The sequence below is a fragment of the Pollicipes pollicipes genome, unplaced genomic scaffold (genome assembly GCF_011947565.3).
Source record: "Pollicipes pollicipes isolate AB1234 unplaced genomic scaffold, Ppol_2.1 Scaffold_4219;HRSCAF=4965_pilon_pilon_pilon, whole genome shotgun sequence".
NCBI lineage: Eukaryota > Metazoa > Arthropoda > Thecostraca > Pollicipedomorpha > Pollicipedidae > Pollicipes > Pollicipes pollicipes.
Window position 1 is genome coordinate 9,640,719 of NW_023596448.1, and position 71,445 is coordinate 9,712,163.

Here is a 71,445-nt window from a genome sequence, read left to right on the forward strand (position 1 = left end):
CCAAAAACCGCACAGGTGAAATATACTTGCAGAATGTCTCTAAATGTACCATTTGGTGTCAAAACCCTTCGAAAGTTCTTCTTTCAAATGCGTCATTATTTTCGTCCACCTGTTGGCTACATCTTAATGCTAGCCGCGGGAGCAGCGCAGCCGGCTTAAGGAGACTGCAACGCCTGACGTCGCTGTTTTGTTGCGAAGATACGCTAGCGCGCATGTTCAATATATATATATATATATATATATATATATATATATATATATATATATATATATATATGCAATCTAAGGAATCCTGTCCTCATTAAACAAATGGGCCATACATCCGCTGACTTTTTGGAGGGCCGTTTTACTATCAGGAGCCCTTTGTCAACATTGCGCCACCCTTGCCAGAGCTCTGGCTGCACCCGTGTTCACTTGCAGCCATTAGATAACGCAGAAACCAAGCTGATGAGAGATGAGGAATGACATGTTAAGTGTGACCTTTGATCTGAGAAATGCACGCAATCAAATTTCTCGGGCAAATTTATAAAAAGCTGATTCTCCTGAATTTTGACGGATCTTGTGCAAGGGTGCAGCCAGAGAACTGGTAAGGGGGGAGAGAAGGTGTGCACGGGAGTGATAAAAGACAGCCTGCGGCAAGAGGCCTCTCTCCTCGCGTTTTAGTTCACTTTGTTCCCTGAAACAAAAGCGAAGAGCTATGGCAATATGCAGCATTTTGGCGCTCAGAAGTCAATTATACAAAGAAACCAGGACATTTATAGCGCATTCGTTCGAGCAAAATTACTCGAAAAATTAAAGCAACAAAATGATGCAATTGAAGATCAATTATTTCTCCAACAGCCATTCACGAATATTCTAAATTTACGTTCGGCCGGTTCGGAAATCACCCCTCATATTTGTCTTCTATGCACCACATACAGCCAACGGTCATAACTATGGATGGCGAAAAAAGATTCTCCGTCCTGATCATGCCCTGAAAATTTCCGAGATTCTGCTTAGTTACGGAAATTATGAAGAACAATTTTGCGTGTTGGCAGTGCCAAACACCATTCCGGATTTGTTTTCCCAGCATTCCGGATATTTTTCCGTGATCATCGGCTGACCGCACGCGCCATTAATGACTCCATCCAAAATGCCTTAGTGAAATGGTTACATCTCATAAACCACCAACGTGCTATTCACTTTACAAGGGCTCATTGAATCTTGATAAAACAATATCATTCAGGAGCTTTGCCGGATTTTTAGGGCTTCTAAATAGACTAGACCAAGTGCGGGAAGACACACATTTGTTGACGTATTTTGGGGTGGGTCGAGTCGTTTTTCGCGGTTCAGTCCCCCCCCCTAACCCCATTCCAACTCCTTAAGTACATCCACGCCCTTGATTTTGAAGGAAGTCCGCGCCGTGTATTCACCTGCATAGGAATAAATTGGCATCGAGATCACCACGAGCCTTTGACGTAATGATGAAATGTCTACTCTTCGTGTTCCGGAGCCAGTCATCTGTTGAGGGCGATGTCAAAATTATATAGATAAAGTGGACACGTCAGTCTACCTTTTGAACTGGTTCCAAGAAACTTTCGGAAACATTATTCCCTTACTCGTGATCGCTCCCACGCGACCCAGCGTCGCGTCCGTTGACCCCAGCGGCCATCGCCACGCGATTCTGAAAAAGTAGGGGCGTCCTGGGACAAATATTTGTCGCTGATAACAGTACAAATGATCTATCCCTCTTCTTTCGACTCCATTTAACACCAAAGAGGCCCGTACCTTACCTGCGCAGGAGTTCCTGGGGGCAAGAAACAAGGAGGTGATCATCTTTCTCGGTTAGGGACCGAATAGTTTTTCCTCCTAACCCCGCGTACATACCGGCTCTCATTTTGACGACGCGGGGTCCGGGGTTCCCTGGAGGATCCGATGGCCTCTAGGGAATGCGTCGCACACAAACACACAAACACACACACACACACACACACACGCACACACACACACACACACACACACACACACACGCACACACACACACACACACACACACACACGCACACACACACACACACACACACACACACACACACACACACACACACACACACACACACACACACACACACACTCCCCTGACGTGGCAGGATCTCTGACCAGGGCAATTGGCAGGGGTGAAAAATTACTTTTTTCTGCCACCGGCGAAATTTGGAACAATCTAAATTGTCACCTGGAACCGAATCTGTCAGAAACTGTTTGAATACAACTATGGATGCGATAAACTTCACAAAACAAGGACAAATGAAGTGAAATGCGTCGTAAACATCATCAATATTTTCGTTATGAAAATCTCATTTGCACTAGAGTATCTTATGCTGGCCATGTCAAAGTCTCGGTGGTCAGCACACATGTCTTAGAACGTGAGTGGCCGGCGTAGCTGACTTATGAAGGCCGGTGAGCACGTCGGTTCGGTACAGACCCAATCCGTCGCATGCACGGAGAAAGGCGAGAACATGTCCGGTCGGCGATCGTTTCGCAGCCATAAATGGCACGTAGCAAACTTCATGCACTATCTCACGGGATAATGAGCGATGCTAGTGTTGGACGAGGAGCTCTCTCAGGATGTAATCCATCCATAAGAAAATACTATCCACAGCCTGTGCATCAGTTGCATATTCGTTTTCATGTTATAAACCGCGTCACCACAGGCTGAGAATTGTTATGTTTTGCTTTTCGTATCACTGTTATGGCCCATGTCTATAGCTACACTGTCTGAGATAAAATTTCATAGCTTTCCATAATGCTTAAAATTCAAATCATCTGTTTTTACAACTCCCGCCTGGAAAATTTGTACTCCCCAGTCCAGAGTCACCAGCCAGATATCCCATAGGCGTAGGAACGTTTCAAAAAGTGGGGGGGGGGGGGCAGCTCAGGGCGTACTTCAGGAACTTTTTCTGGAAAGCGAGCCCGATGACCGGGGGAGGGGGGGGGGGGGGTAGGATTGGATGTTGTTATCGCTCTTTTTTCAAATGTCATGGATGCTATGCCAGATATGCATCTAGAGCTGTTTCTCACTCGTGCACCATGTTGCCTATTCGACTCATATGTCATTTGGCAAATAAGTCTATCCAGCTTCCTTAGATTATGTGTCCATTTTAACATTGTCTTTCCTGGGGAGGCGAAATCCGGGAGCGGTTAGGCATTTTGGGTCATTGAGAAATCATCTGCCTCCACAGTGTAGATGCCAAAATACGACCTGGATATAGGCTGGTGAGGATTTTGAACGTGGATCGATGGCTTACAGTGCGACAATTTTTTTCATGCGCCTTCATTTCGCTGGCTGCTTTTCAAGAGATGAGACTTGTTGCAGCATTTTAGGCGGAAACAAATTCGGTAGCTTGAAACTGCTAGAAACAGTGCGACAAAGACTATAAAACTGGAGATTATATTTTAAGAATCAAGCCACATAATAAGGCCCATCTGTCATATGTTTCTTATCGCGGCCCTGCTCCTTTCCGCCGTTTGAGGCCACTGTCGGGCCAGGGTGTCTTCTGCATGACTGACTACGAACTGATCGTATGGCTGCTTTGTTGCATACTTTTGGATCAGCGTTACTACTACATGGTTTATGAAACATGTCTTCGACACCTGCAGCAGTATCTTTTGTCAGAATTATCTTCCCTCACACCGCACCATCGCAGAAAAATAGCCGCCGGGAGGCTGTCTATCTTAGATATGAGTTGGCCCAACGGACGCTTCATTGCCCATCCTGCAACGTATACGACTTGGTCTGCTTTTGTGTGAGGGCAGGGGCGTAGTCAGAGCCTTGCCAAGGGGGAGCACAAGGGTGACAAAAGCCCATCTTATGGTGATCCCCCCTCCCCCCAAGATCCCCAGATATAGCTCACTTGTGTACAAATAGCACGGCTTTTCTTCGTTTTATTACGATGTCTACCTTGTAACCACAACAGAAACCAGGAGCTGCCGTGAGCTCAACTCCGTATTTTGAGGTCAATAATGTGCAGAAATCAGGCTTTGAACGACTGCATGGAAGAAATCACCGGCGCTCTTAATTTACAATGGTTAGTTGACTCTAAGCCGATAGAATTCAGATGCTTTTTAAAATTTTTTATCTGAGTTATACAGACATTGAGGACATTGCGAAGACAGATTGTAGATCGATATGTTTGATCCAAATTTGAAAATGGAAATTTGATTGCAGATCGAGTGGTCACCAATATGTATTAACACAGCCAAACCATGCTTGTCTGAAAATGCTCACTATACAGCCAGAATCGATTAGTGATGCAATTTATGTAACGTGTTTTTTAACACGCGCGCTAGCAAATTTTAACAAAAACCTTGACACCAGGCGTTACGGTCCCCAAAGTCCGCGGAGCGTTAGCCCAGTAGCTAATATCTAGCCGTGACCCACTGATGGACGAAAATGATGACGCTTCTGAAATGATAACCTTTATGCGACTAGTAATACAAGTTATGTGACATAATTTTGAGCATGCGCACCCGAAAATCTTTGAAACACAAGCCTCGACCCCAGGCGTTGCAGTTTCCGAAGCCACGCAGCGTGAGCCTAGCAGGTAATATCAAGCTGTGGCCAACGGTTGGACGAAAATGACGAGGCTATCTTTGAACGCTTCATAACATCAGATCTTGCATTTAGAAGGCAGTCTGAGCCCGTCTTTCACGCGTGCAATTTTTAGACTGATAAAAAGAACGATTGGCCCTTAAAGCGCCGCGAAGTGGGGGTGGAATCTGGTGGTTGAACTGGAAGAGTGAATGCAGAATCTCTATTTTTCGTATTTTTGCAGCTATTTATCTATCCAGAAGACAGATTAACATGGCGCTCGCAGTCTGGTGGCACTTGCAGTGACCGAAACCCTTTCGGTTCTACGGAAGTTGCAACCCAGACCATCCCTGCCCTCGCTCTCAAGATTCCGGGCGGGCATGCTCAAGCCTTTTGATGTTATTCGTTTCAATAATACATTCTGAAAAAGTGAACGTACTCGGGCAAACATGGCATCACCTTGCTCGTTTTTAAGCTTATTTCGACCCACCTTATTCCACAATAATGAGACACCCCTTACCCACCAATAATGAGACCCGTTATTTCCTTCCGGGCAAGGGGCCTCTTGAGTAGAATACCAGGGGTACGTTGCCGTTTCCGGTCAAGGGCTGAACGGCCATTCCGTCCCAGCGCGAAGCGTCTTCTGGCTATCATTCTGGTGGTACGGGGCGGGATCTCCTGGTCGTTCCGGAGGCCATGAGAAGGACATATCATACTCACATTGCTCCCCTCCCTGACACGGGAGGCCTTCTGACACGCACAGTTGGCCCCGGATCAGCGTAGTAACCCTCATTGACGCAACAACATCCATGATCACCGCAGGCAGTCCAATAGTTGTCACATGGACTCCAGTTCCGTGCTTTTCTGTGTTCTTCAGAGATATTGAGTTCTCCCTGAATGTAGCTTACAGATGAAATGGGATTCCTAATTTGTGTTAACATGGCTAACCCATGTTCGTCTCAAAATGCTCAAGATCCTGTCAGAGCTAACAACTGATAAGAAAACTACGTAATGTGGTCTTAAACATGCGCGTTTGCAAGTCATAGCAAAAACAGCATCGACTCCCGGCGTGGCAGTCTCCAGGCCATGCGGCGTGGGTCTTGCGGCTGTAGCACGAAGTGACGGCCAATGAGCAAACGAAAAAGATGACTCATCTTAAGGGAGATGACTGGTCAACTAGGTAAATCGGAACATATCAACCTTAATCTGAAAAGTGTGTGTGGGGGGGGGGGGGGGCAATTAACATTGCTGGCCTCACCTTGAAAAGATGGGGGGCCATGGCCCCCCTGGCCCTCCCTGTTCCTACGCCCATGAGATATCCAACACGGTCATGACCTAGATGACGGGTCAATGCACGCGTAACGAGCCGAGCTCAGCGAGATTGGTTGATTGTTTCAGATTTAGGGCGCTGCGACTATTTCGCTATATCACGACCTTGTTTAATGTTCAGCAGCAATGCTGATTTCAGCGCCGCTCGTGGACCAAAGTCGCGGCTTTAAAGGAAGCATTTGGATAACAAACACATCTGAACCACCCAGAACATTTGCCCGCGAACCTGCTATGGGCATATTTACGAACAGCACATCACATGCTCTAGCTATGGATCTAGGACTTAGCGACCACAAAGTGAGGACCCTCCAAAAATGGACCAAGGTGTAACACCATAACATTGCGTTGGCGCATGGAAATTCCTTAAAAAAGACTGTTGCGTTAAAGCAGCAAGTTATCTTGTTGCACTAACCTGCACTGTGCCAGTTTGATGTTTTGCACCTTTTCAGAGCGCGCGGCGTCGGTGCCTCATTGCAGGGGCGGTGGGCCACTCACTGAAGCATCACTGTTTCGAACACTGGGACTGTCAAATGTCCGACACAGAATCGGCCGTCGGTCCCAGAAAAGGCTGCTCATTCGGCATGTGACCGGCCGCGTGCCGGCACATTAGTGACCGCACGTTCGCCACAGGAGCAGCCGTCCAGCACCAGGGCGGCCGTGTTTCTGGCACAGACGGGGCCGCGTGTCCGGCACACAAGAGGCCGCGTGTTGGACATAGGAGCGGCCGGCAAGCACTGGAGTGGGCGCGCCTTCGGCACTGAGGCTCCCGTGTGTCCGGCGCAAGAGAGGCTACATGTCTAGTACAGGGAGGACCCAGTTGTCAGCATGGAGTGGACGCGCCTTCGGCACTGAGGCTCCCGTGTGTCCGGCGCAAGAGGCTACATGTCTAGTACAGGAGAGACCGTGTGTCCAGCACTGGAGTGGACGCGCCTTCGGCACTGAGGCTCCCGTGTGTCCGGCGCAAGGGAGGCTGCATGTCTAGTACAGGAGAGACCGTGTGTCCAGCGCTGGAGTGGGCGCACCTTCGGCACTGAGGCACCCGTGTGTCCGGCGCAAGAGGCTACATGTCTAGTACAGGAGAGACCGTGTGTCCAGCACTGGAGTGGGCGCGCCTTCGGCACTGAGGCACCCGTGTGTCCGGCGCAAGAGAGGCTACATGTCTACAGAGGGACCGCATGTCCAGCGCTGGTTGCGTGTCCGGCGATAAAGTAGGCGCACATTCGGCACTGGAGTGTCCGATTTTCCGCTACACGAGAGGCAGCAAACCGACGCAGGGCTGGGAGGCGCTGGCGCCTTGCCGCGGAGGTAGCAAATCCGACGCGGGGCTGGGAGGCGCTGGCGCCGGGCCGCGGAGTGCTTGACCCTCGCCCAATTCGCCGTTTTTCATAACGCAGACTGATGGAGGGGTCCTGGCTGAAATAAGACGGAGAGCCATTCGGACAGGGGCCCCTAACTGACACAGAGCCCTTCCATTTTCTCACTGTGTTCCCCCGTCGTAAATTATCATAACCCCTTTCATTGTTAGTGGGCCCTGACCAACGCAAGAAGCCGTCTGACAGTCAGGGTCACGTCGCTGCACCTGTTCAGCAGATGTGCTCTTAGCCGCCTCGGTGCCACTCGGTGACAAAGGATCACCCGCCTTACTCTGGGGTCATCGCAATGTCACTTATTTACATGCATCGTACATGGAATAAAAAATTATGGAAAAGTTCATCCGTGTAGCATTTCAGAAGATTTGACAATTTAGGATACAAACTGGCTTTTGAGCAATCCTGAATCCTCAGTTAAAACACTGTGAGTCACGTTATCTGTTACGCTCCACGAAATGGCATGGAACGTGTGAAGTACTTCCACATTTCATCTGCGAGTGCATTCGTTGCTTGGAATTCCCAACAGGATGCGCGCAAAAACACCTGAATCGGTCAGCAGCTACACCCTGCTGTACATTCAGCCACCTCACACGGCCATTCGGGGCTGACCTTGCCCGCGTGGTGACCAGTTACAACCGCTCATGGCGGCCGCCAAAGCCTGTGGTTGTCAGCTATGCACCGCACGTGGTTAACGCTCAACATCCAAAATGCGTACAGGAGTTTAGATCGAAACCCGGCATAGCTCTTGAGTGTTATCGGCTTGGAAAGAGCCCACTAGACCATCGTTAAATGAATTGCGCTGATGATTTCTTTCACGCAATCTTTAAACGTCTGGCTCGTTCAGTTTGTTGACTTCAAAAAGCCAACAGAATTTGAGCAAATCTGAGTGAAAGCGGGAGTGACGAAATGAGGGACTCAATCAATAGCACACTCTCTCTCACAGTCCCACATCACTGCGTCCTCCTCTGAGCACCCTTACTCCTACCTTTCCACTTTTCTCTCTCTTTCACTTGGCTCCCCCTCCTCCCGCGCCGTTCCGCGTCTGCAACCCGGCGAGGTGAACGCCTGACCCCCAAAGAGAGGCCCCACCATGACCCGGCCTCCGCCGCCTTTCTTTGGTTTCCGGATCCGCTTATGTCCTCGTGTGTAGCCCGGCGTGCATGGCTTCCTCGAAAGACAGGCTTCGCCGGTGACGAGACACTGGCCAGCGCCAGTAGGTGGTGGACTCTCCTGAACCAGGGACCTCGCACCCTATCAGGTGAGCCGTTGACGAACTTGCTTTGTTGGGTACCCGAGAGCGAACGCTTATTGTCTTATGGAACGTGTCGTACAGGCTACAGATATCTGGTAATATCCGATCGATTCGCAGGATGGTGTGTAAAAGTTTGTAATTCAAAGATGTTGTCAACGGAATCAAATTCCCATGACGTTGTTTTGTTCACCGACTTATAAATCCCGGTCCAAAAATCGCAAAGCATGTTTTGTTTTGGGCGGCGCGGCTATCAAAACTGCAAAAAAAACGATATTTTTTCTGAGATCGCTGCATAACAATCGTGATGATACCCTGAAGACGAAGCCCTATGTCGCCTGACGTCCACCGCAGGTGGTGACGATGTCGGAGCGTCTGTGCCCGGCGCTGCTCAGCCTCCTCACCTGCCCGCTGTGCCTGGAGCGCTACGACCTCCTCGAGCGGACGCCGCAGTTTCTGCCGTGCCACCACAGCGCCTGCGCCGCGTGTCTCGGCGGCGATCGTGGCGCGACGCTCCGTTGCACGGAGTGCGACGCCGAGGTTCCGCCTATCGCCGCCCTGTGTGACAATCACCAGCTGAATGTGTTGATGCAGAACATCGGGCTGGTCGCCGGAGAGGTGTCGCAGCGGCCTCGCTGCGACACTCATGGCGCGCTGATGCACTTCTGGTGCGGGTCGTGTCGCGTGCTGGCGTGCCGTGACTGCCTCGGTGGTAAGCCACGCGGCCGATCAAGGTCATAAGGTCAGGGAGGTGCAGGAGGCGGAGGGAGAGATGATCAGCGTGCTTCAAAACCGACTCGACGGGGTTAAGAGAAGGCTGGCGCAACATCGGAAGGCGAAAGCGGAGAAGCTGTCTAAGCTCAGGGATGACATCGAAGCCTGCCAAAGTCTCCAGGACCTTCTTATTGGAAAGTTAGCAGCTTTGGAGAGGGATGATATCGAGGAGGCCATTGAAAAAGCAATGGATAACGTCAAGGGCGAAATGGAAGCGACCGACTTTGCTTACAAAACACGATGAAATAGATGAGGGTGTAACAGAATTAGAGAAAAAATGCGAGCAATGCTGTCTGATGACTGCGACCACGCCAGTGAGATCCAGAAGCAGCTCACCGAGCAGTCGCCCGTGCTCGCCGTCAGATGGCGGGGCAGGTCCAACTTTCCGCACGAGTACGAACGGCCACCTCCTGCCTCCGAGCCGATCACATCGACGGAGCCTGCTGCGCAGCGTGACTAACGCCTGCAGCAGCCGGATCTTCCGCAGCGGAAGCCTCCCGAACCATCTGCCCAAGATGACGATCGCAGCGCCCCTGGTGGCGACCTACCCGCGCTACTTCCTCCGTTTCTCCACAGATGGCGGTGGTGGCGACGCGCGCGTGGTAATCGAGACGCGGCCGGACGCGGCGCCGCACCTGGCCCGCGTGTTCGCGGCGAGCTGCTGCGGCTCGCGCGGCTCGTACGTCGGCTCGGCCGTGCTGCGCTGCGTGCCTGGCTGGTGGCTGCAGGCGGGCGCCGCCAGGGGCGCTAGTGACGAGGACGCGACGTCCGTGTGCTCGCGGCTGGCGGAGGGCGACGCGCCGCGTCTGCTCACCAGGCCCGGCGCCGTAGAGCTCCTCAGCGCCAGACTCGACGGCGGCAAGTGGCTGGTCAGGCCGCAGTTCTTCATCCACGTGCGAAGCTACAGCTTCACCAACGTGTTCGGCTACGTGGTGGACGGGCTGGAGCAGGTGGCGCGGCTGGCCAGCAGTGGTGATCCGCAGGCGCAGTACGCTCCCCGCCGCCCCATCACCATCGCAGAGTGCGGCGTGCACATAGACTGACCAGTCCAGCTAGTGTGCGGCGGTCTCCTGCGTGACATTGGGGTGCTGAGATCACTCTGTTTCAGCGGCGGCGACCTATGGATGTTAGAAGATTATCTATGCTGCAAACCGCGAAGAGCAACGTATGTTCATCAGTGGACTGAAATCCTGTCCAGCTTTGTGCTCAGCCTTACTCACACAGCATGAGTCCGCCGTATGTGAAGCGTGTTGCCATGCATTAATAAACGATACACGCCACCAGAAACTCCAACATGCGGCTCATTTGCTGTAGGCCCGCACCAAACAATGCATGGCATCTCCTTGGAATGGAGAACTACGTGTGCAGGAAAATAGCTTCACTGTTCCAATCATAGACACCTAATGTCACCTGACGATTGGGCTCACCTCATACGTGGCCTGAGATGTCTATGACCATATCCATTAAACGGTTAACCGTTGCCAATGTTACAACGTGATTCGCCTGAAAAAATGTACACAATGAAACCAATTGAGACAGGGTATGTGTCCTTGCCCCGCGGCTCAAGGCGTCAGTTCACGGTAGGTTTATCATATCGACTGCCTTTTGGTTATGCTAGTTCGCATTCGTGAACCTGGTGATGACGGTTTGTGTTCATAACGGTGTTTTGTGCTAGTATCGGTAAATACAAAATCGTACGCATGTGAACCAACATCGTTGGTTTTCAATGTCTCGGCATGTCGATGCGAGAACACAACATTTTAAATGTCTAAAGCCCTAACATGCTCTTACCACTACGATGATAGCACTCCTGACCCAGCTAGTGGTGGATCCAGAGGGAGGCTACAGAGCCATGCAGCCACCCCTTGGGTGCCGAAGGGGTCCTTGGGCTCCAACGAGGCTCCAAACTGGCCAAACAAACGCAGATTTTTAACACGAAACGCAAAATATGGATGCCTTTGGCCTCCAGATGACCTAGAACGCGGAAAGTAGTTCTTCTGTTAACTGTCCCTCTTCCCACTGCCCGCTTCTCGATCACTGCCCGTTATTCCGTTCACCGTACGTCCCTCCGCTCACCCTCCCTTCCTCTGCCCACCTCGTCCGTTCCTCTGCCCAATGCCCGTCGCTGCGCCCACTGTCCGTCCCTTTGCCAACCTGGTCTGTTAACCTGCTCCCTGTCCGCCCCCTCCTTGCTCACCCTCCGTCTCTCTGCTTATCGCAAGCAAAGCTAAATGTCCCATGTGGAGAAAAAGTAAGCATTCGCTGATTGAGAGAATGGGGATTGGCACGACTCTAACGCTCATTTCGCTGTCCAGAGGGGCTGCACTGCTACCATGAGCCATACATGCCTGCTTCCTTGTCATTTCAATCGCTAAGGAGCTTTCCACCTTACTCCTGTTTATTCGCATTTGCTCGAATGAATCTTCCCTGTTCTCTGGTCTTCATCCGCTAGCCTGCCGGGGCACTCTGACGGAGCACTCTGCCGGGGCACTCAGCCGGGGCACTCTCGATTGATCATGGTTCCTTCACGAATTCTTTCCACTCTCCCGAGAGGCTCGTTAAAACGCCATTACCGGAGGTCTCATATGTTAACCTGCTGCCGGATGCCCTCACCTGTCCAGTTCTACAGCAAATTAGTCTGGGGCTCTTTCCCCTCGCTCAGAGGGCATAGCGCTGTCACTAAGAGCCATATAAGTCAACGCACAGTGGCCCAGGCATCACAGTGGCCAAGTGATGCCCAGGTGTCCTCTGCATTGGTCTAGGCCAATTACCATCTTACTTGTGGAGGACCCTGCACTCCTGTTGGGGCCTTCTCTGTTTACAATTGTCCCTTGCACTAATGATCAATATGCAGCCTTGTACACACCATGTCACTGTGGGGCACTGTTGGCCGGTAATGAAAATTTCTGATCGGGCGACGAGAAATCAGCGTTGACGGCACTCAGCTCACTTCGGCCGGCCTGCCTGTAGCGTGATGGCCGTAACACGGCGATCCGGGAAAATACTTCCAATTAAACGTAAATATTGCGATCATGTACATTCGGTAGCACTAGTATTGTGCTATCAGTTGCCAGCACAGCACACTCGTCGGATTTCGTTTCGATTTTATTTGGTTGACTTCGTTTCAGCGTTTTCCTCCATGCTTGGGCGCCGTTATTCGCGAAGATGCGCGTCGTATTTGGCTCGCATCCTACGTTGTTGTCGGAGGCTCTACTCGTTTATCTGCAAGACACTCTCAATCGCTCGGGGGCATCAATTCGTGCGCATTGTGCTTGGGTTCTTCATCGTCTGCCCGGGGGGCCCTGTGCTCCTTGAGAAGCCCGATGAAGTCGGAAGGACATTACTCTGTCGCCGAAATCCCCACATGTGCTTGTGAGTGCCAGCGCTGTCGTCATCCATGGTGTCTCGTCTGTTCGACTGATCGGGTCTGGCCTAATTAGGCCGCGTAATTAAGTCCCATGTCTGCATGAAAACGATTTTATTTTTTCCTGGCGTCATTGCCGCACAGAGCAGCTGTCCAATGTGCTCCCATAATCTTTTTGCACATTTGGGCAACATGTCTGCGCCGCTGACGTCATAGATGTAATTTCCGTTGGTTGTTGAACTTGTGGTAGTAGCTACACTTTTGCGTCTTACCCATTTTGAATGCTAACTTACTTCACACTCGTTCATCTTGCAGTGAAAACAAAAACTCTGCATTAGTCGTCAGACATCAGCTGATTACAACATCGACTAGATGGGTAGCCGCTAGAATCTGATTAGTCGCTACCAACTTTGGGATTAAGTGTTGTGCTTAATTTTGATGAAGTTTAGCAGGCATTTTTGATCCATTTCGCTACATCTTCTCCGAAATACTTGAAAAATCTCTGAAAACCTGAAATTGGCAACGATCCACCATAAATCCGGGGAAATTGAACACGTTTCTTGTATGTGCCTGCCTACCATGCCTAGTTGTCTAGGGCTGCGCGCAGGAAGAACATCTTCTGTATACAAGAGAGCATGCACACAAATTATAAAATGTAGTGATTCAAAGCCCAAGATGTTTTGGGGAAAGGCGCCCCAAACTCCAGGGTCACCCCTTTGACGAGATCCTGGACCCACCACTGAACCAGCATATTTTGATGTCGTAACAAATTTGCCGACTACTTGTTCCTCCACGCACATCTCATAAACAGCCATGACCCAGGGTGCCAGGGTCCGGTGCTTGCAAAGCAGTCATTGGAATCCAGGAAACACCATCTGGTGTTAATGAAAGCCAGCCGGGACCAGAACCCAGGGCCAGGGTCTCATTTTTAAGATAGGAGCCAGGAATCGATATTGGGAGCCAGGTGCACGTCTGCTAAAGGCGGACCAGATGGAGGCGCTGGATATCGGAATAGTTAAACACTTTTTGACCGTGAAGCACTCGTATTTGCTACCGGCATTGCCGCCTGCCACTGTCGTTGCCTGTATCCCAGGGTAGAATTGTCAATGCATACGGCTTCATCCAGCTCGGTGCTACCCAGCTGGCTTCGGGAAGTCAGCCAAAGCGGGCTTCCAGTGCTCTCTCAACAGGAGATGGAGATCCCTGAGAACTTTGAGGTGAACTTCATCAGCTGCCATGGCATGTCTTGCAGACCGACAGCCAAGCATAGCCCACCACCCAACACATTTTCGCCTGGAGAAGCAGCCCAGCTTACACCGGCGAGTTGTCTGCAAGCTGACGACAACCCAGCTGCATCTCCGACTCAGGTGGCCTCACCACGTGAATGGAGTGAATGCTGCGGCGTGGTGACCAGCGAAGGGTTTTGTCGCTGCGAACGCGGCTCGAAATCAGCAATGAAAACTTCACCGCCCCGTTGACCGCGGAAGGCGTCGCCAAAACTCGTGTCGAAGTGTGCTTCGGCGCCATCGACAGACGCCTCGTCCACCAACCAGCTCCTCCTCAGCGTGCTTGAAGTCACCGGCACCCCAGATGTGCGTCCCACAGCTCCGACTGGGGCCGGCGTCAGCCGCGTGAATGCAGCGGCACAGCCCCGGAATATTGAAGACGCTCTGTGGAGTCGCGCGGGCTAGTGCCGTGCCCGGAGAGGGGTGCCGCTTATCGACTCCCGTTCTGATCACTGAATAAGTAAGGTGTTGGGGATGAATGACACACGTGTGGCGTTTGAGACCACCACAGGCCAGGCATGAGAAACTATGCACCCCGTACTGTTTTGGCGCAAATTAACGATTCATTCGTAACTGTGTGATATTCGTATTTCAACCGTGGATAACGCGATTCTAGCACGTGAGATACCTTAGGACATGATGTGAGTGCCTCAAATTTTTTTCCACAGCTGTAAATGGGTTTGAGCTGATATAATCACTTTTAAGTCATTCAGTGCGGCCTACAGCCATTTCCCTTCTAAGATCTGTCTTATTTCTGAGCCAACACCTACTAGCTTGTGCAGAATATTGTGCACAAACTATTTCATGGCCATCCAGGCACGCGTGGCGCCATAGAAATGTCACGTGATTACTGCCATCTCACTGGCCATATAACGTTCCATGTCAAGAAAGCTATTGTCATCAAATTACTGGTTTCTGTGGTACGTCAGCACGAATCGTCGCATCAAGGGACATCATTTGGCCTTCGGCCAATCAATACGTTGCATGCAAGTTGCGATTCACACGAATCACAGTTTGTGCTTCAGAATACGTGAGTTTGGGCAGTGGTAGCTATTACGGAAATAAACCTAGAAATCTAATAACTTCAGAGTACCACCACACCCGGGTAAGCGAATGCGAGAAGAAAGTGCAAACGCCCGCTCCACTGGCAATACCAACACTGCCAGTCTACCAGTGGTTACGACGCCGTAAGGATGTTCCACGACGCAGGGTGTGGCTTTCCAAAGTCGGCATTGGGTGCTCAGCCGGAAAAGTTGACAAAACCATCCCCAAAAGCTGATTTGTCACGGATTTCATCCACTTAAATCAAGATCCTGGCAGTTCAAATATTTTTTTTTTAAACAGAATGCTTCGCATATTTTTTACAGCAAAAGAATCCCTTCCCGTTTCAAGTTAATTTGAGCTGCTTCTCTGGGAAAAGCTTAGAATAGGATGAAGTTCACAGACAAGAAACATATAAGTAAATCTTAGTAAAGAATCATTCATCACTCCTGCTATCGCTGATCATGTTGTATAACCACAACAGCCACGATGATGCGGCAGATACACTCTCCACTAAAAATAAAGAATTCGTGTTAGTTTTTGTCTTGGCCACCCCGTGCTTTTAATAATTGGCGCATATTGCAGTCGATTCATTCTTCATCCCAATTCAGGTGCTATCATTCGAAAAACTTGTCAAACACATGCAGACTAGGTTAGCATATAGGAGTTAGCATGACGCATAAATAAGATACAGGATAATTTTGGTACAGAATTAACATGACACTCATAGTGATTCTTTTAGGCAACTACCACCTAGCATACGAGTAGTCAGGGTCATTATTCTCTATTCATTTGGCTCCGTATTCACTCTTTGTTCACATACACCGGGGGAGCTCAGAAAAGCATTGGGGTGGGGGGGGGGGGGGGGGAGGGGGTGGAGCTCATGTCAGCATGGGCGTGGGATGGGGCCCACGTAAAAGTATATAAAGCAACATCTCTGGCATGACACAATCAAACGATGACATATTTACTAACCAATGAAATTGTGTTGCCTAGAGCAATATTTTACACTTTAAAGCAAACTAAGTGAGCATACTGCATCATATCTGATGTTTGCTTTAATACCTTTAACTTCGGAACATTCCCTTAAACTCTTGGCAAACGATCTGTCTGTTGGATGTTAAACCATCATGATATTCATGTTCTCATCTCCTGCCAGACTCTCCTTTATGGGCCTACGTTGGATGTACAGCTAGAAAGAACATAAGACGCAAGGAGCGAACGCCTTGTTAAAAATAATTGGAATTGGGACGTGTTTTCAACGATTTCGCAGCATTGCCAACGAACGACCATAACCGCAAACGCACATTCGCCAGGTAGGATGGCCGTGTGGTGGCTGGTGTATGAAAGAGGCGCACTTCCGAGGAGACGCGGATCTGCCGCGGGTCCGCCGTTCTGCCCGCGCAGCCCTTCCGAGGAGACGCGGATCTGCCGCGGGTCCGCCGTCCTGCCCGCGCAGCCCTTCCGAGGGGACGCGGATCTGCCGCGGGTCCGCCGTTCTGCCCGCGCAGCCCTTCCGAGGGGACGCGGATCTGCCGCGGGTCCGCCGTTCTGCCCGCGCAGCCCAGATCTTTCGGCTCTATCCGGGACTGACCTAGACTGTAGTGGTTCTTGCCGCTCTCCATGTCAGTTTATGGGACCCACGTGGTGGCTTGCGTCGCGAAGAAAAACACGAGAAACCACGTTGTTGCGTAAAACAAAGCTGATGTTGAACGTCAACCCTTCGCGGTGCATTGGCTTCGCGCGCAGTACCTGCCGAGTTTCTGAAAACAGTCGATATCGAATCGAAATAAAAATAACCGAAGACTGCAGTACGTGCCTGCAAAGAGGGGTGCGATATTACCCACATTCCACATCAAGGTTTGGAGACCCCACTGATTCAAATGGGCGAAATCCTGCGTACACCTCCGATATCGACCGCCTTCCACATCAGCCGTCGTTTTATGTCATATGATTTTAACCACATGACCCCCATCTCCTGACCGAAAGTCTGAGTACACCACTTGCCGGATGCATCAATTACGCCACCGTATCGCCTCAGAAAACTTATGCTAAAATCACGGGACAGGTCTATGTTTATAACTCCTTGGTTTCCCAGAAAGCAACCAGCCCAAGGCCTCAAAGGTCAAACAGGATTGCGACGAGCCAGATCCTATACTGGAGTGCACTGGGGCGCGAAATGAGGAACATGTTCAATAATCATGCTGACTTGTTCTGCATGACCTGGCGGCGGCCGGTGGTTGGATCTGACGTTCGAGCCGCTGCCCACCGGCTTGAGACATAGCAGGCAACCCTCCATGATGCGCTCAACGGACCCTGCAGGCGACACAGCCAAACGGCACGCTCTGGCGACGGATGGTTGGCCGAGCCTGTGTGACGAATGATTGGTTGAGCCTGTGTGACAGATGATTGGCCGAGCCTGTGTGACGGATGATTGGTTGAGCCTGAGTGACGGATGATTGGTTGAGCTCGTGTGACGGATGACTGGTCGAGGCCGTGTGACGGATGATTGGTCGAGCCTGTGTGACGGATGATTGGTCGAGCTCGTGTGACGGATGATTGGTCGAGCCTGTGTGACAGGTGATTGGTCGAGCTGTGCGACGGATGATTGGTCGAGCCTGTGTGACGGATGACTGGTCGAGCTCGTGTATGATTGGTCGAGCCTGTGTGACGGATGATTGGTCGAGCCTGTGCGATGGATGATTGGTCGAGCTCGTGTGACGGATGATTGGTCGAGCCTGTGTGACAGGTGATTGGTCGAGCCTTTGTGACGGGTGATTGGTCAAGCCTGTGTGACGGGTGATTGGTCGAGCCTGTGTGACGGATGATTGGTTGAGCCTGAGTGACGGATGATTGGTTGAGCTCGTGTGACGGATCATTGGTCGAGCCCGTGTGACGGGTGATTGGTCGAGCCTTTGTGACGGGTGATTGGTCGAGCTTGTGTGACGGGTGATTAGTCGAGCCTGTGTGACGGATGATTGGTCGAGCCTGTGTGACGGGCCGCCAATACGGAGCGACCCCGCGCGCCCTGTACCTCGCTGGTGCTCCGCGCGGCGGCTCGGGTCACGGCAGGAGCCATGGCCCTCTGCGTGAAAATCTTGAAATTTAGGTCGTCAGGAATTTGTCGGCCAGTGTTTAACGTGCCGCAATGACCAATATGGTCAGTGCTGTGTCTGTTGTCACCTGACCTTTAGCGAGCCTGCTGCCACCGGCCGTAGGTCATTCCAGTCACGGACAGACCTGAGTTTGACTAGTTTGCACTAGGTGTAAAGCCTCACCAGTTTACACTTTGAGACAGCATTACAAGACGTGAATGCACCCACCAACCACGCTCGCAGACATAGAACACCAGTACACACAATGCACGACACCTGAAAACCCAAAATCGAGCGCCAGCAAAACCGACGGACCGGCGGCTCTCAAACTCCATATCGGATCCCAGGCGCGATCGAGCAGTTGAGGACCACGGTCCACGTTGGGTGTTGGTATCCACGATATCGCAGCTGGGTAGTGCGAGGGGGAGGAGTTAAGGCACCGCGGGGCGCCAGTACAGCCTCAGCGCTTGGCCCGGTAGGACCATACTTTTGGCCGAACGCTAGCACCGGTCCCGCGCGGTGTGCGGTACAGTCTGTGGCGACCTTACGCGACCCCATGCGCCGTGGGAAACAGTGAGAAACAAGCAGGCCACCGGTCTCCGCCTGCCCGGCCTGGCATTCGGCTGCGGTGTGGAGACACCAAGCACCCGCGGAACCCGCCAAACCGTTCTGCGTGAAGCGTTCTTGTGTCGCTGCGTTCGACAGATGCGGTGTTGAGCGTGACCTTCGTATCACTCTCAAGATCATGCCGGCGCTCGTCGGCAGTCGAGCGAACTGCTCTCGCGGTCCTTACAGAGAACGTTGCATCCGTCTCACGCAATCGAGCTCTGCTGATCACTATGAGCTCAGTGGGCTTCAAATGCTACAGCCGCTTCGCGCGGCTTGACGCTGGCGTCGCCGGATCACCCAGGCACTGCCGAGAACGTTATCGCTGAATCCGCCAGGCATCGTGGAGAACATAAACGTTGCATCAGCCAGGCTCCGCCGAGAACGTTAACGCTGAATCAACCAGTCTCCGCCGAGAACATTATCGCTGAATCCGCCAGGCATCGTTGAGAACATTAACGTTGCATCAGCCAGGACCCGCCGAGAACGTTAGCGCTGAATCAGCCAGTCTCCGTCGAGAACATTAACGTTGGATCAGTTACGTTTTTCGCGGATCGCTGACACCGAGGCGTCTGAGCTCAGCAGTGCAGCTGATCGCCCCGCTCCTAGGCCGACGCCATGAGGCGGCTCCGTCTCTGGTGCTGCCTCAGGCTCTGCACACTTCAGACGTTCGCCAACCTGTTCGTGGCCTCGTTCCTCGTCTACAACGTGTGCGTGTATGTCTCCCGTAGCTCACAGGTGAGAAGCTCCTGCCACATCTGGTTCAGCGATCGCCATTGGACAGCCGTTTGCTTGAACCGCCCAATGTTCGGCACTTGTGCCCATAACAAAGGTGATTCAGCGGAGGCCAGCGGCCACAAGTTGACGGCAGGGGCATGCTCAGGTGATTCATCGGAGGCCAGCGGCCACCAGGTGACGGCAGGGGCATGCTTAGGTGATTCATCGGAGGCCAGCGGCCACCAGGTGACCGCAGGGGCATGCTCAGATGATTCATCGGAGGCCAGCGGCCACCAGGTGACCGCAGGGAGCATGCTCAGGTGATTCATCGGAGGCCAGCGGCCACCAGGTGACCGCAGGGGCATGCTCAGGTGATTCATCGGAGGCCAGCGGTCACCAGGTGACCGCAGGGGGCATGCTCAGGTGATTCATCGGAGGCCAGCGGCCACCAGGTGACCGCAGGGGGCATGCTCTGGTGATTCATCGGAGGCCAGCGGTCACCAGGTGAAGGAGCGTACTCAGGCGAACAGCTCAAATAAACTCAGTGAACATGGGATGGACCATGTAGGCGATGTGATCAACCCACTTCTGTACTTTTACACTAAACCTGCAATTTGTATTCATTGGTCTTTTGGCGCTAAAAGAGGTTGGGACGTGCGGGACTCTAAGCAGAGGCAGGAAAGAAGATTTAAACGCTCGACAGCAGCTCTGACTCCCATGCAAGAAATGCATCGGCGTATTGCACGTGCTATGAACATGACCGTAGCAATGTGTTCAGATAAGCTCCCATTCGTACTGGATGACCAGTTAGTCATGCGCAAAACAAATTATCCAAAAGAAAACAACGCATGGCTTAGGCTAGCGGCACTGGTATTTGTCGTGATTTTGTTCAGCTACTTTTCTGGCTGTTGACAGCATGTCTTGAACGAGTTATCACCCTTCAGCTGCGTATACTAGTCTTGCACTGCGCCCGCCGGTGGGTACCCACATATGCGCTGAAGAGTCTCAGCTCTTGCACGTGGCCGCTACTGAGCAGCTAGGCAGCCTGGCTCCGTGCAACGACAGGGTAGAAACATGAGACACCGATCCGCCTAGCCCATTTCTCGCATTGCAATGCACCCCGGCAGTGTTTTGGTTACCTGCCTGCAATCGTCTGAGTGGCGACAGTGTAAGTGATGTGGCCTTTCAGTCACGAGTCGATAAAGAGGTCCATTGCTGCAGACGGCACGCGACGCCGGCTGCTTCGCTCGACCAGACATTTACACGCCCATGCCAGTCCGGACTACGTCACACACATCACACACATCACACACATCACATACATCACACACATCACACACTCAAGCGCCCCTGGCGACAGGCCAACCGGGGAATAATCCGCGGAGACCAGACCTCAGCGTCGTCACGACCGTTGATCCTGTCAACGGGCTGCGCCCTGATCGACCCGTCGTTCCGGGCAGGGCGGGGTACTCAGGACGACAGGCGCCGGTCTACACAGCTGCGGCGCGGCTGCAGCTGCTGACGTACAGAGCAGGCCTGGCCTATCTGTCGCTCCGGGCGGATCGGGCTACCAGGGACGACAGGCGTCGGTCTACACAACTGCGGTGCGGCCGCAGCTGCTGACGCACAGAGCAGGCCTGGCCTATCTGTCGCTCCGGGCAGATCGGGCTACAAGGGACGACAGGCGCCGGTCTACACAGTTGCGGTGCGGCTGCAGCTGCTGACGTAGAGCGCCGGCCTGGCTGGCTCGCGTTCACACGGTCTCGGACGGACCCGACAAGCTCGCGTGCCCTGCAGTCGGCTCTCGTGGGCTCCGCTCGGCCAGCGCACGCCATTGCGGAGATTTGGTCCTCGGCTCAGGCGCGGTCCGCACAGCCTGGCAGATCTGCCTGGCTGTGCGGACGAGCCGACCGAGGCGCTATCTGTTCCCTGGCGCGCCCTATCGCCGCGCCACGCTGATAGCGTGGCAGATACGCGGCGGAATAGCGTAGCATGCGTTTTGACCAGCACGGGCGGAGTAGCGCGCGCAGCTGGCAATGTTCAAAGATGTCAGAAATGCTGTAGCATCGTTATTTCATGCATATAAGGCATGCGGATAAAGTGGAGTCATTTCGGGCGCGACAACGATAACAGATAGCTGGAAGGTTTTGCGGCCCGAAACGAAGGCATGGTTTGCGGACAGGGAGCCCTGCGTCCGGTGCGGACAAAAGAGCCACGCATCCGTTGCGAGTCTGAAGCCACACGTGTAGTGCGGACGGTGGAGCCATGTGTACAGTGCGGGAAAGGGAGCCATGTGTCCGGTGCGGACAGGAGAGTCATGTGTACGGTGCGAACAGAGGAAGCCATATGTGCCGTGCAGGCAGGGGAGCCATGTGTACGGTGCGGACAGGGAGTCATGTGCACGTTGCGGACAGGGAGTCATGTGTACGGTGCGGTAGTGTACATCCGAAGCAGTATCCACACCCCGCCGCCTGTAGAGTGTGTATCTGAGGCGGCACCCACACCCCGCAGTCTGTAGTGTGTTAAAAGAGGCATTATCCACACCCTGCGGTCCGTAGTGTGTATCTGAGGCAGCATCCACACCCCGCGGCCTGTAGAGAGTGTAACTGAGGCAGTACCCACACCCTGCGGTCCGTAGTGTGTTTTTGAGGCAGTATCCACCCCCTGCGGTCTGTAGTGTGTATCTGAAGCAGAGCCCACACTATGCGGTCTGTAGTGTGTAACTGAGGCAGTACCCATACCCTGCGGTCAGTAGTGTGTATCTGAGGCATTATCCACACCCTGCAGTCTGTAGTGTGTATCTGAGGCAGTATCCACACCCTGCGGTCTGTAGTGTGCATCTAAGGCAGTACTCACACCCTGCGATCTGTAGCGTGTTTCTTAGGCAGTATCCACACCCTGCGATCTGTAGCGTATACCTGAGGGAGAACCCACGCCCTGCGGCTTGTAGTGCGTATCTGAGGCAGTATCCACACCCTGCGGTCCGTAGCGTGTATCAGTGGCTGCACCCACACCCCGTGACCTTAAGTGTGCATCTGAGGTAGAACCCACACCCTGCGGTCTGTTGTGCGTATCTGAGGCAGTATCCACACCCTGCGGTCTGTAGTGTGTACCTGAGGCAGAACCCACACCCTGCGGTCTGTAGCGTGTATCAGTGGCTGCACCCACACCCCGTGACCTAAAGTGTGTATCTGAGATAGAACCCACACCCTGCGGCCTGTGTTATGCCACAGGAGACCTCCCCTTCTGCTGCATTATCTGTAGACGCAACAACCCCTTGACTTCCCAGTGTGTTATTTGATATCTGAAGCTGCTGTTCTTTCCCAAAGAGTGTATTTGAGAGGCCTCTGCTGCCTACACAGAACTCGCATCTGTTGTGCTTGGTCTCTGTACGCACAGCTCCATTTAAGGCCATCGTTCTCTCCCCATAGCGGGTATCTGGGGCCACTGTTCCTGTCCAACAGAGTGTGTGCGTGAACCATCACCTGCTTCGTAGTTCCGGCGTGTTCCAACGTGTCAGTTTTCCGACGTAGATGTGGGGTTGATATATACCTCAGATGTGGATGTGAATACCTCAGATGACGTGGATGTGGGGTTGATATATACCTCAGATGTGGATGTGAATACCTCAGATGACGTGGATGTGGGGTTGATATATATATATATATATATATATATATATATATATATATATATATGTACTCAGATATACCTCATGAGTTGTATATCTGAGGCCATAGTTTCCTGCGAAGTGTTTACCTGAGGACACTGTCTTCTTTCCGGAGTGTGCATCGGAGGAGCTGTTCACGACAAGGGTGTGTTTCTATGCCACTGTTCCCTTTTAGAGTGTGTATCTGAGGTCGGAATCCGCCTCCAGTGTATGCATCGAATGCACTGTTCCCGAATCCGAGAGCGTATTGTGAGGCACTGCCCGTTGTCGTCCATTGTTGTCTAAGGTTTGTATCTTAAGCCACCTTCCATTCCCAGAATGCGCATCGAGTTGAGCGTCACCCCCTGGACTGAGCGTTATGATTTGAGGACACGGTTCGCTCCTCAGTGCGTTATATGAAGTCACTGACCCTTCCCCAAGAGCGTGTGAGTGTGTGAAGCTACTGTTTCCTCTTAGCGCGTGTATCTGGCGTCACGCCTCCCTCCCCCTCCCCCCAGCGCGTCACGCCGAAGTCACCCTCCAGTCCCTCCAGCCAACCTCCAGTCCCTCCAGTCCCTGCACTCACAGTCCCCGTCTCCCGCCCACAGAATGAAGAGCTGAGGCCGACAGAGGCGGCGTCAGCCGTGTTCAATCCCCGGACGCTGCTGGCGCCGGTCGTGACCCAGGCGTCCGTGGACGAGCTGCCGTCTGTGGGCAGGGTGCCGCCGGCCGCGGACCGTCACGATCTGGAACCCACTGACGTGTGGCAGAACGTGACGTTCTCCGTGGTGAGCCGGTTGAGAATGGAACTCACTCGGACGAAGCTTACCGTCACAGCTATCTTGCTAGCATTTTCCAAACATTTTTTTATAGCCATATATCAAAACAGTCAGCATCTTTGGCAAGCACGGTCACTGATTAATCACACCCGTACAACCATGCGCATCACGTTCATGCGCTGCATCGCTACAACTTCAGCATGTGCTACGCCGGCCTCGCGGCACGCGACGGGTCCGAATCCCCGAGAGCTGCTCAGATGACCTAAGGTTAAAATAAATATGTTTTTACGAGTTCAGCTTTACTTCTGTCAACCTCGTCACATGCGTCAGCTCAATCAGCCCAATCACAAGCAGGTGCTCATAAATGACGACTCATGGCAGCATCCATCCCCGGCAGGGGAAGTTTTTCGTCTTCTCGGCGTACTTCGAGCGGCGCATGCGGCCGCGGTTCGTGCGCGTCATCGCCACGGGACGCGTGCACCTGCCGTCGACACTGCGGCCCCTGTACTGCCGTCTGCACTTCAGCAACGGCTCGGAGGCGACAGTGCGGGCGCAGCACCGGGTCATCAAAGAGAACTGGGGCCTGGCCTACACGGCCCGTTTCGTGCTCTGCCCAACCGACGAGCCGCCGCGTGCCGTCTCGCTGTTCGAGAAGAGCGCAGATCTCGGCTCGAGACCGGTGAGTGCCTTGGGGAGAGGATGAGATAGCGAGTGATTGGTGAGAGAGAGGATGAGATGATGAGTGCCGCAGGTAAGGGAAAATACTAAGCACCCTGGATGGGTGGAAATAAGCAGTGCCTCGAGAGAAGTTAAAACAACCGTGTTTGCCGAAAAGATGGTTGAGGTGGTGAGTACGTGGGTGGAGGTTAAAATAGTGATTGCTTTGGGAAGTTGAAATGGTGAGTGTCTCGGGAAGGTTGAAAACAGTGAGTGTCTTGGTGAGATTTAATTGGTGAATGTCATGTGAGGGTTGAAATAGTAAACGCCTCGGGCGGTTGACAAAGTGATTATCCCGGGAGTTGATAGCACAACTGCATTGAGCAGAGTTCATAAAAGTAAACCAAGCTTCGAGCAAGCCTCGACAGACCTCAAAAAGGCGAGTGCTTTAAGGGCCCGAACATGGTGAGTACTTATACCGAGAGCTAAAATGGTACATGTTTCGAATGGGCTTGAAACGTAGAGTGTATTGAGAGAACTGTGACATGAGCATCTAAGCTCTCCGGGACTGGTTCAGTCATGGCGCCTGAGATCTGAGCAGTCTCAAGTGAAGCACTCCACATATGCGTGCGGTGGTGGACACGGCGAGATGCTGGGCGCGGTGCACAGGCAAGCGGGGGGGAGGGGGGGGGGGGGGTGTGAAGGCAGTGGCGTGACACAAAACAGGGGCCCAGGGAGTGGGGTGTGGACATGCTAACATCCCACAGAGTGTCGTTTTGGCTCGGTGAGAGCATGGTCTTGGGCAGCATTGTTCATGCGAAGTTAGGACCAGGGAGTGCAATGTCTCACCAACACATGGCGAGGGCGCATGAGAGGTTCGCACATGGCAGGTTCTCACATGCCAGTACATGGGAAGCTCGCAACTAGGCCCGGGGAGGCCCTGGCGGCGTCAGTCGGCATTGCAAGGCCCAGGCCGATGGCAAAGCCCATGATGCACAACGTGAAGCCGACTGGAAAACGGATGGTTACTAAGAATGCATTCGCTGCACCACGGCACAGGAAATGGTTGTGTGTTATACGGTCGGTGGATAGATCCACGCCCAGCGATGCAGCTACCCGTGGCACGTGGTATGCGGAACCGGCTCCGTGCCTCCACCACTATCGGCGCGAAACAAGAAACGCACCGTCTTATCTCTAGTTTCATCACCTTATCTCAAACCACCTCATCTTATGTTCATCTTATGGCCAAGCCACCTTATCTTATGTTCATCTTATGACCAAGCCACCTTATCTTATGTTCATCTTATGACCAAGCCACCTTATCTTATGTTCATCTTATGACTAAGCCACCTTATCTTATGTTCATCTTATGACCAAGCCACCTTATCATATGTTCATCTTATGACCAAGCCACCTTATCGGGTATTCACGCTGACTCAGCATTCACATGTTGTGCGCGCGAGGCGCGCATAAAGCGCAGGTGACGTCATATGGAAAGTGCGACGCGTAATGTGTATCAGAGCCCCGTTCTCCATTAACCAGTGGAAGCCCATTCTTTACCTATGACGTCACGACTCAAGCCCTGCTCGGCCGAGAGGCGAAGTAAGTGCGTTTGCTTACGAGTAGGTCGTTGGTCCTGACGTAGCAACGGTCGTTTGTTTGCGAGTAAGTCGTTGGTCCTGACGTAGCTACGGTCGTTTGTTTGCAAGTAAGTCGTTGGTCCTGACGCAGCAACGGTCGACGCGCTCTTGACGGTCTTGTGTGCCCGGCAAGAAGGCAGGTCTCGATCTCATGTTTTATGGAAAATGTGATTTCAGTTATATGCGATTTCTTGGGCCTGAAAAGAATGATGTATTCAGTTCTAGATCACTTGCAATAACTGCTATTTGAATAATATTCAAGTGCGACATTCCTGCGCTTCATGTCTACATAGGATTTGACCATCTGATTCGGCTGTTGCCTGGATTCGGAATTAAGGGCGTTCCTCAGCGGTGTGTACCTATGACGGCACCTCAGCGGGCGGAGTTCAGGCCGTAAGCCAAATAGGAGCTGAAGCCCGTCGCGATGCGAGTCGGACTGGTTAACGTTAGCGGGGTAGTAATAGCTTAAATCAAACGAGGGCAAGGCTTCCTCCCAGCAAGGGTTAAGGCGGGCGCTGTTTGAACTGAACAAGCTCAGAAAAACAATGGTATTGTTGTTTGTTCTCCTGGGACGAGCAAATGAGTGCTATCCAGGGTATGACTTTTCAGGCCCAAGAAATCGCATATAAGTGAAGTTTTACCACTTTGGCGCCTTGCGTCTCACAGCATTGCCGTGGACTGAGACATCAGACATGAAAGGGGATGTTCCACATTTAAAAATATTCCAGAAGGCATCCGGTATAATGACATAAATAACTTATAACTATGCACTTAGGTGTACCTCGCAATATACTTTTAAGCTTAAAAAGCTGCTCTAGGCAACGGGATTCTCTATTAAGTAAATATGCTCCTTAATACGTCATTGTGTGACTACGTCATCGTACCTTGCACAACACTGATTGACGGCCAAGTGGCGGCCATTTTATCGAGAAGTCGTACTCATGAACACCAGATATGAACCATGCGGCAATTATATTTTCTTGATCTTGATCGCCGAATGACCGGCTGAATAATATGATTTGAATGGCGTTATCCTAACGCCATGGATGCCTTGGTGGCCCTGAAATAGTTTACGTGAAATAGCTGCACATCTCCGCGGGCGTTGACCTCAGAAACCAAGGCAGTTAAGGTCTTAAGAAGGGTAGGACAGAGAACTGCAATTAAAGCTCTTTTAGAAGGCTATTTCAATTCAAAACCGTATGAAATGTGAAACACTTCCGTTAAAGGAAGCGTCCCACCTTTGGGACACATTTAAAAAAGTGCTCTGGTGAAACCTCAGGACCAGTTACTCCAATAACAACAGCGGGTAGTGCTTCTGCAGTAACGTCAATACATAATGATAGTAAATTAAACTATTTCCGGGTTCATATTGCGTTATCAATGATTTGTAACAGCACTTTGTTTCTTGCCTGCAGTCGCGACCACCGTCGCTATGGCATCGCCGTGTGCACCTCCAATGGTGCGAATAACAGAACGTTTGTGATTGGCAAAGGGTGGCAAGGGCCTGTTGCCAAAAGCACACTGGCTGAAGTTTGAGCCAACGCGACTATGGGCCATGTGATACTACCATTTGCAAAGCCAAAGTGCTTAAAGTCATGAGGGAGAAATCAAAGTCATAGCTCAACGCTTTGTTGAATTCGCGGATAAAAGCTTCATCTTCGCATAGGCTTTTGTCTTGACAGGGAGTTCCAACCTTTTGTAGCATTTATTACGCAAACATTTTGACACATTAGTGTCTTCCAAACATAACAAAATCAACACGTTGAAGAAAAAAGGCAAATGAAGTATATTACGTTTAAAGTGGTGAATAGGAAGTCAAAGGAGGCTTGTCCCGCATGAGCGGCTACCTCAATTGAAATTCTTTGTGGTTCAGAAGGATTTGGGAACACTGGTATTACTCATCAAATCGTACGTGTCTGCTCTGAAAATAAGGGAAAAGTACGAAAACGGTGGGATGCCCCCTTTCAAACCACAACAAAGTAATCGACTTTCACAGGACACATTTCACTTCTTTACAGACGTAGTCTGAATCTTTTGTGTGGATGGATTTCTGAGATTAGAGCGCACGCTAACCACTGCTTGTTTCGTGAGTCCAGACCCCCATGATTTTTTATCATTGCTATTTGTTTCATCACACGCGTTGCTCAATTTCAGACCAGCGGCAGAATTTGATGGCGAAGGTCAACGTATCACAGTTTTTGGCACGCTTCATGCTGCCGTCTGACGACATGAAACCTTTAGCGTAGCTGCTTCCATCGGTCGCAGGCCATCCCAGGCGAGGGTACAGCAAGCATCTCATACAGCGACCTGAACCCAGCCCGCCACGCAGGGTTGAATCGGAGCAGGCGTTCTGACCAGTCGAGCTGTCGGGATGGACATACAGCGACCTGAACCCAGCCCGCCACGCAGGGTTGAATCGGAACAGGCGTTCTGACCAGCCGAGCTGTCGGGATGGACATACAGCGACCTGAACCCAGCCCGCCACGCAGGGTTGAATCGGAATAGGCGATCTGACCAGCCGAGCTGTCGGGATGGACATACAGCGACCTGAACCCAGCCCGCCACGCAGGGTTGAATCGGAACAGGCGTTCTGACCAGCCGAGCTGTCGGGATGGACATACAGCGACCTGAACCCAGCCCGCCACGCAGGGTTGAATCGGAACAGGCGTTCTAACCAGCCAAGCTGTCGGGATGGACATACAGCGACCTGAACCCAGCCCGCCACGCAGGGTTGAATCGGAACAGGCGTTCTGACCAGTCGAGCTGTCGGGATGGACATACAGAGACCTGAACCCAGCCCGCCACGCAGGGTTGAATCGGAACAGGCGTTCTAACCAGCCGAGCTGTCGGGATGGACATACAGCGACCTGAACCCAGCCCGCCACGCAGGGTTGAATCGGAACAGGCGTTCTAACCAGCCGAGCTGTCGGGATGGACATACAGCGACCTGAACCCAGCCCGCCACGCAGGGTTGAATCGGAACAGGCGATCTAACCAGCCGAGCTGTCGGGATGGACAAAGGCAATTAGAAAAGTTTGCAAACTGCTACGTTGTAGACAGAAAACTCCTCAGAAGGAAAAAGTAAAAATAAGGAAATTGAATGCATCAGGCACATATGGTGTGGCTTTACAAAAATTCAACTCGGAACAAATATTTGGTGGGACCAATATCTTTATCTCCAAGACTAACCGCAGGTCTCATCATCCACCTCTGTGAGATTTTGCGACTACTTTCCAAATAGTTCGGACCGAACTGGCCGTTCTGACTTATCCGTCTGCGGTTTTGTTCTGGCCACCTTTTGTTCTGTTTTAACCGTTAGCCGTTGTAAACCTTCTTGGGTTTTTATAAAATGCAGAAAGCTGGCACCTGGGGACGAGCTTTGGCATTCCGCTTTTCACAAGGCCCCGCCCAAACGACTTTTACAGGCTCACAAGCCCCCCCAAACAAGGTTTCCAGCAACGAAATACTGTATGTATGCATAGCATATGCACAAATTGTGTATGCAGGGGCAGCACCCAGCAATTAGAATTAAAGGAAGTGCAGCATGTATTTGTTGTAAGATCAACTGTCAAGTACTTGTGATCGCAGTTTTTGTTCTTCCCTGGCAGCTGGCATCGTTTATGTCGACTATGGTGACATTTTAAAGGCGTGTGTAGGTATGCACAGGGGTCAAGAGTCACAAGAGTCAGGCAATTTGGACTAAGGGGAATGCTTTTCGGCACAAGGTCGTATTATTATCTCAATGTCTGGTTTGATGATTGGTCCACAAATAGAAGACATGTGTACATGTGTGACGAACCCAGGAATTTCACTTTCTATATTCGAGTCGGGGTGCTAAGCCGATAAAGTTGACCTGACCTGCTCCAAAACCTGATTTCTCCCCCTACTTAGGCCTCTTTAATTTGCGTCCTCAATGCTAATGCCAAAAATATGTAATTCGCAATGTTGATCGATTTGAAAACTAGCTTACGCACGAGGAATTTCTTCCTTTTCAAAGCCGATGTGGAATTAAAGTTGTAATAAACGTAGAATAAATGGTAATTCACAGAATAATTATTTTAGCGTATTGACCGGCTGTGATAAAGGAAAATAGGCGTATTTCTTTAATCAAAGGTGTCCTGAGGCGCAAAAGCCGATATTGTTCTGAGTGGCGTGGATAAACACGTACAGAACTGTGGACAATATTTTGTGTATGGTGCCAAGATGTGCCCACATCTGAAAGTAGAACTGAACTTTCATGACTTTTTCAACAGACACGTCGATAACTGAGGGACAGAGTACGCAGATGGCGGTGACCGAGCGTGTCCCCAGAGTGTCTGTGTTAAAAAAGGTCATCCCTTTGACAAGTGTTGAAAGTTGATATGCTCAAAAAAGGTTTTGATCCCTTGTTGCTTTAGCATTATGAGTAGGAAGTTCTTGTGTTGAAAATCATATGCCTTTAGTTTGACAGGAGGTACTGGCTTAACCACATTATCAAGCAAGCAAGCAAAGCACTGGCCATCATGGCCAGAGCTTTGCCATGATCGAGATCGAGATCGAGAGAACAAGTGATGACGTTTCGAGAACGACGAGAGAACTCGACGTTTGAAAGCTGCGCCCATGGTCGGATTTCTTCGCAAAAATCAATCAGCACTATTGCGATATTCCTTTCACTCTTGGACATACCGCACAGAATGTGTTGATTTCATTCCTCGACCCTTTATTGTGGTGCAACCAGGCTGTTGAAACAACGCTGGACGCTGATTTAAGCCGTCCCGCCCGATATCTCAGTCGGCTCGAGCGTCTGCCTTCCCACTCAACCAACGGTGACGAGTCGGGCTCGAGTTGTTTCAGGCGTTCGCTATTTATCCGTGACTGGGATGACCTGTGGCCGGGGGCAGCGGCCACGCTAACGGCCAGGTGAAGTAAGTTTGGCACGGGAGCGCCAGGACGGACCCAAGGGCAGGATGGGTCGTGCCGAACATTCCAGCACGGTATGTTTTTACCGAAAAGTTCTGCCTTTGACACTTTTGAATTTGATGACCGAATGGTGGGGATGAATGTTCACGTAACAAGCACTGATTATGGGAGGCACTCATCCCAGAAATACATGCAATCAAGAGGCTGGAACTAAATCTTAAAGAAGTCGTGGCCAACAGCTTAGCGCACTACAATTCGGCAAACCTCCTGGCCGCTAAGGAAGTAGTCCCTATCCTGCAAATGAAGAGAGCGGGGTGTGTATGTTCTGATTCCCGATCGTGTAAACGTAGTAGTGTCAAAATCCCTTTTCTGCTGTGAGAACGGGTGGCCAGAACAACTGGTTGACGTACCCCGACTGCGCCCGGGGTTGATTAACACTGCAATACCAGATTCGCAAAGGAGTCGTAGCAAGCCGAAACGAACGGACTTTGTCAGTTGAACCTACCGTTTATACCTACAGGATGGTCCGGACAGCTTTTTAACTAACGTTTTACTTACCAGCGACAAGTGAATTTCACAATCAAGACTGCGATGGCAATGGGATGACCCATGTATATATATATATATATATATATATATATATATATATATACATATATGCATTATCTCTTATAGCATATTCTATATGGTGTGGTGTTAGATAATTGTGGGTGATTACATGGATAATTATTAAATTCATTATACTTCATGAAATCATCATTCCCTGGTAAGCCATGACACACACACAAGAAAAACAACACCAGTGTGAGACATTAGCGATCTCGCGCTGATCGAATCACCACTCTTCAGGGGAAGCTTTAAGGACGCGAACGAGGACCCTGTCAGCACCACCTCTGAGGACGAGGGCGAGGACCCTGTCAGCACCACCTCTGAGGACGAGGACGAGGACCCTGTCAGCACCACCTCTGAGCGCTACACCGCTACCGCTCAGATTCCTCCAGGGCGGCCTGGGACGACTGCGCTTGATCGGTCGGGGAGGTGGCGGCCCCAGCCGGACGGGCCGACGCCGCACACGACAGGGTCTTCGCTGGATTGGTTGTGGGCCATATTCCTGGAATGCCCATCGGCTGAAGACTGCCGTGCTGTGGCTTCTCACTCTTTCGACCTGTCGCTCGTGGACTTCACATTGTGGGGTAACATCAGAAACACGTCCACGTGGGGGAAGCCAGCGAGTCTTCAGTGACTCAAGGCCGCCTTCAGGCTTCAGATGGGACGCATCACCGTCGACAACATCGACCGGGGAATCAACCACCTGTGGCGTGTTCAGCTGTTGCGCTTCCTGGACTACCAGGAGCCCTGGCGCATATTTTGTAGTTACGATTTGAGTGATGGGCAATATCTAATGGCTACCACTGTAGCTGCTCGTGTTTGGTCATTTAATTGGAATTTGTCATTTAACTGCGGTTCTTCGACCAACACGCTGTCCACTGTTAAGGAAAACGTTGGCTGACTTTTGTCTGTGGCACCCAGTGCATTACAAATTTGTCGCGTATTGTGGTCCATTTTATTTTTACCGCGATCAGCTTGCGCTTTCTCGTAAAAAATCTATCAAAAATTGCACACTGACTTTACAAATGAGGAAATTGGCATGAAACCAGAATTAGGTGGCTACAGGATACCATCTGGTACAAAATAAGCTTTAAATTAATGGTGTCTTGTTTAGGTGCCTGATGCACCAACAGTTCAAATACATTTGATGCATGTACTCAGTGCCATGTTCCCTGGTTTGCTCATATGCATTGTTGGGAAGGGGGGGGGGGGGGTAGTAACTCAAGTAACTCAAGGCCGCCTCAGAGGAACATTAAGCTCAAGGAACATTAAGCTCAGAGGAACATTTGGGCGGGGAGACTTAAAGCACAGTGGAAAGGAGGCCCCAGACCCCCGGAAGAACATAAAGTGCCGTCCCAGAACAAAACGCAACATGGACCCTGAAGATAAAAAAGGGAAGCATTCTGCATTACATTTTGACAACTGGCTTGTATGAGTTAACATATGGCAAACCGACCACTGGCTAAACTAAATGACCCACGTGTTTTTACAGCTGCATGCCAGGCTGGCAGTTGGCATGCCCCGAAGCAGGCACAGAGAAGTAAGACCTAATGACTTGCGCTTTTAACCCTTTTCAGGTGCATTCAAGCCCGCCACAGACGTCTTAAACCGTTTCTTTTCCAGAAAATAAGCTGTTTTTGTGAATTATGTAGTGCTGATATGGGTGATTGAACCCATGATGCTAAGCGACGTGTCGTGTAGATACGACAGTATTAAAAGCATCTTTCCTTGCACAACAGCCAGGAGAATGGACAGATAGCCCGCCCGCTGGTATAAACATGGACTGCCGCTTGAGAACGAAACGCAGCATAGGCCCAGTAAAATAAAGTAAGAGTGGTCAAAAGCACAAGTAATTTGGCCTTTCTATTCCGTAGCTATGGCATGCACTGCCTCAGGGCATGCTGACTGTCAGCCCGGAATGCAGCTGTAAGAACATGCCGGTCATTTAATTTGGCCAGTGGCCAGTTTGCCACTAGTTGCCGACCAAGATCAGCAGGTAACACTAATGTTGATTCATACGAGCCTGGATATCATACGCGGAATACGGATAGTAATACTGTCTCATCTCCCTGCATAATGTTTGTCGCAAATGCACTAAACAACTGACGTGCCGGTTAAGTGGAAAACCCACGCGGCACGAAAGCACACGTTTTACCCAGCTCTTCCCTCGGAATGCACCCTTAACAAAAGTTTGAAAATCTTGTGTATCAATAGGCAACGCACGCACCTGCGGTCTGCTTCAGGCGTAGAACGACGAAATTGATACAGCAGACTCTGAGATCTCTGTGGCTCAAGTGAACTCCGCGATGCGTAGAGTTTAAGTGAAATACACGGCGTGAAAAGGTTAAGCGCCAGAGCTTCTTGCAATGCCAACATTCCACTGACGGCGCTGTCCTACAAATGTATTCTCCATTTATGCATTTCACGATGACGTCCTATGCTGAGCCGCAGGAGGCTACCGCAAGGCAGTGGTGAGGACTTGATGGAGAGAAATATCCTGAGACTTGCTGGCAGATGGGTCCTTGATAGTCTAGTGTCTGCCTGATTATAGCCGAGGGGATGAGAACCTCGGGCAGATGCTCCGATGCTAGATAGCTGTTATCGCAGCAGATAGTGCCACAGCTGTCGGCTGCAGGGGCGCAGCCTGGATTTTTTCAAGGAAGGAACCCGGAACTCGGTGAGCACGCATCACGCCGTTTTTTAACTTGCTGTTCGGAGCTATCTATGATGAAAAGCGGAACATCCGGGCCTAAAGGACCCTTCCACAGTCATCTCCACTGGCTACGCCCCTAATTTGCTCCCACAGCGGCCAAAACTGAGCCCCTGCGGACTGGCAGGAGAAGCTGCTACCATATAAGTGAAGAAAACCAATCGCTTTATGAGGCTGCTACTGACGGCCAACATGACAATTACAATACATCACAAACCTGCATGCCTAAGTGAAACATCTCGGTATTCCCCCAAAAATGTGGTGGAGGGGAGGAAGAGGGAGTGTGTGTGTGGAAGGGGGGGGGGGGGAGGGGAGGCGAGGCGTTTACTACTCCGGGGTCTTTACTGATGCAAACCTCTGCCATTGGCTCCATGGTGATGTGGTGTGATGTGCAGAGGGGCCTCGCCTTTCACACTGGCGTGACCTCACCGCTCACGTTCTCACAGTGCGTGTCTCGTCTGATGTCCGCCCGGTCTCATCTCCGTTCGGAACGCGTGCCAGGGCTGCTCAAACAGCTGCTTTTCCCCGCGCGTGACCTGACCTGACCTGTCCTGACCTCAGGTCACGGTGCAGGACGTGCAGCCGTCGGCCGCCCGGCTCGGTCGCTTCGCCGTTTGCGTGAAGCCGTTCCACTACGAGTACAACCGGGCCGTCTGGCTGGTGGAGTTTATCGAGTTCCACCGGCTGCTGGGCGTCTCCCGCTTTATCTTCTACAACCACACGGTCGGTCCGGACGTGGAGCGCGTGCTGCGCTTCTACCAGAGTCGCGACCTGGTCACCGTACTGCCCTGGCACATAGCGCTCAGGTGGGTGTGCGCCCTGAACATACTGCTCAGTTACATACTGTTCAGGTGTGTGTCAGTGTGTGTGTGTATCCTGAACATACTTCTCAGGTGGGTACTGGCCTGGTACATACTGCTCAGGTGGGTGTGCGCCCTGTGCATACTGCTCAGTTACATACTGTTCAGGTGTGTGTCTGTGTGTGTGTGTATCCTGTACATACTTCTCAGGTGGGTACTGGCCTGGTACATACTGCTCAGGTGGGTGTGCGCCCTGTGCATACTGCTCAGTTACATACTGTTCAGGTGTGTGTCTGTGTGTGTGTGTATCCTGTACATACTTCTCAGGTGGGTACTGGCCTGGTACATACTTCTCAGGTGTGCTGCCCTGGAACATACTGCTCAGGTGGGTACTGTCCAGGTGCATGCTGCCCAGGTGGGTACAGCCCTGATGCATACTGCTCAGGCGGGTATTACCCTGGTACATACTGCTTAGATAGATACTGCCGTGGTACATACTGCTCAGGTGGGTGCTGCTCTGGAACATACTGCTCAGGTGGGTACTGCCCTGTGACATACTGCTCAGGTGGATGCTACCCTGGTACAGGCTGCTGAGACGGGTACCGTCCTGGTATAATTGCTTATGTGGGTACTGTCCTGGCACCTACTGCTCAGGTAGGTACTGTCCTGGCACCTACTGCTCAGGTAGGTACTGCCCTGGTGCGTACTGCTGAGGCGGGTACTGCCCTGTGCCCTGGTACTCACTGCTCAGGTGGGTACTGGACTGACACTGCTCGGGTGGGTGGGTGCTGCCCTGGTACGTGCTGCTGAGGTGGGTACTGCCCTGGTACGCACTGCTCAGGTGGATAATGCCCTGGTACAAACTGCTCAGATGGGTACTGCCCATGCATATCTCACTCAGGCAATGCCGCGCTCAGGCAATGCCCGTATGGAGATATGGTGGCTATGGCTGTGCATATAGTGCATATATAACTGAGGAACCAACCAGTCCTATCATTAGCCTTCTGATGCGGTCCGTTTTTTCCGTTTGGGATGTTCCGACTGACATGCGTACACGTGACTTTGAGTTGTGAGCAAATAGCCCTGGAATGGCACATGAGGCAAACTGACACTTACATGCAAATAGTGCAACCCAGCTACTCGCGTTACGTCGTTGCAGTATTTCTCTGCCTGGGCTTTCACACTGTGGCTAATGTTGTCCGGAAGCATGCATGCAGAAGGCAACAGAAATGCACATGCATTTAATCGTTTACATCATGGGGCAGGACAATGATTATGATTGATATGCCAAGCCAGTGAAGTTCTGGTTTGAATACAAAGAACCGTGATGGCGGGGCGTAGACAATACAAAAGGACAGAGCAACAGCCGTTTCCTGACTCTCTGTATCCCAAAAAAGCCAAGCCTTTGATTTGCCCATTACAATGTTGTCAATCGCTGACAAAGACGCCGACGAGGCCTCCACGTGCTCTGACGTCCCACCCGTCACCAGGTCTCAAAAGGAAGTGCGCACGGAGAACATGTTCGCGGCGCTCAACGACTGCCTGTACCGCACCATGTACCGGTACTCATACACGGCGCTGGTGGACGTGGACGAGTACATCGTACCGCGCCAGCACGCTGACTACGGCCAGCTGTTCGACCTGCTCGGGGGCCGCGGCCGGGAAACGTACGGCTCCTACATCTTCCAGGTGCGTCGACGGAGGGTGCCAGTTGCGCACCCGCACTGGCGGCTGGAGGCCCTTCAGCACTGCTAAACCGGTATCCAACACCAAAGGGACATCTTTCCTCGAGTTTGATGCTGAAGTTACATCAACTATACAATTAAACATGAGGTCTGCGTCCAGGCGCCTCCTGCGTTTCTTGGCTTCATGGAAGTTACCTCGTGTCTGCATGTGTGACACATATGTGTATGCGTCTGTGCGCATGTGTTTGCGTGTTTGTGAGGTGCGTAAGTGCATGGTGCGCGCATTTACGCCGGTTGCGTTATACGAAGCGTTAATCCAGTGGCAACATGTAACTTTCTATTACTCTGCGGGCAGCCATCGCCTACACCAACACGGCGTAGCGTGCAACACCATGGCATGGCAAAATGGTCCTGTCTGGAGGAGTTTTGTGCTAGTTCTGTCGGCTTTCCCTGACATCAATAAAAAGTGCACAACCGATGACATACTGACAAGCACCCGCATCTGGGGAGGGGATGACCAAATGTCTATCTCTGTCTAGGTCGGCGGACCCTGCATCTGTAAGGCTGGCCGACTGTCTGTCTCTACCTCGGTCGGCGGACCCTGTATCTGTAAGGCTGGCCGACTGTCTGTCTCTGTTTAGGCCGGTGTACTCATCTGCGGAGCTGACCAACTATCTGTCTCGTCTAGGTCGGTGGACCCTGTATCTGCGGGGCTGACCAGCCGTCTGTCTCTGTCCGGGTCGGCGGCCGCACCGCAGCACCTCATTACCACCCTGCTCTCATGCGTTCCAGAACTGCTTCTTCTACCTGTACTGGGAGAACGACACTGCGGTGGCCGAACGGCTGCACCTCTCCCCGCAGCAGGAGAGCCAGTTCCCCTACCTGATCTCGCTGTACAAGACGCGCCGCGTGCGCACGCCGCACCGGTTCTACTCGCGCAGCAAGTACCTAGTGGTGCCGGAGCGGGTGGTGGAAGCGGGCAATCACCAGGTCTGGGAGCACGCGCCAGGTAAGTGCGGACGCGGTGCGCGCGGCGCTGCCACACGTGCTCTTGGGCCAGGAAAGACTAAAAGAAAGGGTAAGAGTGCGTGGGTGTTGACAGTTCATGCAACATAGCTGCCAGCAAAAGTCGAGACCATCACGTTATGACGGAATATCAAACTTGATTTGTCTTCCATGAAGTTATTCTGGTAGCTGGCATGTCCGCAGCTTTGCATCCTACAGTTATTGGGAAGACGCGGGCGGGAGCTATGTAGGCTTTTGTCACATCATCACGGCGTTATCAAGGCGAAACGTAGGGCAGATTCATAGCAGGCGTTCAGAACCGGACTGACAGTTTACTGCATGAGCTATCATGACGTTATTTATCCTACACTGACTTTCGATATATGTATGTGATTTAAAGCTACTGACAGTTGAGTAAACAGTTGCATGCGTTAAACAATTACGCTGCCTGGTACAAGCCCAAAACTTGGTAAAATGACACAATATTCATAGAAATCTCCATAGAAACTTCACATAGTTTCGACCCCAAGCCCCAGCCGTCCACACTTTCTTTAAAGCCTAAACTCTTTCCACAATCACAGCTGCCAGCCCCCTGCTCCTACCCTAATTACCGCCGGGCCCCTGGCTTCGGCGGCGCGGCCTATTGAGCGCCAACGCGGCGGGCGACAGTGAGCGACCAGCCTGCATATTGCATGGCGCGGCGGCGTTCATGGCGCAGCGTCCCTCGGCAACGCGGCCAGCACACGGCGCGCCGCCCGGTCGCCGCTGGAACATGGCACCGACGCCGGGGGACCTTTCACCGCGGTCTAGACGGCGCGGTCGATCGGAGGGGGCCGCCAGGCGCCCCTGGAGTTGCGTGTCCTCCGCTGGCGACCCTGGCGCCGAGCGCGTCCTCCGCTGTCCGCCGGGTGACCCTGATGCCGCGCGCCCTCCGCTGGCGACCCTGGCGATGCGTGTCCCTCGCTGGCGACCCTGGCGCCGAGTGTGTCCTCCGCTGTCAGCTGACTCGCTGGTCCGGCGGTCTAGGCTGTCCGGCTTGCTGGCAGGACCGCACAGATCGTCAGCACGTGACATCACCAGCCCCAGCCACGATGTCATGCGCGCTGTGTGCGTGAGTTTTTCGCGTGGCATCGCGACGATTCCAACGCCGATTCCAAAGGATTCCAACGCTGCGGTCCGGCCGCCGGTCACCACCTGCGCCAACACGGAGCGGTCAGATGGGAGGCTTCATCACCTACATCACGTAACGCTGGATCTCTCTGGGGCGATGGGAAGAGGTGATCAACGCCATCCTTATCTCGGCTTTTCTCGGGCAACACCATGCGGTTAATGCTGAAGATGGTGGCGGTAGTAATGCCTCAAAGATAGGTGTTGTCCCGGCGTCAACAGTTTGACTGCTTGAAATGCATTTGTCGCAGTGCATAAGGTGTTTAGGGAAGTGGACTTTTGCACCCACAGTTAAATAAATAAGAGATAACATACACATAGGAAACGAGCAAACTCAAATACGCTTAACGATGGCAAGAGTCCACCAATGCATTAAGGAAAAAGTCGGTAACAGCGAGCAAGACCATAATTTCAAGCCCATATGTCATGCTAAGTTAGGTTAATTGCAGACATAAACCGGCCTATCTCAGTTACCGTCACGTGGACGTATAGCTAAAGAAGCCAAGCCCAGTGTCAAGACCACACAAAATGACCATTATTAGACTAAACATCCAAGATCACCAGCCTGGACATGCTCTATGCAGGAAGGAGCCGTCGCTTCAGTGCACTACGGCAAACAATGACGCCAATTATGGCCGCCCGCTGCCAGACATCGTTCGGGCACATCAGGCTGAATACCGTGGGAGGCGGAAGTACGTAACCCCAAACAGCCACCGCGCCCTGTCGCCGGCCGGCCCGAGCCTGAGTCCAGCCGGACCAGCCGGTCGGCCCGAGTCCGGCCGGACCAGCCGGTCAGCCCGAGCCTGGCCGGACCAGCCGACCGGCCCGAGCCCGGCCGGGCCAGCCAGTCGGGCCGAGCCCGACCGAACCAGCCGGTCGGGCCGAGCCCGGCCGGACCAGCCGGTCGGGCCGAGCCCGGCCGGACCAGCCGGCACCCCGGCGATCGATGCGTCGTCACGTGTGATGTAGGCAACCGGTCATACTGTGGCGGCGCCGGCTTTTGCAGGGCGGCAGCGCAAGAGTTACGAGTGCATAGAACGGACTGCGAGCCGCCGACAGGCCTGCAGCCTCACCAGTGGGGGCGGGGGTGGGGGGTCCTGATGCGGAGCGTGGGGTTAACACCCCATCGCGGCATCACCGCGGCGCCTGGCTGTCCACACGCGGAGCCAACGGCCTACCTTCGAGGGCGATGGCCGCCCGAGACTGACAGCATCAGGCCGATGACGGGCCGCTCAGGTCACCGACCTCAGCAAGAGATGCGAAACGACTAGCAGGCGTGTTTCTTGGTATGACAGGTCATCGACATCCGGCTTTAAAGTTTTAAGGTCTTTTTCTAAGATTTAGCGTGGTATGCAATCACACCTGAGCGGAATGTTGTGCTCTCGGACACCCGTTCATTCCTTCCTGTTACTTCTATTCCATTCCATCCGTTACGCTAGATCAAAGCCTCCCGGCCGCCTCCATGCGTAACATAATTTATGGACGACCATTAATGGTGCAGGCACGCCACACGATTCAGTTACCTAGCATTAGAAGTTAAGATTTATTTGAACGACTGCATGAGCGGGTGCTCGGCAGGACCATTCAAGACGGTCTGGCTTTTCTAACTGGCTAGAACCATCAATATGGAAGCGTCAGTTTCGTAATGCATCCGACCGATTTTCAAAGCTAGCTAACTTTGCAAAGAGAACGATGCAAGTGAATTGTAAGTTATTGGCGTCCCGCAGCGTTCACTGAAGGGTTTGAAAGTCTGGAAGAGAACCCCGCCGAGCTAAGAAGTTTACAGTAGGTTCCGGGCAATTTTACAACTATTCGTTCCAAATTTGCGGAAGTTCGACCTGAAGAATTTGCAGAAGCGGGAGAAAAATTGCCATTTGCCCTCATGGAGAAGCACCGACTGCGTGCCCGTCAACGGCCACAATCGCGCCAAAAACGAGAAGCTGTATTTTTTCCGACCAGCGGGTGGCCGTGACTGGATCAATCAAAGCCTGCCGTAACGTCCCGCCCTGACCCGCACCGCCCTCCGCAGGATTTCGCTCGATGAACGTCGGTGAGCACTTCGGCCTGGTGCATCACTTCCGGATCTGCGAGTTTGGCGGGTTCGACTGCATGAAGAAGGACTCGATTGTCGACCGGACCACGCACAGGTTCATCAGACCTCTGGCGGGCCAGGTCCTCGCGGTGTGCGACGCCATCTTTGGCGGCAACTGCCCAGTGGCGCCGCCTCTCGGCTCCCCGTGGTGATAGGCTACAGTCATGTGGTGCCATCTCTCGTCAATGTTTGGTGCACAAACGGTGGACCGTGCCTTTCAGGTGAGGAACAATTTTGACACGCACCCGGTAGTTCCTGGCTGGATTTGGTGTCCCGATCACGCACACAAAATTCCAGATAAAACTAATTAACGTTGGGTTTTTGCGGCCTTTTGATCAACTGAAATCACATTTTTGACCTGTAATCTTCGGCCCAACTTACGCTGTAATGTACTGCCCGCTTCACTGGGTTGTGCACTGACGCCCGCCGTATTTGGTACCCTCTGTGGGCATGACCAGACGTGTGGCGGTGCCCAAGAAACGGTGCTCACGATCTGCAATGTGCGCATGCGAGTCAAGGATTTGTAGAATTCAACGATACAGCTGTCCTGGTTTAAGACGCATGGCCCCCCGGTTTGAAGCGCTGATATATCATTACTGTCCATGCAAATGTACATTTATGCGCCATTCGAATGGGAAATAAGGTTAATGTCAGTTTTTTCAATGATTTTACTTGCACTTCGCGTCCAAGTTCAAACTCCAGTCGAGTATCCTCAAACGCACTGGGAAAGACCCTACACAGCTCAGCCTGGATTTCGGTCCCCTCCTTTCGCCGCTCGATGCCTTACGTGCATCGAGCCTCGATGCCTCAAGCCTCACATGCGTCGATGATCCGGCGGAGCGAGCTGTCAAGCTAGGGAGGGACTTCCCTGGGAGCGCTCGGACCGAGGCCGTTCTGCAGAGGACCAGTACAGAACAAAACATCACCAGAGGTGCCCTCAGGAAGATAGGAGGGCTCCCTTAGTCACGTACACTAATCAATGCGCTCGTCTTAACTAAATCGTCATGGAAATCAAACATGAACAACTGGATCTTGCAGAGCGCATGTTATTGCACTGCATCGGTTCCGAAGTCACACAGACTTGGATCCGCAAAAGGCATAGAAAGTGATCGTATCGCACCTGGAACATTTTGTCAGACCGCCGGGAACCGTTTCTGAGGTCCCCGCATGTCTCATCATGCTCGTGGCGGATAGGGAATATATCGCGCGTCAGCGCGCAGCCTAGTGAAGCTAACACCGCCTTAAAACGCAATTTACCAGGAGACTGCGACACTTAAAATGCGGCCTTAGTCGATCAAACAGTCGCAAAATCTCAACATTAAAATTTGCCACTAAAAAAGTAGCACTGTGCTTGGGTAATAGGGACACTAAATCCAACCAGGAACTACCGGCCGAATGTCAAACTTATTCATCACCTTATGCAAGGCACGGTCTACGCAAACAGCGCCAGCAAGCAGGACGGAGCAGACAGCCCTCGAATCCCTGTAGCAGTTGTCCACGAAAGCTCAATTTGAAACAGCTAACTGCCGGACAGCAAAAAGCTGATAACTAGAAACTACGCGTTGATCTTTTGGGGGCTGGTTCGTGCATGACAGCTGTCTTTCCCATTTGCTCAGGACAAATTCTGATATCGTTAACGTGTGCCGTTCCCCCCCTCCCCCTTGTGCCTACCCCCACACAAATGACCAAGGTGTGTCGAACCAGCCCTCACTGCACTGTCACGGGGCATTATGACCACGGCGTCGCAGTACTGCAGGTGTCGATAACCTCTGGCAGCGCCGTGTGACGTTGTGTTGTGGAGCGGCCTTAGCCAGAACTCAACTGTCAGGCCTGCTACTCTCAGCAGACAGGCTCAGGACTCTGCGCAAAAAGCCGAGGAAAGGTACCACGAGACAGGGGAGACGTTCGAGCCGGATCTGTATGCGTCAGTATGCGCCAGTGCGCGCGCGTAAAGGTACCGTTTTTTATCAGACGCAGATAGAATGCTTGGAGTTATTCTTTTCAGTGAAGACATCGTTATACAGCGTGCGCTCATCGCTTTGTGATAGCTGATGCATAGTACCACTCGCTTGCCGCCAATTTCGACGTCTCCTCCGATATCTCCAATAGATTTGCTCCTGTTATCGACCCGACTTCGCAGAGGGCCTATGCGTCAAGTGGGGCCGCGGATAGCTCATGGCGGTAGTCCGAGTCGCCAGGCCACCTTCAGTTCGACTCTGTCACCGCGCGAGCCAGTCCCGTGGACCATGCCTACCGCTCTACAGCTGGGTGCCGCATCAAGTTGGGGGCCGCATACCGAGGACTAGAACTGCTCGCCTGTTAACCGTGATACCAACCACTGCCATGAACACAGCGCGGCCACGCGTGGTGTCCAAATGTCTAGGTGCCTCGTTCCATTGTTCCGAAAACGCCAAGAGCTTGTGCGAAATATATTGGGATGACAATGCGTCAGTGCCACGGGAGTGTCGGCTGGACGCAGTCAAGGCGTATTCTCCGCACAGCACCTGCCGTCTAAAAACAAGGAGCACATCTCAACGTGACGCCCCAGCAGCCACGCAGCTCGCGGCGGCACCACCCACGGGGCTGCTGGAGCCGTCTTGAAAACACCTGGCCGACTGACACTGTAACACCGATGCGTTCGACTCCAACGGCCCACACAGTCACAGCCACTCTTGGCAGCCCCGTCGGCCCACGGCGACCACGGCCTGGGCAAGACTAGGGCGGGGACATCAGAGTCCGGATCAGGGTCTGAGACACCCCGCAACATTCGCTGACGAGGCGGACACGGAGAAGCTGGGAGACAGGGGCGCTGGCCTCAGAGCAGAGGCCGTCAGACTGAGAGGAGAGGGCGTCAGACTGAGAGGAGAGGGCGTCAGGCTGAGAGGAGAGGGCGTCAGGCTGAGAGGAGAGGGCATCAGGCTGAGAGGAGAGGGCGCCGGCCTCAGAGCAGAGGGCACCAAGCTCAGAGGAGAGGCGCCTGTTCAGCCCCGTCAGACGCGCCGCCGATCAGGGCGACATCTGCCGCTGTCGCGGAGCCCTCTCGGCGCGCGGCCGCGGCAGCAGCGAGCTGCCGGCCTTCTCCACCGTCTGGTGGATGTCGACCGCCTCGCCCGGCGGCACCTTGTAGGTGGCCTCCAGACCGTGCGGGTTGGACGGCGTCCTGCCACAGACAACACGCTCATTAGTCCGATGACCCCGACCTCGCGAGCCCCCACACAATGGCGTTGGAGCACAGCATGGTTGAAATCCCTCAAAAATGACAGCCGGTAAAACCGAACCGGATCACGTCAAACAGACAGTACGGACGTTTGCAGGTAAGTTAAAAGTTGGTAGTTAGCACTGCAGTTGTTCGTTGCTGGTGATTCCCCGCCGTAAAAGCCGGTCAGAACGATATGACATTTAATGTCGTCCTTGCAAGGACGTATGGACGGAAGTGCTTCGCATTTGGCCACCAGAGAAATCCTACCCCGAGGTCCAGTAATTGTCCATCACCCATGCCGCCACTTGTACCGTTCCTACAAAGGTAGCCCATCCCATCCTGGGCAGCCCCAATGTTAACGTAAAATACCCCCCTGCCATCCATACCCAGTGCTTACGCTCCTGGCAGACGGTCGTTACCCAGTGTTAAGATCCATAATTCAATATGAGAGCAGCCCATACATGCAGTGGCCCATACAGGTTCTTCAAAGACCACCTCGCACAATGGGGATCGTCCCACCAACTCTAGTCCATATAGAGGGCAATCTACTGAGCCTCTGAAAAGCAGCTCCCCACTAACAGCGACGAGTACAAACTTACAGCAGCGGGTCCTTCCCGGACAACACCATTTGCAAGCCCTCCAAGGACAGTCACTTTGGGGGAGAGCTTTTTGTGAGGTCCATGATGAAATTTCCAGCTTCATTAGTACTCAAATGGGTCTCCTCCGACGGACCTCCTCCGAGAACGTTCCCGAGGGGAGCACACTTCACACATAGTCCTCCGAGCGCAGCCTTCGGGAGAACCGCCCGAGCCCAGCCGCCGGGGGAGTCCCTCCGAGGGGAGCACACTTCACACATAGTCCTCCGAGCGCAGCCTTCGGGAGCACCGCCCGAGCCCAGCCGCCGGGAGGAGTCCCTCCGAGGGGAGCACACTTCACACATAGTCCTCCGAGCGCAGCCTTCGCGAGCACCGCCCGAGCCCAGCCGCCGGGAGGAGTCCCTCCGAGGGGAGCACACTTCACACATAGTCCTCCGAGCGCAGCCTTCGCGAGCACCGCCCGAGCCCAGCCGCCGGGGGAGTCCCTCCGAGGGGAGCACACTTCACACATAGTCCTTCGAGCGCAGCCTTCGGGAGCACCGCCCGAGCCCAGTCGCCGGGAGGAGTCCCTCCGAGGGGAGCACACTTCACATAGAGTCCTTCGAGCGCAGCCTTCGGGAGAACCGCCCGAGCCCAGCCGGCGGGAGGAGTCCCTCCGAGGGGAGCACACTTCACATAGAGTCCTTCGAGCGCAGCCTTCGGGAGCACCGCCCGAGCCCAGCCGCCGGGGGAGTCCCTCCGAGGGGAGCACACTTCACACATAGTCCTCCGAGCGCAGCCTTCGGGAGCACCGCCCGAGCCCAGCCGCCGGGGGAGTCCCTCCGAGGGGAGCACACTTCACACATAGTCCTCCGAGCGCAGCCTTCGGGAGCACCGCCCGAGCCCAGCCGCCGGGGGAGTCCCTCCGAGGGGAGCGGCCGGCGGGGCGGAGGCCACCGCACCTGCAGTCATCGGTGACTTCCTTGCGGAGGGCGCGGTCGATGTCCACGGCGCTGAAGAAGGCCACCGACTGCGGCAGGTCGTCCAGGCCGAGCGCGCGGGCGAACATGGCGCGCGTCAGCAGGTTGGTGACCTGCAGCGCCAGGGCGGCCCGGTACCGGTCCTCCGAGCGCACCAGGTACCTGCCGGCGCGGGCCCGCCGGTCACCGGGCGCCCGCAGGCCGCCGCCGCTCACACAGCGTCCGACAAGCGACCACAGCCAGCCAACACTGAAGCTGCCGCTGAATGACAGTGACTGGTTGCCCCCACTGCGCTGAGGGCTACGATCGACACGTGCCCTCAGGGGAGGGGGGGGGGGGGGGGCGTTGACTGGTTTACTTAAACACCGATCGTTGACCCTTTCTCCTGAAATACTCAGTTACCCACGAGGCAGAAGTCATCAATTCCAACACCAGCAAGGAACAGCAACCACGGATCAGCTTTTGCCCGAGGTCAGTGGAGGTCATGGAATGCGCGTGGCTGGCGAAGAGGAGTCGCTGGCTCCAGATGTTTGGCGAACACCGGCGACTGATCGCTACGTGCCCAGATGGCGATGGCCGATGGTTAGGTACCAGGTACCTCAAGGGCACCGTGGTCACTAATCACCAGGTACACGGAGAACAAACCAGCGCCCGTCACCATACATCTGGAGGCAGAAGGGATCCCCAATCACTTGGTAGGCATGAACGAGGCAATCACTTTCGCTTGGTATGGGGGTGGCGATTTCTTATAACCTGGAAAAGCAGTGACCACCAATCACATGGCATCAGACGGGCAGCGGTCATCCATCACCCGCAATTAATCCCCACCTGCCAGGTGTGGTGGTCCCACCCTGGTGACCTGGTTCTCAGGCTGACGGTGAGAACGGCGCCACTGTAGCCGCCCGGCGCACAGCGCCGAGCTGACGGGTCAACCGGCGCCCTGGCGCAGTCCGTCTCCAGTCTGATACTACAGACAGCGGCTGTCCCACGGGTCAACCGGCGCCCTGGCGCAGTCCGTCTCCAGTCTGATGCTACAGACAGCGGCTGTCCCACGGGTCAGCGAGCGCCCTGGCGCAGTCCGTCTCCAGTCTGATACTACAGACAGCGGCTGTCCCACGGGTCAACCGGCGCCCTGGCGCAGTCCGTCTCCAGTCTGATGCTACAGACAGCGGCTGTCCCACGGGTCAACCGGCGCCCTGGCGCAGTCCGTCTCCAGTCTGATACTACAGACAGCGGCTGTCCCACGGGTCAACCGGCACCCTGGCGCAGTCCGTCTCCAGTCTGATGCTACAGACAGCGGCTGTCCCACGGGTCAGCGAGCGCCCTGGCGCAGTCCGTCTCCAGTCTGATACTACAGACAGCGGCTGTCCCACGGGTCAACCGGCGCCCTGGCGCAGTCCGTCTCCAGTCTGATGCTACAGACAGCGGCTGTCCCACGGGTCAACCGGCGCCCTGGCGCAGTCCGTCTCCAGTCTGATACTACAGACAGCGGCTGTCCCACGGGTCAACCGGCGCCCTGGCGCAGTCCGTCTCCAGTCTGATACTACAGACAGCGGCTGTCCCACGGGTCAACCGGCGCCCTGGCGCAGTCCGTCTCCAGTCTGATGCTACAGACAGCGGCTGTCCCACGGGTCAACCGGCACCCTGGCGCAGTCCGTCTCCAGTCTGATACTACAGACAGCGGCTGTCCCACGGGTCAACCGGCACCCTGGCGCAGTCCGTCTCCAGTCTGATGCTACAGACAGCGGCTGTCCCACGGGTCAACCGGCGCCCTGGCGCAGTCCGTCTCCAGTCTGATGCTACAGACAGCGGCTGTCCCACGGGTCGACGGGCGCCCTGGCGCAGTCCGTCTCCAGTCTGATACTACAGACAGCGGCTGTCCCACGGGTCAACCGGCGCCCTGGCGCAGTCCGTCTCCAGTCTGATACTACAGACAGCGGCTGTCCCACGGGTCAACCGGCGCCCTGGCGCAGTCCGTCTCCAGTCTGATGCTACAGACAGCGGCTGTCCCACGGGTCAACCGGCGCCCTGGCGCAGTCCGTCTCCAGTCTGATACTACAGACAGCGGCTGTCCCACGGGTCAACCGGCGCCCTGGCGCAGTCCGTCTCCAGTCTGATACTACAGACAGCGGCTGCCCGGCAGCGGCCTGTGCGGGGGCAAGGGAGGCTCCGACATCCACCGTCCGCACAGATAGTCCTCCGGCCTGTAAAGGGAGGGGGGGGGGGGCCTCTGACACCCACCACCTGCACAGGCAGTCCTCCGGCCTGTACAGGGAGGGGGGCTCTGACACCCACCGCCTGCACAGACAGCCCTCCGGCCTGTACAGGGAGGGGGGCTCTGACACCCACCGCCTGCAGACAGTCCTCCGGCCTGTAAAGGGAGGGGGGGGGGGGGCTCTGACACCCGTCGCCTGCACAGACAGTCCTCCGGCCTGTACAGGGAGGGGGGCTCTGACACCCACCGCCTACACAGACAGCCCTCCGGCCGCACAGGGCTCCCAGCGACCCTAATCCCAGCCGATCCGACGCCGCGCCCTCACCGCACTTCGTCGTGGATGCTGATGCAGAAGCGGCCCTCGATGCGGCACTCGTCCATCAGCCAGCGCATGCAGACCAGCATCAGGTGGAGGAAGTCGACAGCCGAGCTCTGGACCACCCAGTTGACGCGTGACGTCATGAAGTTGTCGCCCACCAGCTCTGGCTCCAGACCGCGCGTGATGCGCGCGCCCAGCACCGGCGTGCTCGGTGTCAGCCCCGAGGCCACCGACTCCAGCTGCCGAGCCGGTCAGCGGCACGATGTCAGCGCAAGGCCAGCATGGGGCCAGCACGCGCCAGCGCAGGGTCAGCACGGGGTCAGCACGACTTCAGCGCAGGGTCGGCATGGGGCCAGCACGCGCCAGCGCAGGGTCAGCAAGAGGCAGGCATGGTCCCAGCAGGGGCTCGGCACAGGGCTATCATGGGGTCAGCGCCGGGCTACCATGGATACACATGGGGTCAACACAAGGTCACCACGGGTCGGCACAAGGTCAAAATGGGCTTGTACAGGGTCACAGAGGGTGAGCACAGGGCTGGTACAGGGTGAGACGGGATCAGCACAGGGTGGACTACGGACAAGCAAGGGCGGGGAAGAATGGGACTGTGCAGGGCCACGATCTGGTGCACATCTCTTGGTTGCTGAGGTTTCACACAACTGGAATGCTGTCATTCGACACTGATTAGTTGCTCTGACTTCAATTCTTTTTTTGACAGTTGATGGTTGATGACTGCTTAGGGGCATATTCGGTGGGAGTGTTGTAACAACAAGCAGCGGCCAATAACTGATGCTCTGCATACACGTCTGCAGCAAACTAAGTGGCGGCGATCATCTGGCCGCCAGCGGGCAGACCGTGGCTGACCTCGTTGAACATGTAGCTCTCGGTGCCGCCGTACCAGACGGGCCGGCCCACCAGGTCGCGCCAGTTCCGGGAGGCACCCGAGAGCCGCCCCAGCAGCGTGACGCGCGCCACCGTCCACGGTTCGTCGTCAGCGACGCCCGACAGCAGGTCCGAGAGCACCGGATCCGGCTCCTGGGGTCACCGGCACGCGACGAGTCAGAGAGCACCGGGGCAGGTCAGGGAGCACCGGGGCAGGTCAGGGAGCACCGGGTCCGGCTCCTGGGGTCACCGGGTCCGGCTCCCGGGGTCACCGGCACGCGACGGGTCAGAGAGCACCGGAGCAAGTAAGGGAGCACCGGGTCCGGCTCCTGGGGTCACCGGCACGCGACGGGTCAGAGAGCACCGGGGCAGGTCAGGGAGCACCGGGTCCGGCTCCTGGGGTCACCGACACGCGACGAGTCAGAGAGCACCGGAGCAAGTCAGGGAGCACCGGGTCCAGCTCCTGGGGTCACCGGCACGCGACGGGTCAGAGAGCACCGGAGCAAGTCAGGGAGCACCGGGTCCAGCTCCTGGGGTCACCGGCACGCGACGGGTCAAAGGGCACCGGAGCAGGGTAGGGAGCACCGGGGCAGGTCAGGGAGCACCGGGTCCAGCTCCTGGGGTCACCGACACGCGACGGGTCAAAGAGCACCGGAGCAGGGTAGGGAGCACCGGGGCAGGTCAGGGAGCACCGAGTCCAGCTCCTGGGGCCACCGGCACGCGACGGGTCAGAGAGCACCGGAGCAGGTCAGGGAGCACCGGGTCCGCCTCCTGGGGTCACGGGCACGCGACAGGCCAGGCGCGACTGCGGCAGGTCACGGACAACCCAATGCGGCTCCTGAGGTCACGGAGATGCGACAAGTCTGGGACGACCGAGGAGCGGAGCATGCCAGGGGCGACCACAGCAGGTCAGTTAAGCCGGTCAGCAGGGTTGTCTGCTGTAGGGGTAGCAGAATAGAGCCCGATTTCCGACGGCATTAATTGCAGAACTGACCGAGTCCAAAAAACAACGGAGGACAAGTCGGCCTTGTCACCGGAAAAGAAGAGTACGCCGTTATCGGAGAACCACAAACCACCGCAGAATCTTTTTTAAGTGACAGGAAGTGTGCGGAGGTTCGCCAAACTGAATACCCTCAATGTGGAAAGGGACACAATGCGAACACAAGGTATCCAAGCAACGCTTCTCATCCGCTTTAATCCAGCTCCACAGTTCCAAATGTACTCAGCGCATCGAACGTTCCATTCGCCACGTCCCGCCTTCCTCCTTGAGATCGGAGCTCTTGGGTGATGACAGAGTCATCTCCCGCCCTCCCACTTCTGCCGCCCCCCCCCCCCTCTCAGTCCTCCCCCCCCCCTAGGCAACCGCCGTCCATCCCTCTCGCCTCCCCTCCACTTTCACCTCTCCATCCTCGAGCGCCCGCCTGAGCTACCGCTGTCCCACCCCCTCTGCCGCCTGAGCTCCGCTCTCACCCCTCCGTCCTCCAGCGCCCGCTGTTCCCCCCTCTGCTGCCTCCCCTCCGCTCTCACCTCTCCGTCCTGCAGCGCCCGCCTCAGCTGCTCCAGCGCGCGACGGCCGCGGCCGTTGAGCGGCCAGCGTCGGCTGCCCTTGGTGCGGCGGTACATCTCGGCCACGCGTCGCTCCAGCTCCAGCTGCGGCAGCTGGCGGCTGTGCTGGCGCACCAGCTGCACGGCGAACGGGCGCGCCCCGCCGTAGATACGGCCGTAGTTGAGCACCTTGGCCAGGCCGCGGGACACTCCGATCAGTTCGGCCGTACGCGAGTGCAGGTCCGTGCCCTCGGACTTCTTGCCTGCCGGCGCGCGCAGCAGTTAAGGCGGTCGCCACTCATGTACCAGCGGGGCGGGCGGGGCGCTGCTGACCGCGGCCGCCGGCGGCAGAGCTGGCGCGCTCGTTGGCGACCGCGAGGATCAGCTAGCGGCCAGAGCGCGCTGGAGTCGAAGGCACAGCTGCCAGTGTGGTCTGCCTCCGAACATACCGCCGGACACACTCCTTGCCAGCTGGGCAGAGACGAAATGGTCGCAGATACAACAGCATTAAACTAGAACAAAGGTTGAAACGACTTGGCGTCATCTTTAAAGGGGTCAAAACACGACTTGCGAAAGCTTTAATGTACAAGTAATCGAATAATGTCAACTAGAATAGTGACAGCGCTTATTTGCTTATGCCATATAAAATGTGTTGATTTGAATAACGGAGCATTCATGCTATTAGCTGAACAAAAGTTGGAAACGTGTTTCGTCTAACGCGCAACAAATGTGTAAAAATGGAGCAGTAAGCTATTATCGCCGAATCTGTGTACGTCTAAAACTTCAAGCCGAACTGACTGAGAGAGAGAGTCCAAAGGGTCATCGACTTTAGAATAGATATCTAACCCGATTAAAATAGCACGGGCTCGAGCCAAATACTGACTGCTGTGCACATGGTGAACCAGTATCCCAAACACCGAGGACGTGCAAGCATGGACATACTATAGCGCATTAGCCTGCGTTCCCTACCGCCACTCATGGACGATTTATCGTGAACCACGCCCGGTCCAGCCACCCATCCGCACGTGATCACATCCACCACATCTGAACACAACCCCCTCCCACCGGCCCTCTCCTCAGCGCTCCGTCCCGCCGGCGGCCTGACCCAGCGCTCACCCTGCAGCGTCATCCAGCTGAAGGCGGTGCTGCCGTGCAGGCGGGTGAAGGCGGCGTCGCTGATGACGGCCGACAGCCAGAGCTCCTGCGAATCCACGTCCGCGCCGACCAGGTGGTGGCCGGGCGGCGCCTGCACCATGGCGCGCAGCTCTGAGCCCAGACGGTCCGGCTGCACGTTACTGGCCGTCAGCCAGGTGCGCTCCACCGCCCGGCGAGTCAGCGTGCCGGCCACCTTCACCTGCCGGAGCGCAGCGGGTCAGCGGCCGGCCACCTTCACCTGCCGGAGCGCGGCGGGTCAGCGGCCGGCCACCTTCACCTGCCGGAGCGCGGGGGGTCAGCGGCCGGCCACCTTCACCTGCCGGAGCGTGGTGAGTCAGCGGCCGGCTACCTTCATCTGCCGGAGCGCGGTGGGTCGGTGGCCGGCCACCTTCACCTGCCGGAGCACGACGAGGCAGCGGCCGGCCACCTCCACCTGCCGGAGCGCGGCGGGTCAGCGGCCGGCCACCTTCACCTGCCGGAGCGCGGCGGGTCAGCGGCCGGCCACCTTCACCTGCCGGAGCGCGGCGGGTCAGCGGCCGGCCACCTTCACCTGCCGGAGCGTGGTGAGTCAGCGGCCGGCTACCTTCATCTGCCGGAGCACGGTGGGTCGGTGGCCGGCCACCTTCACCTGCCGGAGCACGACGAGGCAGCGCCGGCCACCTCCACCTGCCGAGGCAACGGCGGGTCAGCGCCGGCCACCTTCACCTGACGGAGCGGGTGAGTCAGCCGGCCGACGGCCACCTTAATGCCGGCGCGCGGCGGACGTCAGCGGCCGGCAACCTTCACCTGCCGGGCGTTGTGGACGTCAGCGGCCGGCCACCTTCACCTGCCGGAGCACGGCGAGTCAGCGGCCGGCACCCTTCACATGCCGGAGGTGGTTGGTGTAGTCAGCGGCCGGCCACTTCACCTGCCGGAGAGCCGCGGCGGGGTCAGCGGCACGTGCCACCTTCACCTGCCGGAGAGCGTGGTGAGTCAGCGGCCAGCCACCTTCAACCTGCCGAGCGCACGGGTAGCGGCCGTCCACCTTCACTCCGGAGCGCGGCGTGGTGGGCGGGTCAGAGTGCGGCCACCTTTCACCGCCGGAGCGAGGGGGTCACGCCCAGCGCCACCTTCACCTGCCGGAGCGCGGCGGGTCAGCGGCCAGCCACCTTCACCTGCCGGAGCGCGGGGGGTCAGCGGCCGGCCACCTTCACCTGCCGGAGCACGGCGAGTCAGCGGCCGGCCACCTCCACCTGCCGGAGCACGGCGAGGCAGCGGCCGGCCACCTCCACCTGCTGGAGCGCGGCGAGGCAGCGGCCGGCCACCTCCACCTAGCGGAGCGCGGTGGGTCGGTGGCCGGCCACCTCCACCTCCCGGAGCACGGCGAGGCAGCGGCCGGCCACCTCCACCTGCCGGAGCACGGCGAGGCAGCGGCCGGCCACCTCCACCTAGCGGAGCGCGGCGAGGCAGCGGCCGGCCACCTCCACCTAGCGGAGCGCGGCGGCCGCGGCGGCTTCAGAGTGCGACACGGCCGTTCCAACCGAACGTGCTGTGATGGGTACATGACACATAGGGGCTGGGGCAGCAGCTAACGATGGTGGTGGTGCGATCCGGAAGAACGGAAGTGGGAGAGCGGTTCAAAAGACAGTCAGCGCACACGCAGCCGTAGCCGGCGGGAGGGAGGGGGGGGGGGGGGGGGCGGTGATCCACTGGCTGGGACAGACACAACATGTCAACTCCAGCCAACGGAACAGGCGGTGCGTCCCACCAAGGACGTGGCCGACGTGCTTGGCTACGACTGCAGCCGCCCACGCTCGCAGTGCGCGGCTAACGCGCCAGAGCGGCCCGGCACCGTCAGAGCGTTCTGCCCGCTGCACCCAGCGCAGGAGTCAGGACAGCGAACACACATGCGACTCCCGAGAGGTGATCAACTGCCGGTCACGCCGACCCACACACCTCTTCCACTCCGGTACCGCAGAGCGGCATACAGAGCGGCATACGACATACGTACATACGCAGGGCATACATACAACACATGAGAGCCTGCCAAGCCATCCTGCGCGAGACGCCAGGGCGCTCCAGCCCGGGCTCAAGAGCGGCTGCTCCCGCCCCCAGCCGGCTGCTGGCGCCCGCCCAGCCCAGCAGCCTGGCGTCTCTCCGCCAGCTACCCAGCAGCCCGGCCCAGCAGCTGCCCGACCAGCACCGAGGCCTGGCGTCTCCCCGCCGGCCGCACCTGTGGCAGGATGGCGCCGTACTGCTGGTCGGCCTCGTAGTCCGGGTGCGAGGTGACGCTGCGCGGCAGCTCGGAGCGCCGGCCGAACACCGCCAGCTGGGAGGTGATGCGCTCCTGGTTGTTGCGCCAGTACGAGATAGTCTGGCTGACACGCAGCACGCGCTCGGCCGATGAGCCGCCGGCCGACGACAGCGTGCCGCCCTCCACCTGCCGCCGGCGGACCCACAGTCACGCGCTGCTCGACGGCGGAAGATCAGTGCACGGGAGCGCAAGCACTCTGGAGTGGGGGTCAGTCTTTCGGCCCATACGCAGCGCGTTGTGAGTAAACGGAAACTTTTCCGAACATGGCATAAGTGATACTTAAAGTGTTATAGCTGTAGAAATAATAGCATGATTGATAGTCAAGTACCACATAGGTCAAGCCGTACATAAAATTAATTTCGCCACGCTTCGGATTCAACCTGGGTCACGAAATAATCAATATAAAACACAAACGCCTCACTACCCTAATAACAGATTTAAAAATCAGACGACCACGGCGATAACACCATCCATGAGTGGTGGCACCCCGCTAACAGCAGCCTCGCACCCGGCCGCCCGTCTTACCTGACCCAGGAAGTGCTTGGCGAGCGGGTTGCCGACGTTGTTGCCCAGGCCGTCCTTGTGCGGCAGCGGGTGGAAGCGGCAGCCCCGCAGCGCCACCTCGTCGATGGCCGGACTCTCCTCCGTCGGGTCAGGCCGGCCGGCCGGGCGCGCCGCCACCAGCGACTGCAGCGCCTCTAGCGGGAAGTCGGGCGATCCGTGCTCGGCAGCCAGCGGCGGGCGCAGGTCCGGGTCCGGCCGGCCCGGCACCAGGAAACCCCAGCCGAAGCGACTAGTCGAAGTGGAGCGGGTAGCCGTCCCAGGTAAGGCGCAGCAGCTTCGGTACCACCCGCTTGGAGGTGGTCAGCTCGGTAAGCCCTGGAGCAGGCACGCGCTCAGTACATGTGACAAAATGTGAACCGTGCAACTTCACCAGGGCGATATGGGTAAAAAAAGAGCTGCTAACGATGGCAAACAGCAGCAAGCAAACCATGTGCAAGCGACAAAGAGTAACACAACTATAAAAAATCGTGCACTGGCGATTGTTGCAGCTATACATGAGTCAAACCATCACAAATTCATTCCCGCAGAAAGTGCAGCATAACAGTGATCAGCCACATAGCAAGGTAGAATGTGTTGATCTGACTAACCAAGCCACACGTAAGGCATCCAGGGTGTCCAAAACCAGCCCCAATCCTCACCGGAGCCGTCCTTGTTGCAGAGCTCGCGGTACCACTTGGGGTAGCCGGGCAGCAGCGACTGCTTCTTGTACAGTCTGGAGGCGGTGCGCCAGAGAGGCGCAAACCGCTCCACCAGCGGGTCCGGCAGCGGCATGTCCGACTCGAATTCCCGCTCCGTCAGCGGCCGGCAGCCGTCCGCCCAGCCGGCCGGCAGCGGCGGCGGCGGCGGCGGCGGCTGCCGCGGCGGCGGCGGCGCCTTCTTCAGCCGCAGCGGCTGCGTCGACCAGTCCAGGTCCCAGAGCCAGGGGTCGGCGGCGTGGGCGCCGCCGTGCGCGGCGCGGCAGGCGGCGGCCGCCACGCGGCGCAGCGCCGCACTCAGCTCGTTCTCCAGGTCGTGGTAGGTCTCGTCACAGAGGCGCAGGTAACGCGGCCAGGCGGGGCCCACCGGCAGGTACACCTGGCCCATGTGCAGCGTGCCCGCCAGCGTGGCCGGGTGTGGGAACCTCTCCAGGAACTCGGGCAGCAGGCGGCGCAGAACACGCCACGTGGCGCGCGAGTCGCCGGCGCAATAGGCCATCAGCGACTGGAACTCCGCGCGCACGTCTGCCACGTCGCCACGCACGAACACGTCGCGCGCGTCCTTGTCCAACGTCTCGCCGCAGTACAGCTTGTACACGTCGGCCAGCGAGTTCATGGACGTTTGCGACATCCAGTTGAGGTCTGGCGCGGCGCGGCGCACCGGTCGCTTCTCGTCGTTCTTCTTGGCGCCGAGCATTAGCGCGCGCTGCTGGCTTGTGATGCCGCCGACCGCAATATGCATGCTCATCGTGTCCACAAAGCGTGTGCCGGTCGGACGGAGCGCGTACTGCTCGCGCACCCAGGCGCGGTCGTAGCTGACGTTGTGGCCGGCCACGACACGGGGTCGCCGGCTGTACGCGTCCAGCGGGATCAGCTGGGCCAGCGTGGGCGTATCGGATGCTGGCACGGTGCCCTCCACCAGCTGCGGGCTGACCCAGCCGTACCAGGCGGCCGCCGACACTGCTGTCGCCATGACAACCATGCGCCGCCGCACCACCACCTCCACGTCGAGCACCATGGCGTCGCAGTCGGGCACGGCCACCGGCCGCGTGCTGCCGTCCGGGTCGTAGCGCGTCCATCCGGCGGTCATGAGCCAGTGGGAGGGCGGCTCGGGCGCCTCGCCGGCCACCAGCGCCTCCAGGAGGCGGCGGTATGGGCCGCTCTGGCGCTCCGCTTCCTGGCGGAAGTGCTCCTCCAGCGAGCCGGCGCGCAGCGGCGGCAGCTGAAGCGGCGGCTCGTGGAACGTGTCGGTCGGCCGGCCCCACAGGCCGTGCTCGGTCAGATGCTCCACCGCCGCCTGCACGCGCTCTGGGCTGGCCGGCGCTGGAGGCGCGCCGAACACCTGCGCGTGCAGTCGTGGCGACAGCATGGGGATGCCCAGCTCACTGATGCGGGGCTGACAGTACTCCTCCTGGCTGGCATCCTCCTAGCGGGGCACTGTGAATGGGCCGGACAAAACTTCTGCCGGCGGACGATGCCTGCCCAGTGATGGGCACCCGTTGGGCAGCCCGCACCAATGTCCTTGTCCTCCATCGCATCTTGCTCAGCAAGATGGATGTAAGTGATCAACTGTTCCAATGATCATAGGAATCTGGAAACAGCAACCATATCACTGTCAACTGCATGATTATAAATGGTTGGCAACATCAGTTCACTTAAAAATGTTAGCATTTTTCAAAAGTATGCAAACCTGGCATCTTTAGAATGAGATAAAAGCCAACAGCAGCCTCCACAATGTCACACATTTCCCCTTTTTCAACCCCCTCTCCTTCCCTTGGTTACACACTGATTACAGTGAGTCAAAAAACCTCTTGGTTATGCTGCATCAAAAGTGACAACAAAAAAGGTGATGATCAAAATTTAGCTTTAAGTACAAAACAAAGGCAGTGTGTTACTCGCCATAAGAGAAAGTCAATCACATCTAGCTTAAATGCTTCAACATTTAAAAAAACTTTAACATGGTTAAAACCACACCCAAGCACAACATTGTACACTCTAACTTCCCTTCCATCCCCAGTCATACTTGTGTTATGCTGTCAAAACCCCTCTCCCTGCATATGTCAATAGACAGATGAACAGACACATGCCAGCTAGGGCAGTTGTTACACTGAAAAGCTAAGACTGTAATATTCTCAGAAAAAGGCATCATCACAGGCTGTGGATGACATTTTTCCACCAGCAGAGGCAGGAGTATGCAAAATCATCACAATAGAAGGCTCGCTAAATGACAATTTGTGTTCAACCTACTGGAATGACTGAAGCTACATCACAACCACTGACTAGTTGTTTGAAACAACCAGCATTCAAAAGCGCACTGCTTCAAAACAATAACAAAAATGATGGCTGATTGGGGCTCTAGTATGGTGAAGGGCCAAATAAGGCTGTTTTGTGTAGATGACCTACTTGATTATCACAACTCTTGACCTGGGCTCATCGGTAAATTACAGCATCCATATCGCCCCCAACACGAACCACGTGCAACACGCCTACAAAATGCGAGACATGCCCCGGTCCCTCGTACTCGCAGCACTCCGCTGAGAGGTCCAAAACACCAGTGCACGCGACAACTGCGCAATAAACGAAGCAAAGTAAGCATTGTGCTCAAACGTCTGTCAAGTTGGCACCACATTCACATTCATATTCAGGTCCACATTCGGGGTTCAGCGGACTCCTCAACTTACCTGAAACTTTGCAAACAGATGCGGTTTAATCTCCTGAACACATTGAGCACAAAATCTCGGACCGGTACGCCCTATTACCTGAGATATAGTAATGTGAAAGACCACATTAAAAAGGCGGACTCCTCCAATTCTTTCTAAACTCAGCGTGCTGGTAGATACCGACCTACTGATAGCGATAAACACAAAATCTTGGAACGGTATGCTGTATCAAAAAAGTTATAGTTGTCCTAATGTCAAGGTCGTGAATGCAGCACGCACTGCATGTTGGCAGTGCGTATACACCCTCCAAAACGGAGGGCGGTTACGCACCGAACTTATACGTCCTCCAAAACAGAGGGCGGTTACGCACCGGGCTTAGACACCCTCGAACAATCTTTCAGATGGTTGTACGTGTCAAGCATATGCGGATTGGCAGCCGTGGAGGCAGGAAGGTGCAAAAATTCGTAATACCATGCGAAAAGTCGGCTCTATGTGTGACAACTGAATAACTGAGTATACTCTGGCATATGCGGCCCCGGAAAAAAAAAAAACGTATGTAGCCTTGCGGGCGAATGGGAAGAATCCGTGGAGGAAAACCCCATTGATCAACAGTGCCCAAGCATGGAGGCAGATAGCGTCCCAACAGCACTAGCACAGCAGATAGCGGCCCTACGAAAAAATGGGAAGAGATCAAGGGTAACGTGGAAAGCTCTTTAGCGATCAGATTGGCGCAGAAAGTGGACACAGGAACAGGCAGCCAACAGCGTAATGCTTCTAGACAGCGTAATGAGCCTCAAAATTTTCCCCAGCAACACTCTATCAGCGAAGAATGAACTTCGTTGACTTATGAACTCTTTACCTTTGCTGGCCATGGTTCTTGGTTCCCTGTAGGCCCAAACGCATCTAATTTTGTTGTGCCTTTGTTGTAAGGAAACTGCGTCCGTCCGGCCGGTTATGGGCCCCTTCAGAGCCTTTAGGGTCCCTCGGCATGTTCCATGGGGCATGGTCCTGTGCCTTCTCCCCCCCCCCCCCCTCCTCCCCCACCGTCTGCATCCGCCACCGGCCCGAGCAGCTGAGTAAGTGGAGCCCGCTAAGAACATAGGGGCATCCATACAAATAAGAAATGCTCAAGACGCAATGTGTAGGGCTCTGGACGATCGAGTGCGCCAGAACAGGTTAAGATATAGGGCCCACGTCAAGAGCTTGGGGCCCTCCATTCAAATTGGACGTACTCAAGACCCAATGTAGAGGGCCCCTGAATGATCGATTGTGCCTGAGCATGTTAACAGACAAGGCTCCCAAAAAGAGCGCAGGACCCTCTATTCAAATAGGAAGCACCCAAAACCCATTGTAGAGGGCCCCCAAATGATCGTGTGTGCCCGAGCAGGTTAACAACCAGGACTCCCAACAAGAGCGAAAGGCCTTCCATTCGAATGGGAAGCACCGAAGATCCTGAGTAAATGACCCCAGAATGATGTAATGTGCCCGAGTAGCGTATCAGAGGGAGGCCGACAAGAGCGCAGGGCTCTTCATTAAAATAAGAAGTACTCAAAACCCAGTGCGGAGGGCCCCCGAAGGATGGAGTATAGCCGATAAGATTATCAGGTGGCCTAGACAGGAGTGTAGGGACCTAAATTCAAACACCAAGACCCAATATTCAATCCACGAACAATCCAATGTGGCCGAAGCGGCGAACAGATGGAGTCCCTGACAAATGCGTAGGTCCCTCCATTCAGATAGGAAGTATCAAAGACACAATGTGGAGGGCCCCCGGATAGTGCCGTATGCCCGAGCAGGTGAGCAGATGGGGCTCAGACAAGAGCGTAGGGTCTTCCGTTCAAAGCCGAATTACCCACGGCACGATGAAGAAGGCCGCGAATAACCGAGTGCGCCAGAGCAGGCTAACAGATAGGGCCCCCGAAAAGGGCGGAAGGCCCTCCATTAGAAAAGGAAGTACCCAAAACCAGACGTAGAGGACACCCACGATGGAATGGGTCCGAGCATCTTATCGCGTGGGGGCCCCGGCAGAAGCCTAAGGCCCTCCATTCGACTAAGAAGTATCTAAAACCCCATGCGGAAGGCCCCGAAAGATGGATTATACCCGAACAGGTTATCAGATGACCCCTATACGAGCAGAGGGCCCTAAAGAACAGAGGGGCCCTCCGACAAGTGCGTAGGGCCCATTCAAATAGCACGTGCCTAAGACCCAATAAAGAGGGCCCCGAACGATCAAACGTGCCCGAGCAGGTTATCAGATAGCTCCCCCCCCCCCCCTACAGAAGTGTAGGCTCCCCATCCAGAAAAGAAGTACCAAAAACCCAGTATAGGCGGTCCCCGAACGACTGAGTGTGCCCAAACAGCCCATCAGATGGGCTCGCGACAGGAGTGTAGGGCCCTAAGCAAGTGACAGAGATTTAGAAACGCCCTAGAAACGGAAACAGTATGGGGTGTAGACGGCGTAAATAAGACGGATGACGGTGCGTCATGGCTAGGCGGTGTAATGGGGCTTAAAATTTCCAGTTCACAACTTTTCCAATCATTGATTAATTTTTAGGACTTCTCATAGGCCCTTCACGTTCGCTCACAACTGTTCTTGGTAGGCTGAAAGTCCAGAGAAACCCAGTTTTGTTGTGTTTTGTGTTAAAAAAACTGCACCTGTTCGGCCGGCTATGGGCCCCGAAGGGGCCCAACGGGGGGGGGGGCATGCCCCGTGCCCCCCTCTCTGGACCCCCCCTGCTTTGCCGCCCCGACCTTACGTTTTGGGGATACTTTTGTTATTTTCCACTTTTTTGCCCCTCCTCCGAACTCAATTTGCCCCTGATCTCGGACTGTCGTGGGGAGAAAGTGATTGATCCCAAGCCTGAAGTGACATTTAGGTGACCACGACGAAATCTCAAATGGGAGCACCGTCAATCCGATATGGGACCTGAACGGCGGGCTAAATGTCATTGGGGGAGCGCGGGTCGGACCCTCAGATTACAGCCAGAGGGCCCGTTACACCGATTGGACCCCGGCCTGCGTCTGGGAGCCCGTTTCCCAGGCAGGGACAAGGTCAGTACCCACGCTTTACATTGGTCGATGCACCCCGAGCCAATAAGGGGCCCCTGTGTCGGCCAAGGACACACAGCGCCTAACCGGAGGTCCGATATTGACAAGGACCCCCGAGTTGGTCAGAGAGTGTACGAGGGTGCGTGAAGAGGGACCGCTGTGTCCTTCAAGACTGACGATAAACAGGCCGATGGGAAGACTGAATGCCCGTAAGGGTCGACAGGGCTACAGGTCATCCTGACCCGTGTGGTTGTGATCCCAAATGGCAGCCAATATGCCTCTTTCGCCGCTTGTGGACCCCTGGGACAGTGCGGGCACCTATTCCGGCCGGAGACCACCACACCGAATAGTTGACTCCATGTTGTTCTGATCCCTGAGGCCCTATTTCTCCAGCAGGAACGAAACCGAGGCCCGCGATTTGCATTGGTCGGAGTCCCTACAAAAATGAGTGGTCTTTTGACGGTCAGGCCCCAGAGTGTCCAACAGGGGGTCCTGTGACGGAAAGAGTCCCGAGTCGGCCAGAGGTGACCCGGGGCCCTTGCGGGGCCCTTCACCCCGTTTTAGGGTCCGTTGGCCAAACATGGGTCTCTGTGCTAGTTATTGGATGACCTGCGGTTTTCAGAGATCTTGTTGCCCCAATGAGGGCTCTTGCGCCTTTTCCGGGTCAAATGCCCCAGCCAGAAGCCGCCAAAGCCCGCCTTCCACCCCAGGGAGGGCAACAATGTAGGACGTACACCTGTGAGGGCCTCCGGACGAACCCATCAGCCGAACCCGCCTCCATGCAGCCAGAATGGCAGCTGGTAGACATCCCGGCTGGGACGGAATGATCTTTAAGCGATTGCCCGGAAAGGTCGTGTGCACCTAACTTTTCACTCATGTTTACACATTTTACAGATTATATTACACATAGTGTTTATACAATTTACACATACATTACACAAAATGTTTACACACTTTACACATTACATTGCACATAATGTATACACCTCACACATTTTCAATTAATGCTAACACAAGCTGCTGGCCTCATCTACATTTACGGTCAACCTTCACGGGATCCTCAATATTTCTGTAGGGTGTAGACTCCCTCCCTCTGGAGGGACGGAGTCCTCCATCTTTAGTCCTCCCTCTGGCATTAGAAACTACGCTGCTGTCCGGCATGAAAAGCCCAAAGTAGAATTCATTCCGTTAAGAATTGAAGCGAGTTGGCATCACCACACCACACCTGTAGACCATGAAGCCACCCACTTAACGGCTGCTGTCGTCAAGATTCGAACCCGAGCTTACCACGTGCGAGACCAGTATGCTAACCATCCACCCACTGGAGACGTGTGCCCAGCGGCCGAAAATTTGTGTTCACAATAGGACTGGTCCAGAGTGAGCTGATGGATTTTGTGACCGTTTGATGCCTATCACGCATAGAGCCGACTTTTCGCGCGGGAATCTGCCTGTTTGCACTTGCTTCCCTCTAAGGCTGGCAATCCGCCTATGCTTCACACCCACAACTATCTGAAAAACTTCTGGAGGGTGCAAAGCCCGTTGCGTAGCCGTCCTCCATTTTTGGAGGGACTATAAGCCCGGTGCGTAGCCACCCTCCATTTTGGAGGGTGTATAAGCCCGGTGCGGAACCGCCCTCCGTTTTGGAGGGCGTGTGCGTGCAGCCTTGCATTTTGTCATGCTTGACTCAGTTTCATTTTCGATATTCGGCGGACTCCTCAAATTGGTGTAAAAATTTGTATACAGATGTAGTTTGATCCCCTGAGCACAATGAGCACACAATCTCGGACCAATACGCCCTATTACCGGAAACATCACGATATGAAAGATCACAATAAAAAGTGCGGATTCCTTCAATCTTTTCCAAAATCCGTGTGTTCACAACTAAAAAAATCCTTTACCTCGCTCGGTTTCTGCTTATCCTCACCGGAAAGTTGCTGGTACACGCGGAATGCCCCACCAGTGAGCCGGAGGGAATCACGTTTTGCAGGTCGCTCACTCCTTTCAGTCTGCACACTACGTCCACTTTATCGAGCCACTACACAACGGATTCCTGGCCACTGAACTTCGGAATGATTCTCAAGTCCAAATTCCCAGGTTCCGCCATCTTGAACGCATGTGTCGAAATAGCTTGTAAGAAGCAGCTAGCGGATCTAAAAAATGTTATGTATTTGAGCCACGCAGCACGTCACTCCTGCTGACCTCCAACAGCGTACACAGCTCGGAACCCTGCCCTCAAAGCTACGCGCCCCCGCCCCCGCCGTTTCTCCCTCTCCGACGCTGCTCTCGCCAAAACGTTTCTGCTTCCGCTGTTCCTCGCCCCTTGCGCCCACCTCGCCGCTTCCGAAGCACACCACATGAAGGTTTCCGTTCACAATTTTAAAACTTGGTTCGGATCGCAGGAGTGGTTAGGTAATCGATGTTTTTCTGCAACATGCCTCCTGTCTTAATACCGAACAAGTGCTTGTACAAACCAGAAAGCATTGTTGGTATTACTATCTATTACTGTCTAAAGTTGCCCGGTTTGCAGAGAAGTTCTGAGCCGCATAAAACTACATTGCTTTGCTTTTATGAATTTTACAGACATGTAGTGAAATTTCCATGCGGAGGCATGATTTCAGTTCAGCCCAGGCATTGGATGGTATTTGCCATTTGAGCCTGTCCGGTGTGGTTGCAGATACCATATGTGGCTACAAATTACTGGGTGTTTTCTTGTATCTTGTTTTCTCTGTGACCTGTGATTTAGTTGCCAAATGGTGTGCACGGTCCAGAAGTGTAGTTTTGCAAACTATTCTTACTTCTGAAATGGGCTGAGCATGGATAAATGACTAAACTTATTAAGCAATTGAGACAGGAGCTGGAGCCCACTTGTTCAATAGAAAGCTTCACCCATGGCAGGACCTTGCACAAATGTGGGATTACTTTAGATCGATTCTTGCTGTTGTGTTGAGATTTCATCCTCCCAGAATGCATATTTATGTTACTGTATCTAACGGTAGGTTTCACAGCTATTAAGCATGGTAATCTAGTCTTGAAGCTACGGCATGCCATGAATTATATGTTCATGAAATGGCACACATTTTATGGCTGGAAACCCTTAAAATAAAACCAAACTTTTCTATTTTAGCATCTATTTGCAAACAAATAACACCTTTTTCATTGGAATTGATTACCAGCAATGGCTAGTTAATTATGTATGAATTTGTAGATGAGAAAGCGCAAGTGGGATCATTCTAGATATAGAATACACACCAATACCCACCAATGCCCGCAATGTGATCAGCAATACTCGCTAAGAACCCTGCGGGCTTTTTAAGTCTGTGTCTTGTGGACTTAAGAGCGGCAGCACCAATACGTACGCAGTGGCCTTTGTCCCGCTGTCGACTCTGCTTAGCGGAGGAGGGGCGAGCTCAGCTGACTGCTAGTCCGAAAACTTTGAGCAATCAGTACACCACCTTATTACCAAACAGTTTAATATGCATTCGTTGGAAACTAGTGGTGTATACTATTTCCCATGGAAAGATAAAAAACAAAACTAATGTGATTTTTATAGTCTGCTTTGTTCGTAAATATACTACGGTTTTGACGTCGGTGGGCGTTATAGTTCATGTGTGCAGTAATCATACCACGCCAAATCAACGAAAAGTTGTTGAGGGCACAGATTTGTATCGCCTTCCTCGTATTGTGGAGGATCAGAACTGGTTCAAAGGTGCCTGATGCTCATTTGTTGTAATATACCATACATATTTTCGTGGAATATCACATGATAATTTTTCCCCTTTCTATAGGATGCGTATCTGACAACAACACCGGTTTCCTTGTGCATGCATGCAAGGAAGCTACGCGGATGCGAGACATATAAAAAGATACAATGGTTGTGTTACGCTATTGCCGTGTTCTTGTGCACGTGGTAGATTATCAGTAATGATCCTTATGTCGGCGTTTGTACAGCTACCTCGTAAGATATGAGCAAGTTTCGGCGGTGACCTACTGCTTTGAAGTGGAACTGCAAACGCTAATGTTATTTGCGCAGGATGGGCCACAGAGAACCCTACCCCAAATGGGGTAGTTAACTTCATCCTTTGGAGCAGATTTTACCGACCATACTTAGCTCCAAAACATGAGCTACTTTTAGAGTTGGTCATTTTCTGTAATATTACCACTTGTTTATCTCAACACATTTTGGTACAGCTCAATATCCCAGTTCAAAATTTCTGCCCCAAAGCGTTAAGGAACTGCCCCAGATTGGAAACTGCGTTCGCGTCGGTCCCAATGAGATCTTGCCAAAGTCTGCCGGGGTTTGCAGACCAGGTCAAGGGCAATGTGTAAAGACAAGAAGACCATGGGGTCAGGAATGAATTTTGCCTCTTTAACTGGGTGGTGGGTGGAGCTCCAGTTCCCCTTTCTTAACTTAGGCTCAAACCTCTCCCTCCTCCCCCCCCCCCTCCCTCCATCTTGGAGAGAAAGTTGACCATGGCCTGAAAGGAACCTGCATGTTGACGTGACTTAAGGGTTATGTTAAGTCGTTTTTGGATGCTTGGCCTCCGCCCACCCCCTAACTCATTTTGTAAAGCTATGCCCATGCATAATGTGATGCTACCACGATGGAGTGCTATACAAGCTGTCATTTTGCAGGCTTTTTGTACTGTACTAAGTTGTGTTTGAGAGCTACGAATGAGTTGCATGTACAATTTTATTGCCCAAGCACAAACCTGAATGTTGTCTTGAAGCATGAAGGAAAGAAGCTTTGTTTAGAGTAAGGTTTGTATTCGACTAAGTTGTAGTTCTGGGGCAGCACGTGATTTTCGGAGCGCGGAGGACCTGGAGAGCACAAAGAATAAACATCAGCTTGTCACACTCCGCTGATGTGTATGCTGGGTATGGTCTGATACTTAGATACCCAAGGTTTCAGTGCGTGTTCCCAGATTTTGTCATTGCTAGCCTCCATAAGGCCGGTTCCAATATGCATGTGTGAATATCTTAAGCACCTTATATCAGCATCATGCAACTTCCTAAATAAGCTGGGTATAGAGTTAGATACGTCCACACAGTAGTTGGTATAGGGCAAACATAGTTGTGTTACAACATTAACCAGCGCACCGCTTCCCCAGATCTTGGCAACTTTAGATGTTGCTATTCGCAGCTCCTGACCTGTTCTACCTCATGACAGTTGCTGTATAAAACAAACGTTATGAATACAAATAGACCTCATCACAAATTTTACGTTACATCATTCTTTTGTTGTTTGTAAGATGACCCTGAAATGAAGGCCTCCAGGATAACAAGCAGCCTGGGTCTCAGATCTGCCACTGACACGTAACTTGATTACTATATAAATGAAACGGTTTACATCACACATATGTCCTGTAATTCGCTTACATCATGGCATTTGATTCGTGACTGTCACTTTTCAATCATATTGTTTGATCAGAATGTGACCTTTCAGAATTTCTGGGCAACAATGGCAGCTAAAGGCTTGTGTGCAATATTGTTTTGGTTTGTCTTTTGACGGGATTGCTGCGTAGGAAGCATTCAGTTACATGTTCTACACATATTCAGCATCAAATAAGCATGTTGTGTTTTAGTGTGTTCTGTATTCATTTGTTGAAATTTGGTGGAAGACTTTGGTAAAAATAGTGCGATTTCCTTCGTCATTTCTGCCGTGTCTATGTGCCTGTACTCCGGTCACGGTTCTAAAACTGAGGGTGATATTGAGTTCTCTTCTCGTTTCACGCAACAGAACTCCGCGTCCGGCACGAGCTCACTCACATTGCCCTGCTGTTATTGCGTCATGTTGAAGAGGAGCAGCCGGTGCCTGTACCTGCCGTGTTTCCGCCGTGCATGAACCCTCCGGAAGTCCCGTCTCACGAACTCTCGTACTCCCGACGCTGCATCACGTGGCGGTGCCCGCTGCCTGAGTGCTCCCTGCAGACGGAGTCGCTGGAACCGGCCTTTCTGTGCCATGCTTACCCCCCTCCGCGCGGGAAATACGTGATTTTTGCCGCCGGTGCCAACGTTGGCTGCGCTCGGTGGCTTTGTTCGGCCAGCGATCCGGACCGTTGCGTTCGAGACCTCTGTGCCGACACATCAGGCGATCTGGCTCCGCTCGACGTGAATGTGATTGGGCTGGCTCGCTACGTTATTTTTAAGTGTCCTGATACGAACAAATGAATGTGAGCCATGTTTTGCTGACGGTCCCAGCGATTGGTACCATCTAGGGATGGTGGCCGTTTTTGCCTGCTTTCCATGCCCATGAATCCATAGCTGTTTTACATTTTCCACATGTCCGCTTGAGAGCGTAGTTAAAAAAAATATTGTCATTCAGTGAACAGCATTGCGATAGAATCAAATAATCACATGAAAATATCGACGTCACGGGAATCAAATTACTGCCAAAGTTAGAGGATGCGCTGCGGGCTTTTTCACTTTTCACATGATTTCCAATTTGATATTTGTCACAACCATCCGTGTACTCGTAACGGTACATCTCAACTGGAGTCAAGACGGATGCAAATTCACCGCTTCGGGTTACCTTGTGTAAAACAAACTTGTTTAACTGTAATTTACAACCCAAAAACTGCCCGACAAGGGTCTATATTTAACCAAAATGGAAGTTTCATGCTCACCTGGCCCTCCCCACCTCAGATAAGTATATCGTGCGCAATGATACACCTGTTGTCAGGTGTGTAATCCCGCAAAACCAGCTTGAGAACAGAACGGATGACAAATATTACTGAAAGCTATCCACAGATGTACTTATAATCGTCTTGATCCTTCCAGATTCCAATTTTCCTGACAGAGTTGATGACGTGAAAGGAGTGGATGGAGAAAAAGAAATATGCATATAATACAGTCTCGTTTATAGGGTCACAATTGTTTGCATAGCTTCCAGTCAGGTATGCAATTTTAATGCACGAGTGTTTTTTCCTGAAGTCGCCAATGCAGAAATTAAGACCCGAGAATATAAGTTGAAAATCGCTAGCATTGATTAAATGTTTAATGGTCGCTTTGAGCTTTTAAGTGATTACAGCACTACGTCTTCTAAATTTTAGGCCAAGGAGGTAAAACGTAAGATACAATTTGAACATCTGTAAAACTTGCTGACTCGCTCGTTATCATAGGATTCCTTCCCATTTGTTGTCGCGATGAGAGGCACATGATCGTTTACACCCTCATTTGCTGTTGGTTAAAACCGTCATGCCATTAGTTATCGAACATTTTACAAACCCATCTTGGTGCCTCCGGATATCCTGCTGTTGATGAAAAGTATGTCACATCGCATACCGCCAATGTATATACTTTGTCTGCAGACGGTAAAAAAGCGTCCCACTCGCTTACGAGCGTAGAAGACTCATATCAATGCCTACCGTGCATGAGCAAAAACTAAGACGCTCTCATTGCTCAAAGTTTTATTCAACGTATGCTTTCAATGTCGATTGTGATGAAATTTTGCGCATTAAAACACTGAGAGAGTATATCGTGTTTTAGTGGCCTAGACCTCTTTCGGCACCGCCTTGTGTGGAGATAATTTGTGGCCGATTTGTGGGTACATTTCGCTACCTCCCAATTTTTTGAAGGGTCCTTTTAGTACCGTTTCTAAAATGCTCCTCGTCCTTACTGCCCCGTCTTTCCTGCATAAAATATTTGACCGCTCACTAAAGGCGTAAGCTCTTCATATGACCTTGATGACGTCATGCAACTGCCAAGCCGAGTTCGCGCATCACCTTAGTTTATTGTTAGGGTCAATAAGTAATTGAATGGGATGCAAAAGCGGTGATTTGAAAACTGATAACGTAATTTTCTATAATTGTGCAGAACCTGTTTCTTGTCTGAGTGGTGCGATTTGCATTAAAAGGCACCATTACCGCATCGAGCACTGTCAATCACCTGCGCTCGCGTCCCGGCGTGTCTTTCGCCAGAGGCATTGTGCAGAGCTGGTAAATGCAGGCAAATTTGAATGCAACATTCGGTGGGTGTGTGGTGTGAGTTGTGAGTGGAAGTTAGCTTCCTCCATACCTTAGCCGAGGCATGTAGATGAGGCATACCCAAGTTTGTACAGGTTCCTGTCCAGCAGTATGTGTAGTGGTACGGCTGTCAATGGGGCATGGGACTGAATATCTGAACTCTGAACATTTGTTTTTTTTACTGTGTGAAGATGTTCAGTTAACTGCAATTCACACCTGATGCTATAATTTCACTATCAGCATGGGGACAGCATTCTTGTAAAAAAAAATCACTTCAGAAAAAGGCACGGGAATTTAGTCAGGTTTCATAATGTTTTATTGGGACAACACCTGTGGAAAATTCCATTGTGGGATTGGTTGATGTAGCTTTCCGGGATAAGCCCAGTGCATGATGGCAACGTGCACAAAGTTTCATGACATTTTTATTTTTAGAGTGCACTTGCCTGGCAGGTAGTGCCACGAATGAAACACAAGTGCTGCTTTTGGGGCAAGATTCAGGCTGATGCACCCCATTGACATCTTTGGTGTGCCTTGCCAATTAGGAAAAGCTGATGCCAGAAGCCTAAGGCTGTTTCAAATCAGCACTTTCAAATTTATGCCATGTCTATGTATCTTCAAGAGTGCATATTTGAAAATGCCCGTGAGAAATGCCCTGAAAAGTAAAATAAGGATGCTAGATTCAGGAGCATGTTTGTGTTAAGGCCTTGGGAAATTTTGTGGATGTGTTTCAAACGATTTAGGTTTTGTAATAATTGGAGCATGTGGGGTAAAGCAGAACTCTAAATTGGGAACGGAACTTGCCACATCTGGCACAAGATTCAGGATGTCTTCAGGCTTAACATTTTGCTGACACTTGTGCCATAGCTTGTAGCCTAGCTGATTGCTGGGGGGTAATGTCTACTGAGTAGGGTGAGTTGGCGTCCCATGAACAACAAGCCAAACAAAAAACAACAACAAACAAGAAAAACAAGCTAACAATCACACAGCCTGCCGGTTTTTTCTGTCTTCTGCTGCGAACGCCATCTAGTTCCTAACGCGGCGAAGTCGCCTCACTGTGACTCCCTCCATCGGCTCTGGAATACTGCGCCTGGTCTCCGGCGTTTTGCCGGCCTGGCGGACTTCTGACGGCATGCATTCTGTGCCATCTGGATCGCAGCCAGGTACCCAAACGGTCCACCGGAAGCCAGCTCCGCGGCGCCGATGCGCGCGCTGTGCGGCGGAACGTTGGCTACAGGTGCTCGATACCAGCGCTCTAAGATGGCCGCCCACCTACAATATTCGGCGCGTCGCTGAATAGCTGAATGGCGGAAATTTAATGCCGGATTGAAAAAGATCCATTGCAGCCGCATACGCGCAGGTAAGATTGGCCAGGACTTATCTGAAACCACAAACGGATAAATTTCAAACGTGTCACAACAATGCTGTTTGCCGCTATGAGTATTTGCAAAGAGTCGACCACATTTTTTGCTATCAATAACACGCAAGACAGCAATAATAGCAAAACAACATCCGACCGCTTGTATTTCTCGTAATGCCAACCAGAACAGAATACACTAAAGCAGAACTCAAGGTCACAAACACAAATAACAGGCATAAACACGAAACATTTTGGAAGCATCAAAAGTAAGAAATCCAAAGCGCAAGTCGCTGTGGAGATCAACATCGCCCCAGCCCAAACCAGGCTTCTGGTGGGGCAACAAAGGCGTCACACTAAACGGCATCCGGGGTGGGTGACGGAGATTCTCCATCGCCGACGAGCCCGCGGCGAGTACGCTAACATTGTTCAAGAGCGCCGCACTGCTGACCCACAACAGCACCAGCTGTGCTCTTGTATGAGCCGGAAGACGGCTGCGGTACTGCTGGCCGAGATCGGGCCGACCAATACCCGGCAATCCAGCAGCTGCTCCACGAGCCAATAGGCGCTGCTCAACGCCTGTCGTCACGCTGAGATACCGTCAGAACAGCAATCTGTCTACACAATTAGTATCGTTTGCTTTCACTCAAGTTGAGCTGAAGCCTTAAAATAATCAAACAAATTGCTGAATCATGGCGTAAAACTGCTTCATTGCTACCTTGTCCTCTTGCTGTTTCTCGTCGAGCCACCTGACTTTTTACGGCGCTCTTGCTGCTGTCCAGAATGTGAATTATGACGGTGGGGGGGGGGGGGGGGGGGGGGGGAGGAGGGCTGCAATACAGGCAAAAAAGACCATCGTTATAGTCAAGCGTCAACTCCGCCTTACAGACGTCGCCCAAAGACATGCCTCACC

General features: G+C 53.8%; 3 protein-coding genes across 3 annotated transcripts in view; 1 reads left to right on the top strand and 2 right to left on the bottom strand.

Moving 5' to 3' along the window:
• Positions 1-18,803: 18,803 nt before the first annotated feature.
• On the top strand, positions 18,804-43,522 carry LOC119095434 (uncharacterized). Its single transcript, XM_037218261.1, has 7 exons — positions 18,804-19,419; positions 23,656-23,835; positions 24,224-24,505; positions 34,903-35,147; positions 36,632-36,830; positions 37,619-37,835; positions 41,028-43,522. Exons 1-7 carry the CDS (start codon positions 19,300-19,302, stop codon positions 41,240-41,242), a joined length of 1,458 nt encoding a protein of 485 aa, XP_037074156.1. The 5' UTR covers positions 18,804-19,299; the 3' UTR covers positions 41,243-43,522.
• Positions 43,523-43,527: 5 nt separating this feature from the next.
• On the bottom strand, positions 43,528-58,015 carry PolG1 (DNA polymerase gamma, catalytic subunit tam). Its single transcript, XM_037218260.1, is given in 11 exon segments — positions 43,528-44,250; positions 45,827-46,006; positions 48,385-48,617; positions 49,240-49,410; positions 50,785-51,065; positions 51,919-52,156; positions 54,170-54,376; positions 54,776-55,048; positions 55,050-55,129; positions 55,453-57,100; positions 57,913-58,015. Coding segments are annotated over 10 exon segments (3,243 nt in total). The 5' UTR covers positions 56,879-57,100; positions 57,913-58,015; the 3' UTR covers positions 43,528-44,096.
• A 12,655-nt stretch (positions 58,016-70,670) lies between these two features.
• LOC119095483 (lactosylceramide 4-alpha-galactosyltransferase) overlaps positions 70,671-71,445 on the bottom strand; it is an 8,616-nt gene continuing 7,841 nt past the window's right edge. Inside the window, exon 3 of the mRNA XM_037218315.1 lies at positions 70,671-71,445. This exon is cut by the window's right edge and continues 216 nt beyond it. The gene's annotated coding sequence lies outside the window, so the exon portion shown is untranslated.

Excerpts from the sequence above, each read along its gene's own strand:
- LOC119095434 (XM_037218261.1), top strand. The coding sequence starts at position 19,300 with ATGAGGCGGCTCCGTCTCTGGTGCTGCCTCAGGCTCTGCACACTTCAG. Across the intron at positions 23,836-24,223 it reads AGAACGTGACGTTCTCCGTG|GGGAAGTTTTTCGTCTTCTC; the intron begins GTGAGCCGGTTG and ends CATCCCCGGCAG. Across the intron at positions 36,831-37,618 it reads ACGGCTCCTACATCTTCCAG|AACTGCTTCTTCTACCTGTA; the intron begins GTGCGTCGACGG and ends CATGCGTTCCAG.